This window comes from Dreissena polymorpha, chromosome 8, assembly GCF_020536995.1.
Source record: "Dreissena polymorpha isolate Duluth1 chromosome 8, UMN_Dpol_1.0, whole genome shotgun sequence".
NCBI lineage: Eukaryota > Metazoa > Mollusca > Bivalvia > Myida > Dreissenidae > Dreissena > Dreissena polymorpha.
In genome coordinates, this window is record NC_068362.1 from 56,538,910 (window position 1) to 56,610,998 (window position 72,089).

A 72,089-nucleotide genomic window follows, 5' to 3' on the forward strand; every position below is an offset into this window, starting at 1 on the left:
TGAAAACTTTTTCAAATTTTCGATAATACCATAGATCATAGTCCTTATATATTAACGCTGCAGTAATGCATAAATATTTGTTACCTATGTGGTCTTAATTAATAATCAAATATATATGTTGTATATTAACCTACGATGCTTTATTTAAGACAGGAATTCCCAATGGATAAGATGAAAGTATCTTCCCAATCACATTTGAATCTGAACTGCGTTTCGATGTCTTCAGATTTTATCAACCACGTGAAAATCTGAAACAAAAATGATAGATCCCTCTTGTCTTTCTTTAGTACACGGCAACTGGTAGGAATGGTCCACGTGGTCAACTTGCTCATTCACCTGTGATGTGGGGGTGAGAAAGGATCTAGACTTTCATACGACCTTTACTGAGTTGAACGCCGTGCCTGACAACTGCATAAACCTAAATCACAAGAATGATCGTCAGAAAAAATGGATCAATTTTTTGCAGCGACAATATATTTTATTTTATTCTCATTATTACTCATTGAGTGTCAGCGAATGTGGCTTTGTACTTGAGAGAACAAAAATTGTCTCATTGAACAATAAGTTTTGAATGAACGTTTACCATGTTTGCGTAATTGTCCTATTATATCCTTTAATTGGTCAAAGAAGCCTGATCCAAAACCACAAAGTATCTATGGTGCATATTTTTTATTTCGAAATGCATTTTGAAATGCAAGTATACTTCGGTCCCATCCCCCCGCATAATTTGTAGAGGATACTTATTTTCCTTACAATATTTTCCTCTGCAACTAAAGACGATTAATATTGTTGCGAGCGAATGTATTTTCTCATTTTTACTGAGAAAACATTGAAAGTTAGTACCCGGATTCCAAACCAAAACGTCTGTGTATTTTACTTTTTTCTTTTTTTCTTTTATGTTTTCTACCTTCATGACGTTTAATTCCCGTCCTAGCCCAATGTTCTCATTGATGTGTTGTAAATGGGTTACACAAATTAACACTCTAGTGCCATATTGGATTTCAATGTGCCGTGATTTGCAAATATTATTTGTAGGGACTGTTTCTTGTCCTACAGATAGGAATAATACCATGGGACGTCGTATGTTTGAGCCATCTTGACTCGAGCAGACACAATAAATAAATTACACTTAACAGTGCGGTATAGGGCTTATAGAATAAGTTAACTAGATCACGGTCACAGAATGGAAACAAAGATCTGTTTTCGTGTAAACTATAAACATATTTTGATATGCTCTGTAATGTATTATTGAATAAGATGTACGGTGGAAGTTTTTTTTTAACAACACAATCAATAAGTTGTATTGTTTTATTGAAACTTATCATCGTAATGGAATTGAAAAAAATGGCATAGAATATATTAAGTCGGATAAGCACATCTTTGGTTTAAAACTACCCTGAATTAAAAAAGGCGTTTCTGCAATGATGACCAGCTCCAATGCCAGGCGGATTGAATAAGCCAAATTGATGAGGAGGCCATAGTCGTTTTTGATAAAAAGGTAAGGGCTTTGGAACATTATACATGTTATATTTAACACTTGAGTATTGGATGGTTTTAGCATTTGAGAGCAGCAACGTTACCATTACTATTTGTTGCAATTTATATTCACTTGTTTTTGATAATGTGCCCAGATGAATGGGGACGACACATAATTGTTTCCATAACATTAAACAAAATGCAAATCTAATTTATTTTTTTTAAGTTGTATGTAGTTACCCTAGTGAAAAAAATATCAGAATTTTTTGTTCAATAATATTCATTACATTTGTTTAAATTATTAATATCAAATAATTAATGCACGTTTTCCTTGTACAGAGCGAGAATAAGGTTTCCGCCTAAAAGAACGTTTGGTGTACACATGCTGATTATCTTTTGATGGTGTATGTATCGAAAATTAAAAATGCAAAAAATACCAAAAACGAGATTTTTCGTGAAAGTTGCTCTGCTCGGTTCACTTTAGTTTTATACATGAGTTCAAGCGATACAGCACATTTGAGATGTGAACCGGCATATGTCATCACATATCAAAGTCACGATACATCGAAACCCTTAAACCTTTTGCTTTGTTCATGGTCGCGCTAGTTATTGCGAATGTTCTGGTTTCTGTCGCAATTAGCGTACAGTAACGATCTTTTTCCAAAATCGGATTTTCTTGACCTTATATAAAGAAAATGAAAGCCAAACTTCCTGATAATGCAGAAAACTAACATGCCATGTGCATTTTACAAATTTAGATTTTATAGTTCTATGTTGTATGGTTTTAAGTGCAAACATCGTGCTAAAGCGTATGACAATTTTTTTTAAACACACATTTGATATGTAGAAACATTATATATCAAGACTTTTTTCTGTAATAATGGTTTGTTTAACGATTTACAAATTAAGGGCTAATTTAAAACTGATCTGACCGACGCTTTGAAATTAGAGTAATGTTCAGAAAGATATACACATGAATCTTAGGAATGTCTCCTGTCACAATGTCGGATGCTTAACAGAATTTTGATGCGGAACTTGTATGCTTTTGGTTTATGCGATTTTGATCGGGGGACATGATATCGTTTGTGATCGAATAAATAATGTGAGCAAAGTAGGTGTACTGCAAGTTGGTGATTGCCGATGGCTCTGATGAGACAAGCAGCACCGAACTGATGTGAACTTTCAACATATCGAATCTCGTTGCTAATATCTGTTCCGATTAAAATACAGTTTACCCTTGGTTCAGTTCGAAATGGTTTAGAGCTAAAAATGAAAGCATTCTCAATGTTTAAAATACACATCGTACGAAGATAAAATATATTGTATTTGTTTGTACTGGGCTCATACGTACGATAAACTTACCATTATGCCACTGCTGCTAATTCTGTTAGAGTTGCTGCTGCTAGAACTTCTTCTATTCGACGTTTTTCATACATATTTTACACAAGTTGAATATACCTTGAGCGATAATGCCAGATATCGCCAGTGCATTAACATAGTGAATCTTATTATTTAAGACTGTGTACAGATTTTCGCGTTCACTTTTCATTACAGCAAATTTTATTTCGTAAGTAGCCACACTAATTGAGTCAATTTAAATTATCCCAGACAAAATTGTATAATTTAAATGTTCATTTAATTAGGTTGTCATTTGAGTGACGAATACATCTTACGCCGCATGTTATAATGTGTGGCAGGCTGTTATTAATCATGTCATTCAATTTTAATTTTAAAACGGGCCACGTTGAAAAAGCCATAGAAACTAAACTACAAAGTTTCCCTCTTCGTCTCTTAGAATGTAAGTAATTAATATACACATCTGAATTGAAACAGTTTTTTTTCAATATTTAAGTAAAATAAAACACACACAGTACAATAAATTGATTTCGAAGTTACACAGACCAGGTGTTACTTAAATAAAGGAAATGCAAACAATATTGTACAAGTTGTAAAATTAGAAAACTGACCCTTGATGCACCTTTTCTCACTACAACCTTATAGCAAACAGAAAATACGGATAGATCGTTGTAATATCTTTTCTTAAATATGAGAAGAATAAAACTTGAATAAAATGAACAGCATCAACTTTTCGAAATGTTTAGAAAACGTGATGACCAGCAGCATCATAACAATTAAGACCTTACACTTACCCCAACTCAACATTGCTCTGAACATGTAAGACATAGACAAACAATTATTTGCAGCATATGCAAAGAAACAACACATAAAACACATCATATAGAACAAAACATACGTCTCTGTAAAGACCTGTTAAATTTAAATAATCATCTTGAAATGAAATTACGCAATAACGGTTAACATGGTCATGATTTTTAGAACATGATCAAATCAATTAATGTGCAAATGTGTACTTTGCAAAAATATTCAAAATGTCAATAAACATCGTTTGCACTGATATTTAAAGAACAAAAATCGATACAGTTGAACGCTTGATTTTACATCTTAAATAAACCAATGTTCACAATTTTAAACTTTTTTAATCATCCATATATTTATTTCTGGCCATGAACACAAATATACAAGAAAATGTAATAAAGGACATTAAACACAGTGACAAACAAACCTTCACAACTCATAAACACCCTAAATACAGACATGCGAACGATCAATAACATTCTAATTTAAAAAAAACATCAGGTTAAGAACCCTACACATGAATTTCTCCAATATCCGTGACAAACCAAGAGACTAGACTGTTCTGTTAAATATTTGGAACTGAAATGTTAAAATCACAATGATATGTTGATATATCTAATATTCCACATGCAATCAAAATTTGTAAACTGTTAAACCAAAACCTCGATTACAAAACTTTTATTTCAAATAAGCTCATAATTCTTATGAACAAATAAATGACAATTTGGGTAAAGCGTATCAACTTTATTAACACTGTAAAATAATAGAAATTTACAGTGACAAGATATAACGACTTTATATATCTAAATTCATGAAATACGTCATTATTTCCAAATATTTCTACAATGACAGTATTAAAAATATTACTTCTATACAAACGAAATACTAGTAGACATTACGAAAAATTTACTTTAACAGATCGGCTTTAATTGTAATTTAAACTTTAGACAGTGCATATAATCTAGCGGTCACGAAAACATATTGCAAAACCGTCTGTAAAGTGAAAATCCATTACAGAAATGAAATTAGCTTCAAAAAACGTTTCTCAAATACTTATAGAAATTTTGAATGTTGAAAACAGTTAAACAGAAATGAATATTCTTCAAGACTGAAATAATTTTGAGAATCTTGAGTCGGACCAATTATTGATTATGATTGTACATAACAACTACATGTATTGCACCAGCCTTAATGAGTGAATGCACATTGGAGAAAGGGATTCCCACAAAATTTTAATGTGTTTTTTACAAAAGGTAGATAATAAATGGACCTGCACTACATGTACTTAAGAGTATTTTTTCTATTGATTTGAACAACAACATAACGCGTAAGTCAAAGGTACTTTTAATAAGGCAGTAACTTCCGTCGCTAGGTTTTAATAGCATTTTGATATTTCAAAGCATCGCAAATGAGGCCCGCCAAAAAAGAAAGTTAATCGTGTTAAATTCAAATGTTAAAAAAGGCGTATATAATTTACTAATTATATTAGAACAGTGACATGTGTACTACTTGCAGACTTTTAATTTCAATTATATTTTTCATATTTTAATATATTTTAATGAAGAATCGCATTGTCTCGAATGACATTTTCTGCACATAAAAATTGAAGCTAGAAACTGACATACACTTTGAGTAATACCACACTGAGAAACAGAGAAATTTTAAATTGCAAATTGTTGAAAATACTGCTTCTGTTGAGCGTTAAATGCAACGCGTGCATGACTTACTGAATAACAAAACTGCAGGTTCAGTTCACAGATTATATTTTTACCAGATATTAAATGTACGATTTTTTATATTTTTAACACACAAATAAAGACAGTTGAATGCAATTTCTCAACTGTAGCCAATAGTATAAATATAGATAATCTTAGACAATCCAAATGATAACCTTTCGTTAAATTTATCAGTTGGTGGATATGCTATCCAAAGTGGTTATCCTAATGTATAAAATCGAAATTGATATCTGTTGTCCGAATTGGTTTAAGTTAGCTAAACAAATATAACCCCTATGCACATTTCATCTGGTTCCGGTCAAGACGGTTTCGCGGAAAGTGTCATTTTAGACGACAACAGCGTATGTATATGAGAAAATGGCCAAAACGGTATCAATGCGAAAGAAAAGATCTGCAAACTTCTCGTATGATGAGATGTCGCTCACTGAGAAGGGGTTTTGAAATTTGAGAATATTGGTGATTGATCTCTTTCTGACCGTCGTCGGAAATTTAATTATTCGGTCTTTCAGGTCACACAGTTCGTAAGTCAGTTACTCTGCTCACGAACCTTGACAGCGTGGCAATGTCCATCCCAAAAGTATCCCCTATTAATTGCAAAAACAATCCGTTAGTAAAAATCTAAAATTTATCCATATTTGCTGATACGTTGTCAATACTTGATTGCGTCCAGTTGTTCTTTCTGGTCTATGCCCGATCAGTTTTTCTGTGCGGTCGATGTTCTCGGGTGTAAATCTAAATCGTCGGCGTATTTCTTTAGGGTCGTCAGTTTCCGTGAATCTGTCTTTTCGTCGAAATTGTCTTGGTCATCTAGCATTCAGTATTTCGATTATGTCAATGCATTCTTTAAAGTAACCGAAGTCAAATATCTTGGCTAAATCTTATCCAAATTTTAACAAAAACTAGCAACTGTTCGGATATTTTTATATATAATCGATAACCAAAAGAGATATCCTAAAATTAAAGATTACCATCAGTTATCCGCTGGAAAAGTAATCCAGATTTATTCAATTGGCTACTGATTATTATATATTACATATATGTGTTTTTATTGTCAATGTCTTAATTCAAGCGATTTAATTGCAAAAGCTATTGTATTCTATTGCGGTAGTTATAAACGCTTCACGTTTTTTATTTTGTTTTTCAAAACAATTATTTTCTATAAATTGTGTTCGTAATTGTGAATAGTTGTAGTAAATTTAACCGTAGACAACTTTATACGAGGTAAATGCATCTATGTAAAGTCAATTTAAGCGACTTTATCACAATTTAGCTTATTTATATTCAGTGGGCGATTATGGCGCTTATGTCAATCGCATAATTGGTAAGAGAAAAAGCAGCGCATCTTAAGATCAGATCAGCATTAATGTTGTCTTCTGTTCTGTACACGTATTTTTCAATATCGCATCTTTTCGGATAACATGTGAAACAAATTGAAGAAATCTGCGCATTATATTGATCTCATGTTGGAGATGGGTCTTCTATCGGAGTGCGATTCTCGAGACAAAAACTTGAAAACAGAGTTACGTCAATATGTTTTCTCGTTTGGACTTTCATAGCAAATAACGAGTTGAGGTGTGGATCTACTACCTATATTAATAAAATATGTTGGACTTAATGAAAGGGAAATTAAAGTAATGAATCATCGTGATACAGCACATACAAGCCGTTATAATACTAACGCTGATATAACAAATTTCAATTGTATGTATTTGAAAGATTAGAAGATACTTGACATACTGCTTGCAATAAATCAAATCGCTAAAGGAAATGAACATTTTAAAAATCGTTGTTTTTTCATACGTGGCTTAATAAAAAAGATATGAACATTAATAACCATATAGTTCGCCGGACGGACAACGTGGTGAAAGGACCGTTTTATAATAATACGGCATCGATTAAACAGCCATTGATCAATCGATGAAGGGCATAAACTACAAACAATAACAACATACAGCTGTGCGTCTTATTTATTATCATTTATTGTATTTGCAACAGAGACTCCGTAAAACTATTTATATAGTATTGATGCACAAAGATCATATCGCCATCGGTCCCATGATGTTGAACGTAAACCTGGTCGCCAGCGTTCAGTTGTGTGACGGTAGTCTCAGACGAGCAATCATCAAGAGCATTATCCCCCGCAAGTACACCGCCGATCCTGTTGTTGTTCTTCATCAGATTAAGAACTATGTAATGGCCAGTATGTGAGCAAATTGAGACGGAAAACATGTACGTGCCGCTCAACGGTGCAAGAAATCCACCCAGATGATGAAAGTAGGCATTTCTAAGGTTCAGTTGAACATCGTCAAAGATGATGCGCTGATTTCGACCGATAGTGATATACAAATTGCCACTCGAGGCCTGGTGTGCTTTGAATGCCACTGGCTGGTGATCTGAGTAGACAAATAAATGGTTTAAAAAAAATTGATTGACTTTGACAAATATTGTGTAAAGTAAACATACTTATTTCAGGATCATCCTTGAAGCAAAGAATCAATGTTGAGAGATCAAGAATTAATATGCTTGGGTAAAGAGTTTAATATAATGATAAATAAAAAAATACTTTTCAACTTATAGACTGACGTAAAATAGAAATAATTGTCACACCTTTTTGTCTAAATTGCCAAAACAATATTACAAAAAAGGTCAAGTAATTACAGAAGCATTTTGCAAGACATTGTATAACAAGCAGTGCGCAAATGAATCCATATTGTATATAAAGCATTTAATATGATATACTTTAAATGCAACACTCATTAAATAAGCCATTCTAAACCAGTTTGAGAAATGTTACTTACCGACTTTGGCTGTGAGGTCGTTAAATGATCTCGTCAGAGAAACAAGCTGACTAACGGTGTCACTCAGGTTTTTTGTAAGAGCATTCAGTTTCACGTCGTTTGCGTCCAATCTGAGAACAACAAAACAGGATTCTAAAACAGGTGAAGCTGTAACGCACCCAAACGCAATAATATATATTATTATGTGAAACACAGTGGTATGTTTCTTGAAGTTTACATGGGAGAACGACGCATTCGACGATTTTTTTCGGCTTATCATGTGCTAGATTTGAAACTAGAACATTGAGCAAATAGATAGGTCACTTTGAATAAAAGTTAATTTTAACATTAAATTGTATAACTAACAATTTATGACAATTAATGAAATCTTACATTCCGTCGAATATTAAGAACTCATCTTATATTCTATATATTTTGATCATTAAACATGGAATTGCCAAATAAGCCGGCTTATTAATGTTAAGGCACTGGAAGTGGTTTTAACTTAAAACATTCGCATCAATACCGTTTTCAATGCATTCTCATAACTCTTAAAATGTAACAGTTATTAACACTGTTTACAAAAATGTTAAAAAAACTAATTTAAAATCATTTATTAACGCCATTAATAATGCAAGATAAAATTACATGTATGTACTAATTTTGTCCTTATAAAAAGTTTGATGAGGCAATACAAATGTGATCATATAAACACCGTGCATATCAAAACCCACCAAACATTAAGGGCAAAACAAACAAGTCGTTTATCTCAAATCCTATTTATATTTCTTGCCCATGTGTTTAGGGTCAGTAGGTGTGGTCATTTACCAAGTTCCATGATTCTGACATAAGGCAATTAAGCTGTAAAAAGGCAAAAAGGCCCAAACTCCGCTTATATCGCAAATTACAACATCACAAATAGTGTCAGCTCATTGAACACGAAAGCCACGTGCTTATGATAGGTTGACGTTACCACAGTATAAAAATACGTTGTCAAATATGCACTTGACAAAATAAATTAAGCTTTAAAGGTATGCAGAAACACGGTTATGAATATAAATTGCAACGATAGAAATTCCGTTGAAGAATGCCCTTTTATAAAAGTAAAAGTAGATAACGAAAATATTCGAGTTTTTTTATTTCAAATTCATTAACATTCAATACGAGAGATGCGTTTCAAGAACAAATCGTTATAAAAAAATGTTCGAGGTATCTACATGTATCAATCTAAAAGTATAAAATGTTATATAGCTTATAAGGATTTTGAAGTTATGACATTTAAAAAAGTTGTAATACATAGAGGTTTTTAGACAATACCACCAACTTTAAATGTATGTATGAAATGTTCATTTTGAAAAAAAAACACACTGTGTTTTGGATTTAATGTATCCGATATAAATTATACTTTTCATTGTTATTGTAAGTTGTTAATGATCGAAGCTAACTGATTAACGAGCACACAAATGCGTCTTTTAAAGTGAACGAATATTCTTTTTTAGATCACGTTCGTTTTACAAAGATTCACATACAAAACATTACACAATTTAGTTGTGTTTAAGTATAATGAAAATGTAGCAATACATGTTTAAACTATATACATGTTCCCTATTTCAACCGTTTTTAAATGCGCTTGTTATTTGGATTCGTCATGCTATTTGATATAGCACATAAGCCGTGATGACACGCATATGTTTTCATACCTAGTTGTACACTTCTGCTTTAAAACCAACACGGATAGCAGACAAATAATTTTTCTCGGTTTTAATAGTATGACCATCATGGAATAATTCGACAATGCTTCAATTTTGTGTTGTATTAATTTGGAAAAAATGCAACAACACTAAAATACACTAAGACATTTATTAATGTTGTTTTCATACCGATCATAACATGTATCATAATTGTTTGCCAAACATATATTGTGAAATGGTAAATAATGAACAATCGCGTGTTATTTGTAATCTTGCTTGTGGTTTCTGACATCGCATTTTCTAAGGGTTTGTTTTGCGATGAGATTTGGATTATGTTTATCATCACCGTATGTTAAATAACTACCGAAATCTAAGCCGATGTTCGTGTAGCATAGCATGTACTATACGTACATATGCTGTTTAATTGAAACAAACTAAGTACACTAAATAAATACCATTAATAAAACTAAGGTAATACACATATTGTGCTCTTATAAGCATAAATAATGCACGCATAAATTACTTTTCAAACACTACAACTATAAACTAGAAATGGCGCGGCAGAGGCCGACGCGTATCCCCACGCCGCATGTTTGACCCAGGTGCACCCCAGGGTTGGTAATGGGGTCATGCATAGTTGAGATTGACCGTATTGTCATGAGAGAAGTTCAGTATCAATTAGAAGTGAATCGGTGTAGAAATGAAGAAGTTATAGTAAAAGGCAATTTTGGGTGGGTGTGGTCTATGTTGGCTTGGCGCCCCAGGGTTGGTAATGGGGCCATGCATATTTGAGACTGACCGTATTGTTATAAGAGAAGTTCATTATCAATTAGAAGTAAATCGGTGTAAAAATGAAGAAATTATAGTAAAAGGCAATTTATGGTGGGTGTGGCCTATGTGGGCGGGGCGCCCAAGGGTTGGTAATGGGGCCGTGCATCGTTGAGATTGACCGTATTGTCATGAGAGAAGTTCAGTATCAATTTAAAGTGAATCTGTGTAGAAATGAAGAAATATAGCAAAAGGCAATTTTGGGTGGGTGTGGTCTATGTGGGCGGGGCGCCCCAGGGTTGGTTATGGGGCCATGCATAGTTGAGATTTACCGTATTGTCATAAGAGAGGTTCAGTGTCAATTTGAAGTTAATCGATGTAGAAATGAAGAAATAATAGTAAAAGGCAATTTTGGGTGGGTGTGGTCTATGAGGGCGCGGCGCCCCAAGGTTGGTAATGGGGCCATGCATAGTTGAGATTTACCGTATTGTCATAAGAGAGGTTCAGTATCAATTTGAAGTTAATCGGTGTAGAAATGAAGAAATTATAATAAACGGCAATTTTGGGTGGGTGTGGTCTATGTGGGCGGGGCGCCCTAGGGTTGGTAATGGGGCCATGCATGGTTGAGATTGACCGTATTGTCATAAAAGAGGTTCAGAATCAATTTGAAGTAAATCGGTGTAAAAATGAAGAAATTATAGTAAAATGCATTTTTGGTGGGTGTGGCCTATGTGGGCGGGTTGCCCCAGGGTTGGTAATGGGGCCATGCATAGTTGAGATTGACCATATTGTCATAAGAGAGGTTCAGTATAAATTTGAAGTAAATCGGTGTAGAAATAAAGAAGTTCATGTAAAATAATCAAAAAAAATGAGTGAAAATCTCTGACCCGGCCCCACCCAAACCCCCATAACTTTTGACGCAAGGGTCAGATCAAAATTCCAAATAGTGCAGTTTCGCACATATGCTCATAGCTACCATGTGTGTAAATTTCAAGGTTCTTGTGCTAATAGTGTAGGAGGAGATAGTGGCCAGGACGGACGGACGGACGGACGGCGGAGATAACCACAATATCCCCACGCTTTTCAAAAAGCGTTGGGATAATGAAACACTTTATCAGAATTATAACAAACAGATTGCGTAATAACATTCATTTTTAACTGGCAAATGACCAGTTTCCTAAAAAATCATGATTATATATGCATATATTTAACATAAAATGATAATATCACATAAAATAAACTCAAACAGCAACTTAATACAATAAAACAATTGCCTATATTGATTGCATATTTGAATTTACGTTACTGACATCGAATAATTAATCACTTTATATTATTTATTTATTTTTAACCATTGCATAAAAATTGACTGCCTACGAATTTTAGTGCATTCCTATCGATATATAACTGTTTGTAGATCACATTTACACATGTAATACCAATCATGTGTTAAATTGGTTTTGAGTCCGGAATTAAAATCGATATATTCATGTAATTGGTTTGAATATTATAATTTTAATGCAATACCAATAGACTGGTCATGACTTTTTTTTAATTCAAATTAACATACTATATAATGGTCACGTGCGTTAATGTAAAAAATCAACAGCCTTATAGGTTATATCATTTTTTACATCGACTTACTAAACAAGAGCTTTTAACTTTTTTTATTACATAATTCATTGAACTTTGCACAAGAAGTGTTCTATAAAATGGGATGAAGTCCATATTGAATATAGTGTTTGCATCTTGAATGTTGTAAGTTATTTTAAATGTTGATTAAACTTTCAAATACTCTAAAATTTGCATCCACAAATTATACAATACAAGATCCAAATACGTAGCAAACAAACTTGGCAACACAACTGAACGAACGCACATAGGCCCTACCGATTATATCTTGTTTTTTAGAAAACTAATTATTTAAGATAATTATTTTCATGTCCAATTCGACATCTGTTTATACATCTTAATATTGATTATGAACATTTTAAAATGCACCAAGAGGGCGGGAAACAAAAATTACCACTGTGATTGTTATAAAAAAGTAAATACATGTACATACAAATGCAGTATATCAATATTTGTTCAAGATTTTTGGTAAAGACGCCGGTTTTTAAACAAAGAATTATGAGTACCGGAATAACTCTTTGTTTTCGGACACTTAAAAATTATTTTTTTTTCGTGTCCGAAAACTTAGATACGAAAAATATTCACAAAAAACAGGTGTGCGAAAACTTAGAGTCGAAAATTGAAGTGTCCGAAAACAGCGTCAATGGTATCAAAGACTACCGGTAATAGCACGCGCTTGTAAAATACCATGCCGTATAGTATAAATTACAGTTATATATGTTTGAACTGCATTTTAAACTAGAAATGGCGCGGCAGAGGCCGACGCGTATCCCCACGCCGCATGTTTGACCCAGGGGCGCCCCAGGATTGGTAATGGGGCCATGCATATTTGAGATTGACCGTATTGTCATAAGAAAAGTTCAGTATCAATAATAAGTGAATCGGTGTAGAAATGAAGAAGTTAAGTAAAAGGCAATTTTGGGTGGGTGTGGCCTATGTTGGCGGGGCACCCCAGGGTTTGTAATGGGGCTATGCATAGTTGAGATGGACCGTATTGTCATAAAAATAGTTCAGTATCAATCAGAAGTGAATCGTTGTATAAATGAAGAAATAATAGTAAAAGGCAATTTTGTGTGGTAGTGGCCTATTTGGGCGGGGCGCCCAAGGGTTGGTAATTGGGCAATGCATAGTTGAGATTGAGCGTATTGTCATAAGTCATAAGTTCAGTATCAATGAGAAGTGAATCGGTGTAGAAATGACGAAGTTATAGTAAAAAGCAATTTAAGGTGGGTGTGGCCTATATGGGTGGGGCGCCTCAGGGTTGGTAATGGGGCCATGCATAGTTGAGATTGACCGTATTGTCATGCATAGTTGAGATTTACCGTATTGCCATAAGAGAATTTCAGTATCAATTTGAAGTGAATCGGTATAGAAATGAAGAAATTACAGTTAAAGGCAAATTTGGGTGCGTGTGATCTATGTGGGCGGGGCGCCCTAGGGTTGGTAATGGGGCCATGCATAGTTGAGATTGACCGTATTGTCATAAGAGAGGTTCAGTATCAATTTGAAGTAAATCGGTGCAGAAATGAAGAAGTTATTGTAAAATAACATAAAAAATGAGTGTTATCTGTGACCCGGCCCCGCCCCAACCCCCAGTACTTTTGACCCAGGGGTCAAATCAAAATTCCAAATAGTGCAGGGTCGCTCATATGCTCATAGCTACCATGTGGGTAAGTTTCAAGGTTAGAGTGCTTATAGTGTAGGAGGAGATAGTGGCCAGAACGGACAGACAGACGGACAGACAGACGGACAGACGGACGGCGAAGATAACCACAATATCCCCACGCTTTTCAAAAAGCGTGGGGATAATAATTTAAAATGCTTAATTTATTTGACATAAAGTTACTACAAGCTTGTTCTTTGACCAACGAGTTCAAAGATGAGCATGTGATGTACCGATACTCGCTAGTATGAACCTGTAATTAACGCAATAAAATCAAAGCGCTGTAGGTGCTGAAGGCCTGGGGCAAGATTTAGTGTGTTTAGGAAGAAGTATTGTCCGAATTTCTCCCTTTGTCCAAATTTATACGGATTGACCCTAGCGGTTGAGTTCAGAAGCTCAAAGACTGTAAGAAAAGATATTATATGTGTATATACTACAGTGTACAAAGACGGTGGAGGACTACACGATACTGGTGGTGGGAACCATAACCTTTTGTTTAACTCTAAAGATCAAGAAGAGGTGTATCTACATGGGCGGTGATGATATACAACAACAACATGGCCGCAAAAAAAAATGTTATTGTTTGCGTCAAATAAATCACTTTCAATAGCCTAAAATAGCGTTTTATTATATAATTAACAGATCAAGAAAACACACATACTTCTTTTGTAATGTGTATACAAAATAAAATCCGCTTACTCCAATGAAGAAAGGTGTACAGATTGTGTAATTTGTCTCTCGAAGAACTTTTTGCGCTCGATTTGCGCGCTAGATCTGCGCAGTGAAATACCATATTCGGTTACTTCGTCTATTTCCGAGAATGATCGTGAGTATTTGTGGGTTTGTTTTCATTTTCTTTTTGCTGGAATGTCTTGTTAACGCAAAATAAAATAACAATATTTTAAAATATATTTATGAATACCAAATGTAAAGTCTTCAAAAAATGTCTCAGAAAAAAATTCTTCTTACTGTCTCCGTAAAAACTCGTATCTTTTCGGCCAAGACCGTCGAGTGAGAAACTTATTCTCTTATGAATATGCAAACAATAAAAACTATGTCGTAGCCAATGCTTAGCAACACTGTTATGTTATATAGTGGTGTTCCGTATTTTTCAAGGCGGGTTATTGAGATCTGCGAAGAACTAATTTTATTGCGCATGAATTAAGTGGTAAATCGGACTTAGGGGAATTTGGATTTTGGCAGCCAGCCAATTCGGATTGGCTCAGAAATTTGTATCATTACTATGGCCTTGGGGCTACGCCCAAGGCCAAAAAGCATACTATGAATTATGTGTTTGTTCATTTCCGATAGTTGTTGTCTAACACCTTCCATTGTTCGTAGAACTTGCAAAAGGGTGCATCACACTTTGAAGCGTTTAGTATTTGTCACAGTTATTTTACTAAGAAGGGGTAGTATCATTGCGGTAGAAAATTGAAATGTTAATTGGCACTACCCCTGGTAATTGTCATAACGCTTATGCTGTTGGGCAAAACCATTGTTTAATACTGGTTAACAAAGTTATTTACCCAATAACGCAAATGTAATGGTCCGTTGCCCTCAGGCATGCACCTTTCGTGTTTTATGATGTTAATTTGGTTGTAAAACCCCATGATCGAAGTGTCATTACATATCGAAAACAGAACCGAAATGTGGTAAAATAGCGCTGTAAAATATACTTATGGACGAAATCTCATGTGTTCGAAAATTAAAAGTCACGAAAAATCATTATTTTTCCTAAAAAAAGGGGTGTCCGAAAACTTAGAGTGTCCGAAAACATAGAGTAATAACGGGTATACTATGTTTGGCCTAATACAAGAGTTAAACAGAGCAGTAATATACATTCTAAAAAAATACCGCTTTATTTCAGCTTTTAATTTAAAAAATATTTAAATATTTTAATAAGCAGAAATGTACATCTCCGTTATGTCTTCATTTACACAATGCCAAAAAGATCACTTGCTTATATTGTAGTCTCACTATTTATGGCATCCTTGTGCCACCCCTTTGTACAAGACGGGTCCGCCCTCGTGCAGAAACATTGTTGGCCATACTGGAAAGTTCACCAGTGGTCCTGACTTGGTGTATGACCGATATAACTCCGTGTTGAATTTCTCTCCGTGCTGTAGAATGCGGTCAAACACAACAGGTGGATCTTGTATGGTCATTAACCAACAGAGCATGAATGCCTCTCTCAAATACGCTGTCACGCGTAGGGCGGACTTAGCTGAGTCACGCGTTTGGCTTTTCTGAGATAGCTCCTTAGTGTAAACCTAGAAATCGTTCGTAGTTACTTGTTAACAATTGATAAAGACTAACCTTTTCTATAAGTCGATTGAAAAAGAATTATGTTGACACATTTAAAATGCCCGAAGCACCAACTGAAACATGCGGAATGCATACTAATGACATAATGCATAAAATCACGACTTTCAACAATCAACTGGATAAGACTGTACCTCAAACAGATGCTGCCCTGCTTCCGTCGCTAGAGCCTTGCGGCAATCCTTCATTTGTTTGTTTATCAAACTGGGAATATCCGATCCACCCTTTAATAAACAAGTTAAAGAAATGACTCCTGAAACTATAGAACATTCACATTATATTTTTTTCAATTGAAGAGACTTATTCGGTTTTCACTCCCGGGGTCTATATAAGTACCATAGAATTCGATACAATTACATCACCCAGGCTTAATTTCCCGCAACGATATCTATTCATACGACACACGAGCACTAATATATTACATGAACATGTGTTTAATATATTATCACACAAAAGACAAAAAAAGCATTATATATCTTGTTAAATATATGTTACCGCACCACATCTAATGTTGAAATGTTGGAAATTGCTATATGGAAAATTGATTGTTTATGTGTTATTTACACTGCAATATAAACGCTGTGCAAGTAATACACGTACTTTCCAAGCTGTAGATGAAAAGGGTGACAAACGGCAAACGCAGCATAATTTTACCCATTTCGATTGATGATTATTCATTAATTAACCAATGTTTTAAAATAATTTTATAGTCCGGAATATTTTTTCACCTGCATAAACATATTTTTTAATAAATTGTATATATAGGATCTGGCACGAGTTGACAGATCATACTATATTTTATTAAACGAGTTCAGGAATTTCGTTAGTAAGCGAGCCTTTGGCGAGCTTACTAACAAATTTCCTGGACGAGTTTAATAAAATATGGTATGATATGACAACGAGTGTCAGATCTTTTTTATCACATGCTTTTAAATGAGCAAATTATATAAATATTTACGCAAACATAATGAAAAAATCCCGAAATGTTGTTTACATTTCGTGACGTCATTTGACGTTGCAACGTCATTTCAGCAAAATAACAAAATGCGTTTGGTCAATAAACGAAAACTAAGCCAATAAAAACGCTTGAAAATGTTGTATTACACATGTGTAATATATTAATATGTTATGGTTGTATTACATTGGAAACAGGGTATAGCATGTGATAAAATATTTTACCAGTTTTTTGTATAATATATTACCAGTTCTTTCAATTAGTAATTTTGCCAAACTGTTGGCTAGTCCTGTTATGGCAAGTGACCGATTGTTAGCTATGATGAAATATAAGACATACACCACAAATAACTTGGCATAAAAATGTTAGCCGCGGCTAACGCGCTGTGAAGGCCAAATCAAGTGAGGGTTTCAAACCGGTTTAAAAGATAGCACAACCTCACATTTATCACAGAATAAATCACACACTATGCTTATTGATAAAAGTATATTCTTAAAGCGTTGCTACGGCAATACAAGATAATGTTTCGTTTTCTGAATTGCAATTTAAATACTCAATGTTATATCGTTAATCAAAGAAATACAACTGCAATTTGTTGAAACACGATACAATGACATAAATACGCGTATCCGCCAAAACTACCGATTGGACGCGATATCATATAGGGTACGAAATAAATATAATCGTCATAAGTCTTGTCAAAATAAAAACAGAGCCTTGCATGTTCTTAACTGTTCTAGATTGTATAATACTGTCAATAAGCTGTGAAACATATTTGCTTGGCTTTCATCTGCATGGCGAGAATAGCCGTAATTTATGAATGAACTAGATCTATTGCTGTAATGTTATGATAATCAGATAAATAATAATGCAAGATGTAAAAGTTTTACGCAAGGTATTTAACATACTACTCCCTTAACTGACGAATTCATATTCTATGATTTCTGCCTAAATCGCAGAAATTTTAAGATGTTAAAGTGACACTGAGTCTAGATACATACAAGCTATTGCAATAAAGTAACGTTTACCGTTTCCATGTTTAATGTTAAAGCCTTTCGTAGGCGTTCCATTTGTCTCTCGGCTTCTTCTTTGCAATACTTGTCAGCGTCCTAGCAACATGAGAAGATATGTCTCAAAGCTTAACAAACTATGTAAAATGTAAACTAGTAAAAGTTCCTTTCAGCTTATTACAAAAAATACATATATATATACACACACAAATACATGCAAATTGTCGCACAATATTACATTTATAAAAAGGGACCCTAACATAAAAACAGAAAAATAAAGAACTGATGGCAACAAGCAAACTTTACCTTTAAAATTGTGATCAGTGTGATAATCGTTGTTCTTTCGTCATTGTAAATAGACCCCAAAACTTCGAAGGCATCTGTCCATTCGTTGTCGTACAGCTCTGAGAAACGTTCACTAAGTTTAGTTGGTCGGTTTTTGTCGCTGAGGTCAGTGATGTTCGGATTGTTGTCTGTCAACTGTTGTCCCATGAACTTACTTAACCTATTAATGTTGTTGAAAAGATTCATCAACAAATCTTTGATAAAGTTTTTCATAGAAAATTAAAGAACGTTTACTTCAAAAATGAAAGGACGTTTATTGAAGAACAATCCAATAAATTGAACCTTGTTTTGGTGTCTTCTAGTTCAGTTGTTGTTTTCTGTAACTTATCTTGAACGTGCTGCATCTGGTTATTAAATGTCGCTTCTTTAGCCTTGGATATGTCCAACATTTTCCTTAGATCACTGACTTCTTGACTTTTATCATTTAGCTGAATTCGAATTCCATCGATCGCTTCCTTTTGCCTGCACAAGAAATAAAAAATATATTTCATATTATTAGCTAATAAATTATTCCGGAAGACTAGAATAGCGAATTGTAAAATGTAAAAAAAATTGAAAATGTTAAAAAGTCTTACTAAACTATCGTTATCAAACCAATTATAGTATTCATTAAATTTAATTTAAAATTCATTAATACATGTCAATCTATATTTAAATTTTAAATACTTACTTTTTGATCTCTGCGAATCGCTCAGCCATTTTTCTCAAATTTTCTTGACTTTGTCGTAACTGTTGTTCTAAAGTTCTTTCGTTTATTTTAGATGTTTCAAGCAATTTTCTCATATCACTTGTTTCTTGGGAATTGCTCTTGTCAGTCTCGCTTGCCCTATGATAAGCTTCAATCAGCCTTTAATACGATTAAAACTCTTAAAAAAAGAATGTTACAACACACCGAAAATACTTTTCTAATATTATTAAATGTGATGCATTTTATGATTTGCGCTAATAATAGTTGTTCATAAATATGCACATGCTAAAAAATAATACCTTTTTCTTTCTTCCTCGAATTCGTTGGTTGTTTTTCTCAAATCCTCTTTTGTTTGTTGCAACTCACCATTCAATGTCTCATTTTTCAATTTCAATGCATTAATCTTTTGTCGTAGCTCACTGATTTCTCGTGTGAGACTCTTCTCCGTCATTTGCGCCGTTTGGTTGACTTCATTGAGTCTATATAATTCACGGAAACATAATATTTTACTCGTTATTTAACGAATTCATGGTTCGATTATAAATACTAACATAAGTATTAATCAACATTTAGTAATGTAGTGTTTTTATTCAGTACACAATTTTTTTTTCATATATACATTTTTAGATTAAAATAATTACCAAAATCATGTAACAATTAATATTATGTACTGAAATATCCAGTACCTTCTTTGAGTGTTCTGCAATTCCTTTGTTGTTATATTGACCTGTTCCTTTGATTGTTGGAGAAGTTTATTAAACTCTATGTCCCTGGCCTTTGATGTCTCCCTAAATCACAACAATAAAGTGTAAAATTACATAACATGATGACAAAAAATAGGCCATAAAGTTTTGAATTAAAACGGTTGGTTTGATTTCGGGTAATTGCATTGGTTAACTGCAATGTTTGAGTACTAATATTTCATTAGATTTGATGTTAAATACATCAACATAATAATTAAGAATTTAGAAATATTCAAAACTGCATGCTGACTGAAAATAGGTCCTCTGTGTGATGTGCTTTCTGTAATGCTGTTTATTATTTGTACATGTATGTTTGTTGTAAAATAAAATTAAAATACAGACCATTTGTATTACATGAAATAAATCATCTGTGTTTTAAAAACTGTAATTTAGTTTTTCAAATGACGTTTTGAACTATCTTGAATTTTAAATTGAAGAAAGTATACTTTAAAGCAATTCTTAAAATGTAAGAATCGCTCTTAAATGAATCATAACAAACGAACCATAACAGAACACATTTTCTTCTACTTTGTTGACTACGCATGTTTCATCTGGCATACATGTGGTAAAATGGCATGTCATTGTTCTGAAATAATATTTCAGAAATATTTGGAGCTATTTTGAAAAAAAAATACTTGGTTTTGGCTTCTTCAAATTCTTCAGTTATTTTCTTCAAATTGTCTTGGGTTTGTCGCAACTGATGTTGTAATGATCTTTCGTTAACCTGGGATTGTTCCAACAGTTTTTTAAGATCGCGGATGTCCTGTAAATGACTGTTGTATTCCTCACTTGCCCTTGCTTCATTTAACCTTCAATGGAAACGTAAGATAAGTACTGTCGTAAAACAAACACCAGTAACATATACATAAATACACGTTTTTCATTTAATTCTAATGTACACATTTTTTTTTCAAATTTGCTCTGACATTAGTTCATTAACTGGAAATGTTAACAACACATGACCATTTTCTTGTTTCTTCTAAATCTCTGGTTGCTTTCTTTAAATTCTGCATGGTTTGTTGCAACTGATGATCTAATGTTTCATTATTTAATTCAGTTTCCTCAAATTTTATTTTCAGATCACCGATGTTACGTAATCGACCCTTGTCAGTCATTTGTGCGTCTTGTTTGCCCTCTTCAAGCCATTGTAACGAACCGCAAACATGATATTAAACTAAATATCTATTATTTTAATATAGGTATAAACATGTTTTTTCACATACACACAGTGAAACTTCAGATGTATCAGCGAAAGAGAAAAATCGCTTAAGCATTCGGTACCTTATTTCATTAACCCATTGAAAATCTGCGACACACAAAACAAAAGCACTTGAACAGTGTTGTCTGTCAACTTCTGTTCCATGAGCTTACTAAATCTATCAATGTTTTTGATAAGATTTTTTAACTATTGTTTACTCAGTTTTTAAAAACGTTTGGTTCAACAAAGGGTAGGACTTTCATTGTAGAACAATGCAATAAATTGAACCTCATTTTGGCATCTTCCAGTTCTGAGGTTGTTTTCTGTAACTTATCTTGTACGTTCTGCATCTGGTGATTAAATGTCGCTTCTTTAGCCTCGGATATGTCCAACATTCTCCTTAGATCACTGACTTGTTGACTCTTATCCTTTAGCTGAATTCGAATACCATGTAGCGGGTCATTTTTCCTTTACGACAAATGAAAATTGGATTACATTTCACTAGTTTATTATTATTTCAGTAGAATGCATAATTTGAAACATGTATATAAATATGTGTATAGGTCATACAAAATTATAGTAACAAAACCAATCACATTAAATTAAACTTAAATGAAGTGTCGTTAATACATTTGCATTTTGATGTTTCTTGTAAATACCTACTTCATTTTGATTTCTGCAAACTGTTCATCCATTTTTTTCAAATTGTCTTGAGTTTCATGCAATTGCTGTTTTAACGATCTTTCATTTAATTCAGATTTTTCCAACAGTTTTCTCAAATCACTGTTGTCTCTGGAATTGCTATTGTCAGTCTCGCTTTCCCTATGGTTAGCTACAATTAACCTTCAATACGAAACCAACACATTCTTAAGAACGGGTAATATATAACACATCTAATAATATTATTCATAAACATGATATATGTAACAAATACAATTGGAAACAGTGTATGATTCGTGCATTTTATTAATAAGCATGTGCTAACAAAACCGTACCTTTGTCTTGCTTGTTCCAAATCGTTGGTTGTTTTTCTCAAATCCTCACTTTTTTGCAGCAACTTACCATTCAATTTCTCATTTATTAATTTGAATTCTTTTATATTTTCTCGTAGATCACTGATTTCCAGTGATAGACTCTTCTCCGCCATGTTTGCCTTTTGGTTAACTTCATTCAGTCTTTAAAATGCACAGCAAGCAAAATAGTTAACAATCGATGTTTTGATTCTAAATACTAGCATATATATGTATGCATATTCAAAAATATATTATTTTGATTTGAAACAATATGTTCATACTTTCGTTTAGGTACATTTTAACAGATAACATGCTTACCACCACGAAATAAAACAATGGATATCATGTACGCAATGTCTCGTACCTTGTTTTTGTGTCCTCCAATTCCCTTGTAATTCTGTTAACCTGTTCCTTGGACTGTTGCAGAAGTGAGTTGAGCTCTGCTTCCTTTGATTTTGAGTTCACCTTAAATCTAAAGAAGTAATTGTAAAATAACATTACCTGATAGCAAAACAATAAAATAATAGACCATACAACTTCGATTGCAAACGTTTGGTTTGCTTTCGGATAATCTAATTTGTTTAATGCAATTCTGTAAATAGTTTTATTTTATTAGATTTGGTCCTTAACCTATCATCATAATAACTTAACATTAAGAAATAGTTAATACTGCAAGCAGACTCAGATCATCAGTGCTCGGTGCTTTATTATAATACTGTACATTATTTGTATTAATGTCGTAATCAAAAATTAAAATACAAACACAATTAATTACGCGAAACAAATAATATGATTTTTTTTCAACTTGTATTTATTATTTCGATTGACTATTTTGAATATTAGATTTGTATTTAACAATTTACACTCTGAAACGTATCATAACAAAACATTTTATTTGTATATGTAAACTTAACAGGCTATATCTGGTATAAATTTGATATTCCATTTTAATATATAAATAAGAGTCTCAGAAATAATTGGAGCTATGTTAAAAAACATACTTGATTTCGGTCTTTGCAAATTGCTCAGTTATTTTCTTGTAATCGTCTTGGGTTTGTCGCAACTGATGTTGTAACAGTCTTTCGTTAGACTGGGTTTTTTCCAACAGTTTTTTAAGATCGCTGGTGTCCTGTGAATGACTGTTGTCTTTCCCACTTGCCCGCTTGTTGGTATCATTTGACCTTCAATACAAATCAAAACGTTCGACATGTACGGTGGTTATTCAATGTCAGTAACACAATTTATAAATTTCCTTGTTTCATTAAATAATAATTTACACATTCACAAATTCGCTCTAACATTTACTCATTAACTGGCACTATAAACACAACATAACCATTTTTGATTCACTATATCCTTCTTCTCTTAAAATTTGAAATTATTAATGGAATTTTCATTTTATATGTGAAACTCTAAAATATTCAATAAATGAGCTGGTTGTATTGGTAATCTGATTTTACAGTACTGCCCCTTAATATTTTTGTTTTTTATTTTACAGTACTGCCCCTTTAATTATATTGAATTTTTTGACGTCATCGTATCATCGCATCTAAATTACGTCATTCGAGACACTTTCACTGTTTTGGGCTACATTTATAGGTCATCGGGTTTATATCGTTAAACTTTATTAATATTTTCTCTGATTTATGTTTTAGCAGTCAGTCACCAAGCTATGAAATATGGATCTTTTACACACATTATTGCTGCTTCGTCATGTATTTGCACGATGATGATCTGAAATATTAACTATATGATGCTATATTCTTAAATCTTATTCTAAAATGAAGGGATATAGTTGACACTTGTTCGAAATTTCTTTTCATGGTTCCTCAAAATGTTGTAATTATGTTGCTCTGGTCTCCTTCCTACCATAGAGTAATTAAATGGTAATTAATTTTAATTCCCTTTTAATATTGTTTAATTTAAGTTGCAATGCTATGGGGTTAAATTTTATTTACACTTATATGTATCATGAAAATTGCTGGGCCAAGTGTGAGGTTGAGCACTCTTAAACCGGTTTAAACCCCCAATGCTTTGGATTGACCGTTCCAAGGCGTTGACCCCAGCTTTTAATAGGTGTATGTTGGTTAGTATTGTGCTGTTTCGAACTGTTTTGGCAATTGGTCACTTGCCTTCAATAAAAGAACAACTAATTGTTTAAAATGAGAATGCAATACTGCTCCAGCAGCTGGAGTTTCACTTTTTTTATAGTGTTTCCTTTAAATCGCTTCAAGTTTATTTTTTTAATTCCGCCTTGTTTGTTGCAACTGACGATCTTATATTTCATTATTAAATCCAATTTTCTCCAACTTTATTTTAGATAACTAATATTACGTTTACGACCAGTGTATGTAATGGTTTTTTTTTATTTGACTTCTTCAAGCCTTTGTTATTTACTTTAAACATTATATAAAAAAGAATATCGCTGTTGTTTTTTTTAAAACGTACAAACAATTTATTTTAAATACACACGCAAAATGAAACTTTAGATGAACCAGCAGGAGAGAACCCTCATTATACAATGCGGTCCTTTATTAATGGTTAGAAGCCCATTGCAAAACAGTAAGACACATAAAAAAAGCATGAATGCATCTGTTATTAAGTTCCACAGTTCATTAACATCAACATGAAAATTTGAAATATTAAATGTGTGTAAAAATGTAAACGAAGCTTAAACCGTACGAAATACTTATATAAATAAAACTACTTGAACTAATAATTTGATGTAATTCCCTTGAAAGAATTTTCTGTTTATCACTTTGCAGTCACTGATAGTATCTGAATTTTAATTATATATACCAAAGTAAATGAATCGTAATAGTTTTTCCATACTGCCTTTAACACTATTTTGTTTCTCTTGTTCAAAACCATTGTTGCTCTCTGTTCTTATTTTATTTCGAAATTTAATTGAATAATGTTTTGACATTTTATTTGATCAACTTACATATATACCTTGTAATAATGATTTGGTTACCTACTAACCTACTATAGTATACACGTGACATTCCTTGATATTTATAATAATATGCATTAAAGACAATGAAAAAATAGCAAAAATAAAAACAGTATACATATATTATATGCGTTACAAAAACAGAAACTGATACCTTGCTTGTGTGCGTTTCAATTCCTCCTTTGTTGATTTAAGATCTGCCCGGCTTTGCTGCAACTGGATATTTAAAGCATGTTCGCTAGATTCGGATTCCTCCAACCTCTGCCATAGATCCCTGATTTCCTGAGAAAGTACATCGCTTATCTCCTTCGCGTGCTGGTCGGCCTCTGCAAGCCTTTGTAACGAATCGCAACCGTTATTTTAAGTAAGGATGCATTTGTTCAAACCATTTCATTATTATATCAGTGAGGAGAAGTAAATTACGAATATATATTACCTTGAGTGTGCGTACTTCAATTCTTCGTTGCTCTCTCTCAATTTACCATTAGTCTTGTTCAAGACATTCTGTAAAGTCTGTTCATTCCACGCGAACCTATATAAATGTTCTTTGAGCTCACTGATTTGCTGTTTATAATATGTATTGTCTTCCAACTGTGTATGTATTCTAACGAGTTCTGCGTACATGTCCTGTGTGTGCTGGTCGGCCTCTGCGAGCCTTTGTAATGAATCGCAACCGTTATTTAAAGTAAGGATGCATTTGTTCAAACCATTTCAATTCGTATTATATCAGTGAGAAGACGTAAATTACGATTATATTACCTTGATTGTGCGTACTTCAATTCTTCGTTCCTTTTTCTCAATTTACTATTAGTATCTTTCAAGACATTATTTAACGTCTTTTCGATCAACGCGAACCTATATAACTGTTCTTTGAGCTCGCTGATTTGCTCTTTATAATAATTATTGTCGTTCAACTGTGTATGTGCTCTAACGAGTTCTGCCTTTAACCTGCATAATGTGCATATCTTAATTAAATATTATATTTAAATAAAAGCTATATTCTCAACCCCTATATACTCATGACAGAAAAATAATTCAAAATTTTCTTTTAAACCAAATGGCAAGAAAACAACTATTTAATCATATTCTACAACATACCTAAATATAATACACTTGCTTTCTTGATAAATAAAAAATATAACAGACTTTCCTCTTTCGGAAAGTCTTCTATTATTGTAAATATACCTTGTTTTGAAGTTACTTTTTTTATACAGTAACAAATCCGATTGTGCGATAGCGCCCTCCACCTGATCCCGCAGCTCAAGATTCATTTTTAAATAATGTCTTTGTCTATGATATGGCACTTTGCCATCGTAATGTCGTCTAAAACAATAAGATGCATTTTTAAGTCCACACCAACTGAACATTTATAAGAGATTATGATTGCTTTGAAATGTATCAATTAAATCACTATTCTATTGCCATCGCTTGTATTTCATGGGTTGTTTTGCATCTCCGCTTAACATGGGTTTCTTACAGCTTTTATGAAGATTTTGTATGATAATTGCTGCTCGCCAATCTGTCAATTATGAAAATCACGGTTGATTAAAATTTAATAAACTAGAAATGGCTCTCCCACATTGGTCCCATGGCATTATCGTGACCAAATTAGCAGCCACAAATTGTACATGGCCAAACACCGAAGGTTGAGCAAGGCAGAAACAATACTTTAAATAATACATTATTTAAAATACATATCGATTTGTAAAAGTTTCCATCCATTGTAATAGCGAAATGCAAATTCCAAGCTATGTGTAACCTGGTCATTAACCAGTATTAAGCGGGTGCAGTCCATACTGGTGGTTGTGGTTCATATCGAAATACAGATAGATATATATTCACGTGATTGCACAGTTACGATAAAATGTAAAATTACCGTTCAAGCGAGTCTACGGCTAATAACCTCGATCTATTGTAATCCGTTGTACCGTGCTTCATTTTATAACAATATTCCGGGTTGTGAAATAAAGCTCTGAAATAAAATATGATGACTGTTGAACGTCATAATAAACAACACATTTATCATTTTAATTCTTATAAAAAGTGTGTGGTTGCGACGAGAACGTATTTTCCTGTTATTTGACATGTTTGACCGAAGAAATGTGTGACTTTCACTATTGTGACAAGAGAAAGATAATTATAAATAAGATACTAAGTTAAGAAACATACTAATAAAACAAGAGCTGTCTCCATAGGGTGACATATGCCCCCGAAAAACGCTTTGATAGTTATGTAAGACAGCTAAATAACAGAACAAATTTTAGAAACCGACCCTAACTTCAAGGTAATGGCCACATGGGTCAAGATTTGTGTGTGTCTGGAAAGGTCTTGTCCATGTTCACATGCATACCAAATATGAAGGTTACATCTGAAGCTACATAGACTTAAAGAGCATTTTTCGAAACCTAAACGCAGATTTCGAAACCTTAACGCGGACCCTAAGTTAAAGGTCAAGGTCAAAGGGGTCAAAATTTGTGTGCGTATGGAAAGGCTTTGTCCATATACACATGCATATCAAATATGAAGCTTACATCTGAAGCGACATGGAAGTTATGAGCAGTTTTCAAAACAAGTGTGACAGACAGACAGACGGACGGTGCGATCACTATATGCCCACCTTCGGGGGCATAACAATTATACAATGCACCATTGTTCAATGATTTTAAATTAAGGAAAACACCGCCTTTTGAAACTATGGTTTATACTCATACAGAATAACAACCTTAACAAAAGTCAATATATTTTTCTTTTGAGTGTACTATTATAATGACTGTATGTTTTCAAGTCAACAAAACGTGTCATGTTAAACACAAGTTAAGTCGTATAAAGAATGACACCTTACTCATTTTCCATCAACCTCGTCATTAACTTTTTCCAACAAGGCAATCCTTAAAAATAATTTGTTTGAGATAACCCTACGTATTACATGGCAGGTAGCTTGGCTCGTAGGTGATTAGTGTTTTACATTGGTTTTTACTAAAAATGAATCAGTTGGTAAACGTCTACAATTACTCAAAGTGAAAACGCTTATAAAGTTTACGCCACATACGGCCCCCGAACGAAAATTCTGTTTTATGCTGTGTGTAAATGAAATAAATGTATAACGACTTACAAGTGCAAAATTTCCCACAACATGTGATAAGAATATTCTATAAAATACATCTATTTATAATGATTTTTAAAATCGACCGAATATCGAGTCAGTATTATGTCCAACCCTATAAAACACAAAACAAAATATCTAGCAAAGTTTCAATAAGAGGATTAAACAATATTAAAATAACCTTAATATGTGGGAATAATTAGAAAAGAATCTTTGAATATTGCATCAATGTGGAATGAAATGCGCAATTGACATTATATCCGAAATTTTAAGCAGATTTGTAGATTAAACAATTGATGATATTTGTAAACCAAATAATGCTGAAAAAGAATAATGAAGTTTCCATGATTGATGTTTGCATGAGAAATTGTATTAATGTTGTCAGTGAATCACTGTAATGCTGCGTATACACATTAACTTGGTTTGTATCAATATGTATGGAAAATGAGCATTGACATATTGCAATGTAAGCAATATTGACCATAATTATAGTGAAGTATTCACAAATCGATGCAATTCGAAAGCAAACAACAATAACGTACCAATTAAATACCATGTATACCTTATGATTTCAATTCTATCTATGATATTTTTAGTGCTCAGTATATGTGTTTGTTTTAAATTTATCTTGTTCTTATGCAAATGTGATAAATTGTTTATGTTATTATTTGACATGTATATGCCGAATAAATCTATCTATCTATCTATAAATAAATTTTCCTCAGAACCATGAACAAGCCAGCATTTAATACACGACGAAACAAACATTCCTTACGCTATTGCATTTTTAAACAAGAATATCAGGGAAACTGATGTATGCTCCCCGAAGATGGCTTTGTCAATCTATGTGTTAATTGTGTAATCACCTAAAAAATCTATTATCAGCCTCGGTGACCTTTACCCTGACCCAAGTGACCTCAAACCTCATCAAAAGGTAAATGTCCATGCAAGGTACCTACATGCCAATTATGTAAGAGATTTGTAAATTATTGAAGGCGCTATGAGAAACTGTAACAAAAGTGTGAAGGAAAATCTATTATAAGCCTCGGTGACCTTGACACCTGTAACCTCAGCCTCATCAAAAGGTAGAGGTTCATGCAAGGTACCTACATGCCAAATATGTAAGAGATCGGTGAAATATTGAAGGCGCTATGAGAAACAGTAACAAGAGTGTGGCGGAAAATCTATTATTAGCCTCGGTGACCTTGACCTTGACCCCAGTGACCTCAAACATCATCAAAAGGTAGAGGTCCACGCAGGGTACCTACATGCCAAATATGTAAGAGATCGGTAAAATATTGAAGGCGCTATGAGAAACTGTAACAAAAGTGTGACGGAAGGAAGGAAGGAAGGAAGGAAGGAAGGAAGGAAGGAAGGAAGGAAAAGGAAGGAAGGACGGAAGGACTAATGAAGGAGAGAAGGAAGGACTTCAGGACCACGTCCTGGCATTGACCCTTCTTTCCTCCTTCCTTCCTTCCTCCTTCCGTCCATTCCTGCTATTGAATTACAGTTTCCAAACTGGCAACTAACTGCTCCACCAAAAATATTTCGGGGAGCATAAATATCGTTGGGAACGACACAAAACTTAATACATAAGGCACGTGAACCGCCAGTGCAAGATTATAATAAACCTGAATAAACTTATGTGTATGTGTGTGTGTGTGCTTGCGTGTGTGCGGGCGCGCGTGTGTGCGTGTATGTTCTTTCCTATCAACTCTAATAAAAGTTTAACCCAAAACACTTTTTTCTGTTCTGACACGATTATTTTAAATTGAGCCAACTCCGGAGATGTGTAAGAAGAGCATCGAGCGACAACTATGCAAGGTAACGTTTATACTAAGACGCGCCACTTCATATTGTGGTTCTTTGTGCGCGGCGGTTAACCCGGTGGATTATAGCTTCAAATATTTATTACGAAAATAAGTTATCGTTGTACACAGTGTTTTGTCATTTATCGCCAAGCCGTAAAACCGATCCTTTAGTATCAAGGTAAACACGATATCGATTTGATTAATGGACGCAGAGGGACATGCTATTTTTTTACCTAAATGTTTTATCAACCCTTAAAAAGTTGTCACATTGAACTTGTCAAATACGACTATTTAATGCACATCTTAATGACCTGTTGTGTTATTTATATTTGGTGTTAATATGCCTGTGTTAATGTGTACATAACTCATGGTCAGACAGTTGAAATTTCAATTAAATTTATTTTAGTCAACCTCATAGACTTGACGCAACTTTGCACCAGATTTTTAATAACTTAATACTTGTATTAAACGGTCATTATACGTGTGTATGTAATTATTCACTTGCTTTAAACAACGATTAAGCCGACATTGAATGATATATCGCTAAGCCGTTATTCAATAAAATCATTGATTTATTTGACGGATTGAGTCGACTGATATGCAATTATGTTTTATCGGTTAAGCGGACCTAGATTGCGTTCTGTTCATATTCAGGTGTTTGTTTTCCAAAGGAATTTTGCAACAAATTTTTTATAATTTAAATTGTTGAAAAATACCATTAAAATACGTACACCAATAACTGTTGAGGAATATGTTGTGGTTTAACATGAACATAATAGTATATATCAGAGGTAAAAAAACATATCATCGACTAACATAAATAACTAATTTATTGATTTATTCCATATCATCTTCATAAGAGAATACTCTATAAAAAGTAATTTAATATTTTCGTAAAGTACGTGGAATCTTTTAAATAAACGAATTGTTAGTGAAGTACCCTCCAAATCAATCATGCTATGATTAGAAAGATTACCTCGTGGTATGTGTGTACTCAATAGATTACAGTATTCGTTACGCCTAGCCGTCCTGTCTTTATTTGAAAACTACAATGCTTACAATCCGCGTTATCAAGTAAACATGATCACAAGTAAATAAAATACGCTGAGGTGTATTTGTTATGCCCTATTTTTCCGCTTCTCGTATTTCGACCATAACATACAAATGGATAACATAATTTGTAGTATATGCACGACATATAACTACGTATTTAAATTGGAAATTAACACATAACTTATCATCTAGAAATGCTGCCTTTAAATGAAAAATAGAATAGTATGCGGTCATAATGTTGACAGTTTGATGGGACATTTTTTTTAAATTATTATCCGTTGAATACATTTCATTTATCAACATTTTTGAAATAACGACATTGATGTTATAGGAATACTTTTGAATTGCTCGAATAACAATCAGCACAAAAAGCAAAAGAAAATTATCAGTATCCGTGTCATGAATAATTATTCATCATAAAAGTTTGTGTCCGTATTTGTATTTAGTTTAAAGATTACAGCAATGATCACAGTCGCAGAAATACTTTAATAAGATCTTTTCTTAGAGCGTGTGGCGCTTATTGCGAACGATATTCTTAACACGGTTCATTCCCTAATTTAACACGGTTCATTCACTAATGATCGTTTTTGCGGGTAAATCACTGCTTATAAACAGTCAGACGTTTCACTTTGTCTATATTTGTCTCCGCTTATCAACATTCTTGTTACAAATGTAACATCACTCATGACCACTTCACGACCGCATTAAAGAACAGGTTCGGTCTACGTGATCGTTTTAACACGTCTCTATCAAGGTGTTTACGCGGTCGACTCAATAATCGTATTTCGATACAGTCCCACACAGACGAAATAAGTATTTTCAGTCAATATCATATATCATGAATGATAGATTTATTCACACAAAGAAATAATTCACAAGCGAATACATCTTAAGCTGATCGTATTCAATGTTAACTTTTATAGTTTATAGCATACGAGACAAAAATTGAATGATCCCTAAGCTTACGAATGCAAGTTATATATATCGTGTTAATACTTGACAAAACAACAAAAACGTAAATAATTAATCTAAACAATTGGTCATTTAGCCTTTTGCTTTTATTTGTATTTATTTATAAAGTGCATTATGTAAATTAAAAGTCAACTTACCTAGGAACAACCAAACAAAAAGTGCGCAATAAATGAATCCAGTTTCGATTTAAATTGCTGAGCGACACAATTCTTCAGAACAGGAAGTAAAATATGTCGTCCTTATCTATGTATCGATTTTTAAAATTTGATTTGCAAATATTTAATATGCTATTTGCAACCAGGGCACAGAACAAAAAACTATCGACTACTTTAAATTTTGTTCTTCATGTACAACTTAACAAGATGCATTAACAGGGAATGCCAAATAACATAGCATTACGTACATTTTAAATAACGTAATTACGTAATTTAAATTACAAAGTTACAAGAATAATCAATGAATGTGACTTCGTGGGAAATGAACGTCACAGGGCGGGCTTACTGTCGGACTGGTTCCCAGCAGTAAAGGCCTGTAGATGGGGCTCAGTTGGTAGCCCCCCCCCTCCTCGTCCCTGTTCATCACCCGTCTCTCCTTAGCGATAGCAACCGATTCCCTACGTTTTCTGAGTGCGGTATTGTTTCGCCTATCTATCAATTTCACTCCCAGTCAATGACATGGTTGTGCCTAGCTATATGGTTCGTAACTGCACTCGAGTGTTCTGTTGTTTCCGATTCTTTCCTTCCTGACCACGTGAAAACGTGTGGGCTGTTCTTTGCGTCTTTGTGTGCTCATTGATCCGAGTACCAAGATTTCGACCTGTTTCTCCTATGTACACAGTTTCACAATTCTTGCATGGTACCTTGTATACACAGCCGAGTAAAGTTTTGAAACATTTGAATGCCTGTCGTATCAGCATAAGATAAATTTTGTAGAATTATTCCATTTACAACTACACTTAATATTTAAAATATCAGAAATCAAAAGGAGGAAATAGCAAACCCAACATTCCCCTAGTTTCCACTTTTTTTATTTTCTGATGTACATGGAGTCAAAAATCCAATTCGATTATTCTCTATTGAATGATGATTCAAAAGTTAAAAGAGCAATTGAATACTTCATCTTTGTTACACAATTCAATTAATACCAGTGTCCGTCCTAAGTATTTAAAATGGCTACCCACCGACCATATTAGATGACTTATAAGCAATATTTTGTGACGCAATACAACTCATAAAGATAATGTAGTGTGCGATGTAAAAATGCAACTAAAGTTGAAAAAGTTAAAGTTAAAACGACTTTTCCATTATGGCTTAAGTCCAATAGAAACATATCGTTTGTGTTTCGTTTTGTTTTAAAATAGATATATGGGAAAATACGAATATAATCCTGTAAACAATAATTTATCAACGTTTATAATTCGTTAAGATAATTCATCAACGTTTATCATTCGTTCAGATAAAGATCACATAATAATCAAATTGTAAGCACATACACTACTAAGGTGCCATTCCAAAAATATATACATTGGTAAAATATATTAAATGTCGATGACACATTAAGCTGGAGCAAGCTTTACCAGGTCAACGGTTTTACGACACAGTAAAATATATGAAAAGACATATTAATCTAAACATTTCAAATATATAAAATATCACAACCATATTAATAATAATTCACCGTTTTGAACAATTGAAAAAAATACTACATCGATATTGACATCTAACTTAAAATCTATGTTCATCGTTTACCGTCAACGAGTTGATGTGGCGATTTGTTGAAAATCACCAAACTAGTATTTTGAACGTGATATCACGTCAATAAATCAACCAGTGTTTTATGCTTCATTTCGGGCAGTTTATATTACATTAGTTAAAGCTAGGGCCGGATCATGTACCATTTCAACTGAAAATAAATTGAGCCTTTAAGCAGATATTGATCATCAGATAATTTATTTACAAAGAATGTAAAACACATTTACAAATATATCAGAAACATGAACACTTGTTTTCTCAATTTCGAACAAAAGAACTATACATGTTTGAGTGCCCGTTGTGTGTCTGTTTTGGAGCTCCTAGTACAATACATTACGGTTAAATGTTTCATGCGAAGGACGATAGGAGAGAGAGAGGACTCAGAGAAGGAGAGTAGAGATAGAAAGGAGAGAGATGAAGAGAGAGAGAGGAGAGAGAGAGAGAGAAGAGAGAGATAGAGATATATAGAGAGGGTTGAGACGAATAGCTATCAATAGAGTACTTGAGATACTCCGCATCTCGATCCTCATCGTCTAGATCAATGCCTCGCTCTCTCCTCGCTACTATCGCCTGTCTCTCCGCTCTCTCTCGCGCGCTCGAATCGCTGCTGCTCTCTCTACTCTTCGCTCGCTCGCCCTCTATCCTCCGTCTCCATCTGCTCTCTTCTCTCCTCTCTCTTTTTTTTTTTTTTTTTTTTTTTTTTTTTTATGTTTTTTTTGTTTTTGTGGGGGGGGCTCCCCCGCGCGAGCTCCTTCAAATATTAACCCATTTATAGCCTCTAGTGGACCTCTCCCATCCTTCTAAATTGGAATTCAATTTATTTCACAAAATTAGGGATATGTCAAGTATATTTATTTCTATATTTAGAATATTTCTTACATAAATTCCTTTTAGCAAACAGCGCAGACCCTGATGAGACGCCGCATCATGCGGCGTCTCATCTGGGTCTACGTTGTTTGCCAAGGCCTTTCTTCTAGACGCTACGCATGAATGGGTTAAATATTCAATCACAATACTAAAACACATTTAGATGTTCAGTATTTAATAACAGTACTTAAACACATTTATCGGTACATGTAACCAAAGAAGATGTGCACATTGCAATAATACATGTAAATTATTCAATTACAGTACGCAAACACAGTTTGATGTTCAGTATTTAATAACAGTAATGAAACACATTTATCGGGTTAATGTAACCGAAAATGATGCTCATATTGTAATAATGCATGCTCATGATTTAAAAACAGTATTTGGACACAGTTAGATGTTGGGTATTTGATAACAGTACTAAAACATTTATATGTTCAGAATTAAGTAACAGTACTTAAAGGGGCCTTTTCACAGATTTTGGCATGTATTGAAGTTTGTCATTAAAGGCTTTATATTGATACATTTAAACATTGAACTTAAAATCTCCAGTAACAAAACAAGAATACAATTAAAAAAAGATAAAAAAGTAACCCTCAACTGGGCTCGAACCACTGACCCCTGGAGTCCTGGAGAAAAAGTCTTCCGCTTTGACCACTCGGCCATCCGTGCTCAAGCTTTGAGGACATGTATTTTTTACTTTATATAAGCAATCCTCGTAGTTTCACAAAATATAACGACAAAAACAGAACTTTCCAAATTATTCAATTGTTTCGCGTTGCAACGCTTTATATTTTTCAGGTTTTCAAATCGTAAAAAGATGCATATAATGGATTTTTTAGAGCATGTTAAATGTTCAGTATTACTGTTTCCTCACAAATATCATAACTAAAACGAAAATTTAAGAATCTGAACCAACGTTTTTTAAATTTTGTCAATTTACCAAAACGTGAAAAGGTCCCTTTAAACACAGTTAGATGTTGAGTTTTGAATAACAGTACTTAAACAAATGTATATGTTGAGTATTTAATAACAGAACTTAAACACATTTACATGTTCAATATTAAATAACAGTACTTAAACACAGTTACAAGTTGAGCTTTTAATTACCGTACTTAAACGCAGTTTGGTGTTCAGTATTTAGTTACAGTACTTAAACACATTTATATGTACAGTATTTAATAACAGTACGCAAACACAGTTAGATGTTGAGTATTTAATAACAGTACTCAAACACTATTCGATGTTCAGTTCTTCTTAACATTACTAAAACACATTTATCGGGTAAATGAAACCGAAAAAGAAATGTGCATTTTGTAATAATACATGTACAGTATTTAATAACAGTACTAAACACAGTTTGATGTTCACTATTTCATAACAGTACTCAAAACAGTTTTATTTTCCGTATTTTATAACAGTACGCAAACACATGTATCGAGTAAAAGAAAAAGATTTGCAAATTGTATTTATACATGTACAGTATATAATAACAGTACGCAAACACATTTAGATGTTGAGATTTTAGTAACAGCACTTTAACGCATTTTGATGTTGAGTATTTCATAAAGTACTTAAACAAAGTTTGATGTTCAGTATTTAATAACAGTACGTAAACACAGTTTGATGTTCAGTATGAAATAACAGTACTTAAACACATTTATATGTTTAGTATTTAATAACAGTACTCACACACGCTAAGATGTCCTGGACCAGTATTTTTATAGCAATACTTAAACACATTTATTGGGTAAATGTAACCGACGAAGAGATGCATATTGTAATAATAGACGTTTAGTATTTGATAACAGTACTCAAACACAGTTAGATATTCAGTTTTCAGTAAATTTAATCGACGAAGATTTGCATGTTGTAGTATATTAATATATTTAAGTCAATAGTAGTGTTATTGGCTAGTCATATGCTTTACACAATGATGGTAATTGACTGAATTTTGTACTTCAAAAAGTGTTCGGAAAATGTTCCTAACAAATCTATGTCTACGGACAGACTAACCGACGGACGAACATATTAACAGATATAAAAGGCAGACACACAGTCAAAAAGTCAATTATTATTCCAGTATAATCAACGTAAATTCGTACAATAAGCAGTAACAGATCTAAACCATGATAGTAATAAAATAAATGAAACAAAAGGGCAAAATCAATTATAAAATGAAAGTGAATAACCAGAGGTATTATTTCGATTTTAAAATGTTTTTGTATAATTTATGCATGCTCAAAACATAATGCTACTTAAAGAGAGTGTTAACGCACAGCAACCTTAGATGATGCATATTTATATTGCACAAAGCAAGAAGCACTTTTCAACCTGTAAAATGCATACGGAATGTTAACTTTATTTTTAATTGATGAAATTACTTACATATTCAAGTATGTGGATTAACATCATTACAGCATGAAATGAAAACAATAAAGCACTAGTCGTCAATAAATAAAATTCAATATTTTTCTGATTAAGACAATTTCAGGAAACACAATCCATATATATAGGATACTAAATCAAAGAAATGAATGGCTGCCAACACTATAATCGCTGCATAGACTTCTGTAACATTAATGCTGGGCGTTTGTGGTTCATTGACTTGTACAGTTTTCTCAGCAGTGCTGCTTTCGATCTGCAACTTCATACACAGCACACGTTAAAAGACACAGTCATGGTATACATATTATCAGCTATTAATAACACAATACTGTGGTGGCTGCTAATTTAGCATACAGCAATTTATAAGGAAATTTCTGACAAAAAAGTGTTACAAAATCGTGTTTGTTTTGGAGCAAATGTTTGATTCCTGAATTCATTCCGCGTTTAAAATATGTATTCAATTGTGCAAAACAAACACCATGATCGATAGTTCAACCACGTGATCAACCAATTGAATCTGTAGTGATGTTATTCAATACACTCTTATAAAACATTTAAACCCCTATCAACATTTACCAGTCTCAACATTGTGTTAAATAAATTAAAATAATGAAGTATCTTGTCTCATCCGCCAAAAAAACATGTAATTTATAAAGATGCACTCTATATCAAATACTGTGTATGGAAATTAATTTTCATACACTAAGTTATTTGAATTGAACAATTTCTTATACACACTGAATTGCCATGTGAATTTAGTAAGCTTAAGCGTATCCACAAACCAATTATAACAGACTAAATAATGTTGAGATATAGAGGTCATGTTTTACAGCATCCGACTAGTAAATCTACGCCATGCCTGCTTGAGCTGCGTCTGAAGCACGGTGCACTGGGCCTGGGATGTACGCAACTGACTCTCCATCTCTTCATTTCCGCACAAACTTTAAATTTAAATTGCATGGAACATTTCTCAGTAGCATTGCCTTATTGAATTTGATATTCGGCCTTGGAATGCAATGGTGGAGAATTTAATACTGCTTCGAAAATGGGATTTAAGTTATCAAAATGTTTAATAAAGGATTGAACCAAGATGGCATGCTCATTGTTTGGCATGGTTAGTTCGAAATCTGATTGCAATGTCTGATAGCGCGCTTTGGTTCAATACGACTTATTATTCAATGAACTCACATAAATAGTGTGCATGTTTGCGTAAACGACACTTTAAATATTTACTGCCTTTCATCTTCACTTCTTTTTTTTCAAGTATGGTTAATAGTGACAAGACATAGAAAAAAAAGATACCTTTACACTTAAAAAAAGAGTCTCTACTGAGTCAACATTGTGAATTACTTCTACACCAATAGTGTCCAATCGTTCATCAATTAAAAAAAGTACACTTGACAAACGATTATATCATCAACGTAACATTAAGAAATGACGTAATGGATATGGTGTCCGCCTACCGATCGGGCAGGTCACGGGTTCGATCCCCACTAAGGGAGCGTTCTTGACATCTCCCTCAAAGACACTCTCAAATACTTGTTATTGGCCCAGGAAACGGACTCGAAAGCGTTTCAATATGCCTGAGGCTGTCGATGCAATCGAGTAAGAATAGATAGGTTTAAACTAACGTTAAGGCATGTGTACCGTTTCTGTACTGACGGAGTCATTAGAAGCTTGCTCCAAATTTTCTAGACGCTCATTACTAAGTTCATATTCCACTTGCAGTTTTGCTTGTTCCTCTATAAGCTCCACCAGAGACGTACTGAAAAAGATACAAAGGAGTATCACACAGATACAGCACCACGTTTCATTTAGTTTTTACCTATTTAATTTAGCTCGACTGCATAGAAAGCATAAGGCTTATTAAAATGCGCTCAATGTCCGTTTCCTGGGATTTAGAACCAGTGATTGGTGTCTTTTGGGAAGGTCGTAAGAACGCTCCTACAGTCCGGATCGAACCCGTGACCTGCCGGTCTCTAGGCGGAAACCCATATCCATAAAGCCACGGCGATCTTTATTGTATTGCCATGGTGGTTGATTAAATTTGTTTTTTTTTATATATGTAGAAAACAACAGCAGTATACTAAAGGGTAAGAGTTGCAGGAAATAATAAGGAATGAGTTTTTCAGATTAAAAATGTCGATTATAAAGCATGGAATCACTATATATAGGCAATCATGGACATACACCGAGTTTCATCAACGTACTTTAAGTACTTTTTAGTAACCACGTGATCAATAGTTAAGGTTTCACTTATTTATTTAACAATGGCAACAGAAATATCTCCATGACCCAATTGTCAGTTTGCAATCGTTGTTATAATGCCAGAAACCACAATCAATGAATAAAAACTGAAATAGATTGAATACTTTCCTTAAGACCATACAACGACTTTCATCAAAGTAATTCAAGTACATTTTTAGTTATCTTAGCGTCCAGATTTTAGTTTGAAAGTGTGCTTTTGGTCTTTGACCATTGCGATGAGGAAGTCATTAACAGAATCGTTTGACTTGGGAAAATGCAGCTGAAGTACTTACATTTGAAAATCTAACTTTACATTTCGAGTAAGGAACACACTGTTTCACAGTTGGTGGAATGTTAATAAAATTTGGCTTATATATTATACAACAAAAACGCACCCATTGGCACCTTACATAAGTATGATAAGAACTATCGAATAAAAAAATTCTCTACAAACCTTTCTTTACCAAATTCGTCTGCTGTTGTAGAATCTTTCTCCAATGTTGCAATCGTTTTTTAAAGCACACTGAAAACATGTATTTCTTACATCAGTATTGTTAAATGCGATTATTGCAATACAACCTCCGCCTATTAAATATTGCTGCTTGCTCGCAAATGTTTAAAATTAGTTACTCGGGTAGAATATATTGGATGGGAACTGATTGTAGTAAGCAGCATTTGTAAAGTTCATTTATTGTGTAGTGGATGTATACAATTGCGCTATTCAATTAAATCTTAGTAATTTAAAAGAGGATAAACATTGTCACAGATCACTTTTGCTCATAAGGTATTAAGAAACCAAGGTTCCGGACTTGAACTACGATTAAATTACAGAGACACGATCCGACTTACTTTATTATAAGAAAAACATTGCTTGATTTTTATAATATAAATGTTGTTTTAGTTATGCTGAACAATAAGACAGAATGAATGTGAAAGCATGGGAGGGACGCACGTTAACCTCAATGGCAGAATTTTAACAAACTAAGTAAATTATCAATATGCAATAATCCATAACTTTTTTGCCAATAACGTTTTAATTAAAACGTGATCGTTGGGAGTGGTCAGTTAGAAAACAAAGGTAGGATTTGAACAAAACATTTTGGTAGACTAAATATACGTGACGTGTGGTTTGGATAAGAAGAATTTCGCTGCTGTTTCCATGGCAACGTTAAAAATTTGATTCCCAGCGTCATGATAAGAACGAACTATTAATAGGACCTCTACACTATGTTTCGTACCAAATATGAAAGCGGTGTCAGGTTTGTGATTTTAAATATTTATCAAATTAGTTTGCTATATAACTCACTATAAATCATTTGACCCCAGAGGGTGTTGCGTTTTCACCCTAGTCGTATGATTTGAACACACTTTACAGAGAACCACTATTCTATATTACAAATGGCATAAGGTGATATTTAACTTTAATGTGTTTTTATAGTCAATCAATGCATAGCTTTAAAACAATTCCACCAGTACGAATGCCTTTCTAATTAGCCTGTTACACATGAGTCGGCATATGAGAAACACAGTTCTTCATAACACTTTTTTCACACGTATTGTGAAGTCAGAAAATAAATTGTACTTCATATTTTACAGGCACACGTAAGTTTATTTTACTTTTCATAATTCTAGATGACATATCTCTGATTTCTTAAATTAACAAACTGGTTTTGTTTTCATGTTTGAAATATATCTTTAGCTTTGTCAATTGACAAAAGATTGAATAATGCCAAAAACCATTTATTTTAAGTCCCGTATAAACATATACCAAGAAGTTTAGGTACGAGGTCATTCGAATTAAATGTTCACATTTCGCTTGAGCATTTTTGCTTTTGAAAATGACTCAATTATGAAATAGTTCAAGTGTATATATATAACTGAAGAAGTAGATATATCGCGTCAATTGTGCCATAATGCCTTAATTAGTACAAAACATGTTGAATTGTTTTTACAAAGGAAATACGTCCTCTATTACAAACACGACGCACATATCAACTCCAAAATGATTGGGCTGGGGTTAAAAAGACCTCGTATCTCTGACAGTGCTCATGGCTTATTCATGTTATCGGTTAGTTGTGTAATAACAAATACTTGGGCAACTTCTCAAAACCATGTGTGCGCTAGTAGGATAATAAAGCGACTAATACAATTGAATTTTACGCGTCACATGATTTCCCTTTGAACAAAACTTTAACATTGACCATATCTCTCTTGTTTTCAATCACGGCTCTTCTCCAATCGATAAATTTCTTAGAACATATTTAATATTGATATAGAACAACACAAACTTAGGACTCGAGTGACGAAAAGAAAGAAAAAGAATAATTCCTACTTACACGTATTAACATGTTTTGTGAGTTTCATTTTAGAATACCGTTAAATCTCGTGCACCGTACAAATATATTGCTGGAACATAGGCCATTTAAGACCTCCGGTTTGCCATATTTTCTTATTTTCCTTTCTAATTATAACCATTGTGATTACATTTAGAAGTTCAATACTGAAACGACATACCTTATAGTTTTTTTCATGATGTCTTTTTGTTCCTTAAGGAGACGAACCTGCTCTTCCTTATTTTCTAGCCTATAATACATGGAAGACTTACGATAATTTATGCTCGCCGTGACTTAATTTACATCTTTATTTTGTTCTTTCTAAGTTTTTTAAATAAATAATACACATTATCAAATAGCTAGAAAACTACCAAAAAACTGACATAAGATACAAGTTTAACTACCAATAAAAACACTTACTCTTTGCGCAAATGTTGTTCCTCATATGGCCTTATACATCTGAAAGTTCAACACAATCATTACAATTTGCGCAATCGCCAAGTTAAATTTTTGATCATGTTATTTATGTTAAATAAAATAAAATATATTAATTCATGTTTATTGAAGTACAAAACTACCTGATCTTCAGCTCGGAAAGTTCAGTTTCCGCTTTTTGTAGTTTTTCGTGAAGAGTGTCATAAACCTGAACAAACATTTCTTCGGTTCTTTTTTGATTTGCAAGTATGTCGTCTTGTGATTGAGTCATTAAGTCACTAAAAGGTGAAAAAACTGATTAGAAACTGTAGACACATTAACAATAATTACAGAAGATATTCATACTCCAACACAGATGTATCATATTAACATGTGTATACTATTACAACATGTAAACTACCGAGCCCGCAGTAGTGCTTTTTCACGTCTGAAATTAGCGTTGTCTTCCTTTGACTTTTGCAGCAATCGTTCCTGAAATTATTAAGATAGAATTAATCTTGTGTAAAAAGGTATGTTTCATATGCTCTGTTACATTATGATCAATATTCGTTGTGCATCTTAACAAAACTTTCTGATCTCAAATGTGTATCGGTGTAATTTATAGTGAACGTGTTATGTGGTTGTGTTACAAATTTTGAAGTAGACTACGCAAGAAAAGTTATATTTGGACGTCTTTTTACCAATGTATTTAGACAAAATTATGTATGTGTTTGCATGTTCATCGACTTCAATTACCGTGAACTAGTTTCTACCAGTTTCCAATTAACCTTCAGTGTCGATCATTTTATCTGTTTTGCTATTACATGTTACCTAATTATAAAATCGGTGTTCCGCTATTGCGTTTATGTTTCGCGTTGATGCACTATTTTGATACCATGTGCTGTACTGTGATGTACTGTGCTATACTCTTGAAATAAAAAGCATCAACACGAATAACCAACATTCCATTCCTCACCTGTAGTGGGTAAAAGATCCGATAAACATGGCTTATCCGCTTCAAGAATTGATATAGAAGATGGGAATAAGAGGAACAAGTTATCTGACTCTGATATAATGCAGAACAGTGAAGTCATAACTTAGGTCCATCTGAGCGAGGCGGACATAGAAACCATCACTAACAATATGTACGAATTGTTTTAAGTCGACCTCGAGGAAATGGTCACTGTACAGGCGTTCATCCCACAGGTGTAATCACAGGGATTTATAGTTAAGTAAATGAAACAATTGAGCGCCTTGTACAGGAAAACAAAGTTCTCAAAGATCAGGTGGCCGAGCTTAAAATACAAGCGGATCGCGCGAAGCAATACAGTCGACGTTACTGCTCAGGTGTCACCAAGTTACTTTTATACAGAGCTCGGCTAAAACGGTATGATGTCTGATCACCGGCGTGATCCATCAAGTAGGAATACCAGACAAGTAAGCAATTCTCAGCTGTAATGCCAATAGATCGTACGCATCGGTCATTAGAGGCAAAAGAGAATGAATGAACAGTTACCACGCTTTCTTTGCAAAACAGTTAACAAGTTCATTTTTGTGATTTGACAAATGCAACTATATTACTTCGAATTGATTGCGACTATTAATGGAAAGCATGGGATTTGTTATGCAGTGTTTCCCATATTAAATTATAACAATATTGTTAAAGCTATGATTGATTTTCAAAAATTATACAAATGCGGCAGACACTATCCTTAAAACCTAATAAACAAGATACAAAATTATTTTTGATAAGATACATTGAAATAATTTGTTCGACTTTGTAAGAAGGAACCATTTATAAATCAGATGTTGCTTCAAAATCCAATATTCTATAATCCAAACATAACAATTGGAAGCAAAAGAGTGTTTTTTAAATCATGGTTTGAAAATTCACTTTTCAGTTATGAAGAGTTTTGCAAGGTATATAATGTCCATTCAAACTACTTATTGTTCCTAAGAAAAATTAACTCAGAGAAAAAATACATGAAGCTCAGATGCTCTTATAACACAAGCTTTATGAAGCAATTTATCCATACTAACACACGACCTAACTTGTACACACAAAAGGTACAAAACTTATGCATGTAATAATTTACAAAAACGAGACTTCACCAGGGTGTAAAGATAAATGGTTGAACAGTTTTCATAATATTAAAACACAAGAATGGTGACACATTTTTGAGATGCCTTTTCGTATTACAGCCTTTACAGGGGAGTCCAATTTACATTGGTTTCAATATGGATTTGTACATAGAATTACAAGTACAAACTCCTTTTTATTTAAAATATAATATGCCTCTTCATTCAACTGTACTTTTTGTGAAACTTAATTTGAAACGAATCAACATATATTTTGGGAATGTACGCATGTCAATCAGTTAATAACGGAATTGTTTTATGAATTTAATCATTTGTCGAACCTTAATATGCCTTCCTATATACTTGGTTATTCAAACATAATTGGGTCTTTAAACCCATTAATATTTGTTTTGATAAAAATGTTCTTTTATAATTGTAAACTGAACAAAACTAGACCGCCTCTTAAAGCTGCAAAATCGTACCTGACCTTGCGTTGTCATGTTCTAAATGAAATAAACTATTTTAATACTTCGTGTAATAGAAAAGAATGGGAACTACTGTTACCTCTTCTCCGGAATTTGTGATATGAGACTTTTGAAGGATGGTATTGTTAACTGTTTCTTCAAATAATATTGTTTATATTTTTATATAAAAGCTATTGGCTATTAAATGTATATAATCTGCTATAACATGCATATATAGCATGTACACGGTATGGATTGGGATGCCCTCTACCATCATATACTTATTAACGAGGAAAATAAAATGCGTGAATAGGAAAAAATGAATACAATTAGTATGCTGTTACTCATTCAAAATGCTACCAAAACATCAACCCTTATATCCACCTGGTACTCAGAAACTTCAATACATTCACTCTGATTTACTTTGTATTTATATGTTAACTTTAAATCATATGATCATCTAATGTACACATTTGAAAATGAACGTACACGATCTATCTAGGTGTTTAGACAATACTTAATATTCTGCTGGTACAAGTTTTACTCTAAAAATTAATATATTGAATGTGTATGCATATGTGTGCCCGTGTATATGTACATGTGTATATTAAATGTATGTTCATGTCCGAAGTTAGTGTTCGTGTGTGGTAGATATCGTTGTCGGAAATCAAATGGAATATATATTGTGCCAAAAAAACGAGCATTTTGTTTCTCGTTAAATCTATATTACCATACCACATCTAGCATTGAAATTTCGGCTATTGCTATAAGGAACACTGATTTGTATGGGCTACCTTTATTTTACGAAATATAATGCGAATTATTCGTTGATATTGAGTATTTATGTTACTTTAAGTATTTGTCCTCTGATATTATATGTTATTTCTAATGATCTCTTGTTTTAAAGATGTATAGCTAAACAATTGAGTGTTCTATAATTAAGTAGGTAATTCTTGCATTATGCTAGTAGTTTAAACTTATTCTTTAGTGAGAAAAATACTTATAATATGAAATGTAACTTTATATAAAGATGTATATTAACATTCATGTTTGGTGTGTGTAGCTGAGTAACTGCTTGATAGGTAGCGTAGTAACTGAATATTCTCTGATTGAATAACTGGGTCATGTACTTTTTAATAGTACATGAAGCTGAAAATAACTGAGCATTGAAATAATTGGTTATATTCCAAAATGTAAATCAAACATTACCATGTATAGCTATATAAGTAGGTTTGTATATATGTATATGCTTATGCGTTTTCGTGTGTGTGTATGCGTGTGTCTGCGTTTGTGTGCATATGTATGTACGTATATGGTTCTGAATCCTCACTGAAAAGTACACATGTGTACCTAATAAACTATATATTTTTTACTTCTATATACTGCTGATACTGATTCTATATGTTTGTTAAAAAAATACTTTTTACTACTCACGCTATGTACCACAAACTTATTTCTATTGCTTTTTACTACGTTGTATAGTGTTATCATGTATTCCTTTAATACAGAAATTGAGAATTATGTTTAATGACCGGCCTATTTGCATTATGCCTTACATATTCATTTTTTCATCTATTTTTCATCAAATATTTGTTTGCACTGTTTACTTATTTCTTGTCTTTCGTCATAAAGGGTTTGTTGATGCTTTTTGGACTGTAGTAACTCGTGGCAGTAAGAAATAACTTTCAGTATTTAGTTGAGATGTATACCCATAACATCCTATCAAGATACCAGTCAGTCGGATTGACTTTTGCATCTTTATATGTGCTGGTTCTATTGCCTCTAAACAACACGGAAATTGCTCTGGTACCGTCGCTCCGAAACATCAGAGGAAAATCCAAACTTTCTCGATGTATCCGAAGGCCATACAAACGTGGTATAGTTGGTACAAGTCACATTTCTAACTTATTTTTTTTCAGAAGGTTCGTTTGTTTTATTAACACTAATGCTAATTACATGGCTTATAGTTATAACATTCCTTTCTGAAGATGTCGAATTGAAAAATAAGAAAAAGTCCTGAATAAGTGGTACTAAAAATAAAAAGAAATAAGAATCGCCGCCCATTTTTTTCTAGCTGTTACATCTGAAGTTTCACTTTATGTGTATTTTTATGAATTGCAAATTATTTTCTGTTAAACAATCAAAACCTTATACATGTTCAAACGACATATACAAATGTGGGAAATGTCAACGACAAACATGAGTAAATGTGTCGGTATCGACTTTACATCTATACTTTGTAATTTGATATAATAAGGGAACACCATTTGATTTATTGTACCGCTATTAGGAGATATGTATGATTTATTTAACATTTCTATTTCATGTTCATAATGAGATTTAGATTTAAACGATTAAATGCTCACAAGAACATATCAGCATTGAATTATATTCGTCCAGCAATAAAATAGTCAGATATTGCAGCTTAAGTTAGAAATTCATAATAAATTAGATATGCGTGCAAACCATTACAGTATGCAGCCTTATGAGCGTAAATACTTCGAAACGCGCACAAATACACACACACACAAACGCGCGCGCGCACATACACACACACACACACACACACACACACACACACACACACACACACACACACACACACACACACACACACACACACACACACACACGCGCACACACACACACACACACACACACACACACACACACCAACTACCGACATGTACATTGCCTGTATGTCTAGTGAAAAGATAAAATCTCGAACATTTCATTCACCTTGCTTAATTACTTTTAAGTGATGACAATATCCAAACTTTTGCTCTCAATGCTTTCTGTAACCACAATCAAACATACTTTGTCGGACGAATAACCTGTATTGCAATTTACATACTAGACCAATGAGATTTCCTCCAGGTACTCCAGTTACCTACGCACATCACAATACCACACAGACATTACATTATTTTCTTTCATAAATTAAATAGATGAATACTGCAGCTTAAGTGGGGCATTAGCATAATTAATTGATTATGTATGTATATGTGCTAGCCAGCATGCTATGCAGCTTAATTTGCTAAAATGTCTTCGATACGCGCACACATAAATCAAAAACGAACGAACATCAACTACCAAGTTTATGTTGCTGGAGAAAGATCTCTGTTATTGTCATTCACCACTGCTTATTTATGGCAATATGCAACCTTTTGTTTTTTATGATTTCTGTAGTCACATGAAGCTATATTTTGGTGAGAAGAGTCACTGACGACCACGTTCATATTGCTATGGCCATATATCCACAAACCGAGTACCGTTAACCTAGCCTAAGCACTGTTGAGGTAATAACAAGATCCAGAGATCCAGATCCACAGTTTTAATTTTTGTTTTGACCATATGAAACACATTTTTGACGGACAAATAACCTGATAAAAACAGCCTGTTACCATCAAGTTGTATATATCTAGCTTTATTACTTTTTTAATTATCATAGGATCCAGATTTTTCGAAAAAAAATCCTTATCTAGTATACATAGCAAGCACATTTGTTTTCTCTGACCAAAAATCTAAAATAAGATGCCAATTCCACATATAGCCCTCAATCAACATACATAGTCTCGTGAACCTAGTTTATCGGTAAGTGCTTTTTCATTTATCGCAGGATCAAGATTTTCCGGACGGATCTTGGTTAAAGCGGTAGAAGACATATACAAAATTGTGAATGCCCAGCCTCCAACTTTCCCATAATCAGGGCGCAGGATAACGTGACTTTAAACGTTAATGAATGTAAACACAACAGTCAGTGTTTTCTTTTTCAAATTACTTTTTAAAACATTTTTTATCAACTTGTAAATAAAAAAAAAGATTATTATGCTGCGTATGGCAATGTTAAATACATCGGAATTACTTTATTTAATAAGCCTGTGTTCTTGTTCAAAAATTCGATTAATACTACACGGCTATGCTTCACGCAACGTGAAACTTTGTCACCGATTTCAGACGTATTCAAGGATTTATTCTTCTACCTTAAGATATCGACACAAACTACAAGTACAACTGTTTTTAAGCCCTAAAGATTTATGCAATTTATTTCAATACGTTGAGATATTTGCAAAAATAAAGTTCTTAATGGTGTGTTTACATTCTGTGCAGCCCGTGTGTAAACCCCTAAGAAAACTCGTTGATACTGCACCCTTATAAAAGTATATTAAAACTATTGAAGCTTACGAAAAAGATGAAGATGTGTCATAAATTATTTGAACATTACATGCTTATTGAAGAAGTTACAATACGGACATGTTTTCTTATTCCCAAATCATTTTAAAGAGACTTGATACAAGTTTGAAAAAATGACATTTTAAACAAAGCATTTAACAGGGGGTAATAAACTATTTAAACATCGTTCGAGTGATAATTCGCGCATATCCACCAAAGAGTAGTGCGGTTGGTAAAGTTCCATCGATTTCGCGGTGATGAAGTATGTTACTGGACGACGTAATCACGGATGGAAATCAAGTAGAAAAGAAAATGTAGGCTCCACTTGTAATTAATATAACTATGACGATTAAACATCGCAAAGCGCTTTGTTCTAAAACACCGCCAAAATCATTGCAGCCGTTTCAAACTAGCTATGTCAACACCACTCCCATAATGAAATGTTTCCTTGAATAGAAAGTTATTTTTTTATTAAAATGAAATCCCGTGTACTTACAAGATATGCGTTTTCTTCCTTTGATGTGTTCCGCTGAAAAGCATGAATGAACAAACACATTAAAGCTATGGGCCTAAGATAAACCAACAAGACAAGATTACTGATCGTTATACTTTATTTCAAAGACTATTGAAGACACTAGATGTCATCATACAGATGCATATGAATCCACACACATCTTAATACGTTTGCATATGTTTAAGATAATAGTATGGGATATATGAGAGTTTAAAATTTCTTATACACTGAAATTAGTATATAACGTATTAAGAGTCATTTCTTGTGTGTGTTTTGCTGTAGCTGGTGGTGTTATGTTTAGTTTTTGTTTTGTCAAAATTATTTAACTGGATTCGACAGTATCCTTTGTTAATAAAATAAATAAAATAAAATAAATAGTTCATACGTGCTGAAGGGACTGATTCATATATTTTTGTATTTAAGAGAGCATTATAATTAACTAGATTGACAAACAAAACTATTTCGCTTGCTTGCTTGAATGAATTTCTATATACTCAGTGACTTTTTGTTGAAAATTATTTTTGCCAGTCTGTTTTTAAACGAAATGGATGAAAACTATGACAGCATATTGTACATAATAATTGAACCAATGTTTTTTGTTATGTTTTTGGTTTTATTCTTATCTAAAATTTCTGTTTTAGATATCTAGAGGAAGTATGCAATCTGTGACAAGTTTATGTACAGGAAGTATTCGGAAGGTCAACACATCTTCATATAATAATATGAATAAGTCGAACCGATTCGCGCTTTTGTCTAAAAAAAACTGGAAAGGGTATCAGAAAAAAAATGTCTACCTAACGTTTCAATCAATGTTATATAAAGGCGTATTTTCCTATCGCTAGTTTAGTTGCTGTATGTGTTATATGACGTACGTTGGCTAACGATATTCAATGGCGAGTACAAAACACCGTCATAATCTTAACGTTTACAGTGTTATCCTCCCAAGGTGAATAATTGCATGTTTGTTATAGATTGCACATACACATTGATAATAAAGATATGGAAAAATTGCATTGTTATTACAATTCTACCTTACCTTTTTGTTCACCAAACCATTTATTGCGTATTCAAACCTTTCAAAAGACGTCTTCCAATCGTCGAATCTGGAAAAATAACAGTTCCTGAGGTAATTGCAACATTTTCATAACATACGGATTCGTCGGTGTTAAAATTGCGGTTAAAACTTAAAAATAAGGGATAATACATTGAAGCCCGTTTGTTATATAGGCCACTTATTAACTTGACTAAATGAACAATGTTTCTCCTAATGAATTGTATTTCTTATGTAGGCATTTCTTATATTCCCCGTTTTTTGAAAGTGAGGAAAGTAATTCAAAGTGTAAGCCTCATTGAAGGATGTGTACATGTAATGTGCTTAATCACGTTGGTGTATTATTAATTTAAACAGTACAACTGCATCTACGTTTCTATCATTTTATATGCAAACAATTCATATCGCAAATTCTTGTTAATGTAAATGAATCATTTAATTAACATTGCGGCGGCGAGTGATCTAATCGCAAGACAACAATTTTTCTTGCTTCTAGAAATGACCAAGGTTGTTTTTAGTAGCGGTACTAACAATACATATCCGTATTTTTCTGAAAACAACCATTTTGGCGCCCGTGCTAATTTTGTTGAACGAGCAAACAGATACTTTAAGGCTTTCCTGTAGTTATTTAATAAAAAAAACACCATCATTTATGTAAATCACAACACAAATACACGAAATGTACGACTCAAAAGTCTGATAACTATAAAGCGTCCACACGCGTTCAAAATACACCAGTTGTCAAAAACTGGACGTGTTATTTAGTTTGTGAACCCCACCTAAGCGAGATTTGATTAAAACGTTAATTCTGTCGAGATCCTCATTTTGTAAAGATTGAGTCATACATAATGAGGCTCATGCAGTGTTTATGAGATTTTAACGGTTGATATTGCTTTTGACCCTTTTTACATATATGAGAACTTGGCCTAGATATTGCAAGATAAACTTTCTGATCTCTTTGTTTCAAGATTGAATAATACATGTTGCTTTCAGGGTGAAAAAAACGTTTGTTATAACACAATATTTGGCTTCATGTTTGACCGCATTGGACCCTGATTTCAATCTTGCCTGCATATTTTCAATATTTACATTCTGAACACGTTCCATTTAGAATTAATAAAATCCTACCCCTAGAGTTATAACACCGTGTTTTGTTACATTTGACATGCTGATATAACACACTTTAATATCCAAATTCAAAAATGTTTTACATATTGCTAAAGCTATACATGGAGAATAAGTTTTATCCAGTGGTAAGTGCGCGATACCCGCGTGCGTGAGCGAGTGTGTTCGAGCGCTTGTGTTTGATCGCGTACGTGCGTGTGTATAAGTGCATTATGCGATTACTAGGGGTGTTTTACAATCCCAACTCTACGATGTTTCTTTAATAAAACCTTAGTGAAAAATCTTAAAGTAAAACAACAGTGAGCTAAATACCCCACACATGACAAGGACGGACGTTTGAAAATACTGTCATATAAACCTTTTCATTTAATTTTTTGATATCGGGTAAATATAGCTAGACCCCCAACAATTGCAACAGAAGGTAACCAAGAAGGTGGCCAAACCTGTAAATAAACAATAAGTATGTAACTCAAATTTAATTATGTTGGTGTATATACCTAGGTTTTACTGGCGATACATAGGTTTTAGGGTTCAAAGTAGACATTAAGATCATCAGACATAGTGTAAGTCTGTTCAATTACACAGAAATCCAACATAGCGTCAAAAATGGCCACTAACACAATACGGAGGGCAACAACTCCATAACTTTTGACTAACACGTAATGATTATGATTTCCAACACAATAGTTTGGGAGACAATATACACCTTGATTGAATTTTTGACATCGCTAAGACCTCGAATAAAATCACGTGTGTCCATTGCATTTTGCTCATAACGTTAACTTGTGGGTGTCGTCCTCCTACTCCTTAGGACTGACCTCTTGTGAATTGTTTGCATTATCACAATTTTCAGTTTGGACAAATCCATATACAGTATTGCAGGTGAGTTCATAACGTCTGCAGCTACAACGAGAGGATTTACATACTAAAGAACAGTTACAACAGAAGATTTCCAACAGTTCTTCAGGCGAAACATTCTTTTTGGTCATGATTAGAATAAACTGGTCGTTGTCATTTTTAAGGTTTCATATTATGTGCCATACCCCATAAATACTGTGATTTGATAGTATACGCGTTGGAATACCGTTGCATGCGATGGTGTTGGAGGTTGCTCATGCGTGACGAATGTTTCGGCAGTTGCCATGTTCTTTGGTAAAATGCAAAACTGTTATGGCGCTGTGATTCTACGGGATCATTGCACTTGCCCCGAAACAGATCCACCATTAATCAGTTGCCAAGATTTGATATTTCCTCCTGACACTTGTTTGGAAGGAGGAATGAACTAGCTCTAGAAAGACTAACTTTTTCCGATGCAAAAAATTCTTGAAATTGAATCACAGTCGGAGTAAGCATGAACAAAAAGCACCTCATTTCACACTTCGTCCCCTTAAAGTTTTTCCAATGGGTTGTATTATACGTTTTTTGTTCGTTTTCCTGTTTGTTTACGTCAGAGCGGAAGTAGATGGTATGATTGTCCCTTTCGGAGTAATGCAGGAGCAAAAAAAGCAAATCTGTATTATTGCCCACCAACGTTGTGGTGATATGAAAGGAACGTAAAAGTATAAATGTCCGCATCCCCTGGTGACAGACAACATTACATTTGTTTAGTTAGAGCTGTGCTAATCAGAGCAATAATGCCTGTTTTTGTCACGAGACATAAAGTCCTCTTTTTTCATGAGCATTATGATTCTTTGGTGAAACTCACAATATGGTTCACGTTTTTCTTCGTCTCTGGTGGGTGTTGTCTTTGATAGAAGGAACGTCTTCGTAACCATCGAACACCACGATGGCTTTTCCGTAATGCCTTACAGTTAAATCGACCATTGCGTTATATGTGTCGACTTTTATCCATGGTAAACGATGGAGCAAAGGGCCAACATCAAGCAAGTAAAAATCTGTTTCATGATTACAGTTCTACACAGCCTCACTTGATGCGTCTGCAGCATGATCTCTAATCGCCTGAGCGATCTGAGGCTTGTCTGCTTTACGAAGTATATTCTTCAAAATGGGCGGGAAGATGGAGCCTCAGTTCATACGACATTATGTCTTCAAAGGAAAGATCTCCATATTTTGACACTACCAAGAAACGTTGGAACAAAAGGGAAGGATCATAAGCAGGGTCAAAATAAATCTTAACAGAGGAGCTATTTCCAAGAGTTTTTGATAAGTCTTTTCTCTTGAATAAGCAAAGGCCGACTTAACTTTGATATATCTTATCTAATACCAACCGTGTAAAATACATGAACATTCACAGCTGACCCAGACACTATCCCATTGACAATGTTTCTCAGAGAAGGATAAGCTATGTGTAGGATAAGCAGGTTGACATCTGTGTCTGCATTATCTCGAGATCAGAAGCTTGAAGCTCGCCTCATTTGAGTCATTTTGCTGTGAACTTTTATAAACGTTCATGTCTGTGAAATGCTGTATCGCACTGTTGTACTCGGATGTTTCAGGTGCATATAGGGTCCAAAGCTTTTGCTGGGTAATCCAACTACCGCGAGTCACACGAACTGTGCTCTTTAGATACCTTATCGATGTTTGCTCAATGACAATATCGCTGTTTAGCCCAGTCCAGCACTGATTGCTCCTATAAAACAAGTGAAAACCATCAATGAACTTTCGATAAGCGTCGCGTTTTCGCATGATTGCTCATTTGCCGCAGATAGTTATAAGCAGATAAATGGTAAATGAAGTGCCAATCATCAGCAAAGACGGAAATACAATCGGTCACTGCCTACAAATGCTAACAAAGCATCAGCCAACACCCAGTGCGATCCGCCTTGATCAACATCCTTGCCTTGTTCATCAAACGCTGATTATTCAGCCATAATTGGCTTGTCTTTAAGGTCTGGGCAATGCCATGTTTCTTCTTCTCTGTAGCCGTCTCGAGTTTGATCTGCTAGCGTCTTCTTGCCTTTAATAAGGGAATTCTACACTTCCAATAACTTAACATCGGGATCTTCTGGGTCGTTTCTGTCATAATCTGTCTGTGAAGGCACTTGTCAACAAGCAAATTGACCCGCAAAGCCCTCTACATAGCTTTTTATGTCATAATGTGCACGATTGCAATTTCCCCATATACAGTCTCTTTTTTCGATCGATGCCATTCATAAGGGATCCTGTGGCCCCCTGAAAGTTCATACGTGTACGACGTATTGAAACAGCTTATAATTACAACAATAACAAAGACAATGGAAGTTTCCTCACCTTAATTTGACTTCACTGTTTAGTAATTATCTGTTTAAATTGTGTCTTCTATTTTCAATGGTGTTCTTATCATCATGGAAGTAACATGTCGAACTTGTTTTTTATAAGGCAAAGGAGGCTAAGGCTCAAGCAGTATACTTATGCTTAGAAAAATATTGAGAAATGCAGTAAGAATATAACAATGCTTGAATAATATGTGCTGTCTGGAAAATGATTTCGTACAAGTGCAACATGTGGTTTTAGAGGGTTACTTTGACATGCTTTATCAATTAGGCCGACTGAAGCTAGGTTCCAAGTCTAGATCTATTTTTGTCAAATTACACTGAAACGTTTGTCGCATGGTAGTGCAATGTTGAAAAAACATATAAGACTTACCTTATAATGGCTAAAGATCTCAATCATTACGTTTGAGTTAGTACTAATTCACGTGTGGTTATTGTGTTAGAGGCCAATTTGGACGTATTGTTGAATGTTGCGCAAAAGACTTACACATTTTGTAATTATCGTAATGTGTTCTTTACTCCCCCCCTCCTCCTTCAAACAATAGTATATACACCAAAATCATTAAATTTGAGAGAAAAGTCACATAGATATCATCATTAATAGGTTTGGGCGGCCATCTTCGACGCCATCTTGAAACAAAAACTGTCCGATGTTGGTTAACTGTTGATATGTTATAAAAGACTTACAGCCTTCTCAGGATCAGTTAAAATACATTTTGTAGCAATTTTGGGGGCTAACAGGGTATGTTTCATATATTGACCCTACTAAAATACTAAGACTATCACTTTTCGGGCGTTCATTGACTCGCAACGGCAGGGATTCATTCGACAAATGTTTTAACATTTAAATATATTTCCCTGAGATATTAAGGAAAGTGACCATTTTTATTCTCTGTTACATAGTAATGAATTAAAAGATGTTTCACATTATGAAATCGAATTTCATTATCATCTTTGTTTAGACAAAGTTTAATATAGATAAACTTAAACCCCGCTGTTTGCGTTAATATGACAAATAACTTCATATGAGTGTGTTTTATGTATGTATAATTAGGGACTGAAATTGCAGTATGTTTAAGAAATAATACATGCAGGTCATAATGTGTTGTCAAATAACCAACGGCTTGCAGTCAAGATGCTCTTGGTCGATTCCCCTTAATGTCCTTTATTTATGCATGATGTTTTATAGTAATATCATCAATACCAAGGGAGTAATAAACAACTACAGAGCTATAACTCTTACATTATGATGGGAGGGATGTACTCAGACTGGTTATTGTACTCTTCATCAAAAAAAGAACCTATCATTATATGAAGTTTCATTTGCCTCACTTGCGTTGCAAAAAAATCAAACACTTATGTCTGCCTACTTACTTGATTGTAGTGGGCATTTTGCAATTAACATCATCTTCGTCGTTTGACGAGCTTTGCATTTCAAATCTGAAAACATATTGTTTTGATTTAGTGAACAAAGACTTAGCGGCAAGTCTCGTTGTAACGTGAGAGCAAGAGTTGTTAATTAATAGCTTTAATAAAAATACATATATATGTAGAAGTCGATATAAACGTACTCCCAGGGCCTTAGATAATGTTTGCTATGGCGGCTATGGGAGTACATATGCAGCCTTTCATAAACAAAATCGCAGTTCTGCGCAGAGATTCCGTGCGCATCACTAAACAGACGTCGTTCGTTACCAATTAAGAAAACGATGAATGAACTTCAAAAACACATTTAAATTACCTGAATGGCAGCCTACGTATGTTATCCTTTGCATGCAATCTAAAATTAACGACCATGTTTCAACACACGTTTGTTTCTGACATTGTTTTTTTGAAAGTGGGACAGTGTTAATATTCGACATCTGTGCGACATCGTTATCGACTGAGGCTACATCAAACATCACGATGTGCAAAAGGTTGGTTTACCGCGACCTAACCGATAGCGACACTTTAAGTCGGCAACATTACGACATATTTCCAATATGGTGGATATAGCGTACGGAAGAATAACAAAGCAAATATAAAGCAATTACATCTTGCCTTAATGGTACCATTTGCATGAGTTTGTGTTTTAGACAGGAAAACGTTGATAAGTTTTTGCAGTATCAGTGTTCTTTAGCCCTTTCAGTGGTTATCAAATTTTGTACCTTAGGACAATAAACAGCGCACTGCAACTCTTATCAACCCTTTGGGTTATAAAGCTGAGAGTTTAATTATTGCAATTAATCTATGTAAATGTAGTGGTTAAAGGTATAAAATTGTAGTTGCGCTTTATCTAATTTTGAATTTCATTGTGCATTCATGTATTTATAATATCTTACAATTCGTGTTTAAAATACTTTTCTCTTAAAATTTTAATGTCGTCTGCGTCAACTTAATATATATAATTCCAAGCGCTGAAGTTATTCTAAAGGGCAATTCACCAAATGTGAAATTGCGATAACGGGTTAGGCCATGTCCTAATATGGGTCTCCATGCATCCCCTGGGATTAATTTTCACCAATACCAAGATGTTCAGTAACGCAAGTAAGTAATTATTTTCACTTGTCCTCAAAGATAAACTCAATTTAAAGTGTTCCTATCAACCAGTTTCCATGGCAACCGCCACTCAAAATTGGAAAACGGACTAGGGCGGCTATATCACATCATTATTATATTATATCTTATATTATATGTTATCGTAATATAAACAAATTAGTGTTTAAACAAAGGCTACACATTGTGCTTTATGTTAAAGACCAACTTATATATTTATCTCAAACGCATTTTCATTAATATTAATGAGAAACTAACAAAATCTGGAAAAAAAAGAAAAAAATCATTATATAGACTGAAATATTTAAAGTACAGATTGTTTTCTAGTTTATTTGCATATCCATCGCTCTCCCATGACGTGCACATGATCTTCACAAGTTGTTGCTTGTTCTCGTCATTTGTGTGGAAATTCTTCCAGTCTGCCGGTTTTTTTGGTGCTATCGCCTTTCACCAGAAGTTTTTCTCCACACCCGCGACGTTTCCTTTCCATTGCTTTGACAGACCCATGTTTGTACATGTGTGTAATAAATATGACATCTGTCTTCTTCTGTGTCATGTTAAATATTTTTTCAGATTTTTTTTTAATTTGACGGGATGTTTTTAATCGAATGAAACAGTGCATTACCATCTCCTATAACTAATGTCTTGTCTATTGGATTATCTGCATGATCAGCCCCTTCAGCCACGTGTTTTAAACCTTTCGATTTGTCAGTTTTGGCCAGAAACCCATCAGCAGGCCCAATGCTATCAAGGGATGACATGACATTAATTAAAGAAGATGGTCATGCATTGTTTCATTCGATGAAAGACATCCCGTCAATTTTTTCACACATTTCTGAAAAACTATTTAACATTACACCGAAGAAGACATATGTCATATTGAGCACAGACATGTACAAGCAAGGGTCTGTCAAAGCAATGGAAAGGAAACGTCGCGGGTGTGGAGAAAAACTTCTGGTGAAAGGCGAAAACAACAAAAAAAAAACGCAGACTAAAAGAATTTCCTCACAAATGACGAGAACAAGCAACAACTTGTAAAGATCATGTGCGAGTCATGGGAGAGCGATGGATATGCAAATAAACTAGAGGGAGGGCAGGAAAGTGACTCTGGTTTGTGAAGAAGAAGCCTTTCAGTTCACGACAAGAGATGGAGATACCACTGAAAAAACACTTATTGAAGACCTGAAATCGACACAAGAGGAAACCGACACTAAAGTAATTATGTATGCACTGTATGGGAAAGAACAGGTTTACAACACTATACAAATTCGAACCCCTGACAGAGTAATATTATTCATAATTTTGTACTACATTCCATTATTTGACGGTTGCAAGATACTCTTTGACACCGGTTCTGGCAATCATAGAAAACTATTTGACACGAATGAAGTAGCTACGGGATCGACTGAAGAGTTCAGATCTGCACTTTAAGGTATACATGCATACTGCGGTTGTGACACAACAAGCGCTTTCAAAGGAAAGGGGCATATCAAACCTATTAAGTTGATGGAAAAAAGGACACGAACCGTTGCTCCAATGGCTGGTTTAGGAAATACCTGGACAGTTGCAGACGAAGTAGTGGGTGAATTGGATATATTCACGTGTGTCATATATGGAAATGCTAGAACCGACTCGGTAGATAAATTGCGTTTTCCTAAAATAAAGGAGGTCTGTGATGATAGCCCAAAGGTGTCAAAGAATGTACACTTGTCAGTGTTGCCGCCCTGTAAGCAATGTCTCCTGCTAAACATCCGTAGAGTGAATTATCAAGTTGGCATATGGAAAAGGTCACACTTACTCGATCCAGACATACCACTTGCAACGGAAGGACATGGATGGACCAAAATCACTGATACAGGCATGATTAAACCTCTTTGGATTGATGAAGATATACTCCCGCCTCAAATTGTTGATGTATTGGAGGACATCGCAAATGAACTTGAAGAAGATAATGACAATGATGAAAGTGATACTGAAACGGAAAGAGTTGGCGACGAAGACAGTTAAATAGTATACACAAAATGTATTTAAATTTAAAAAAAAACAAGTAAAAGCAGCAATGAGCAACTAAATTACTAAAAGGAAGAGGTCATGTTGTTTTCCTTGTGTTTATGTTGACCCCACCCACTTTTCGGGGCGTGTTAAATTTATTTAGCTTCAAGAAATGTCCTTTATATCGCTCTTTTTGAATTTCTGCAAGTAATGGCTTATGCTGACATTCACATATTTACTGAAAACAATCTGTACTTAAAATATTTCAATCTATATAGTGATATTTGTCAATTTTTTCCCTGATTTTGTTAGTTTCTTATTAATAGTCATAAATATGCAAATGAGATAAATATATAATTTTGGTCTTTAACATAAAGCACAATGTGTAGACTTTGTTCAAACACTAATTTGTTTGTTTTACGATAAGATATTATATAATAATGATGTGATATAGTCGCCCTAGTCCGTTTTCCAATTTTGTCGGTTGCCATGGAAACTGGTTGATATGGATACTTTCAATTGAGTTTATCTTTGAGGACAACTGAAAAAAATGAATTACTTGAGTTACTGAACAAGTTGGTATAGGTGAAAATTAATCCCAGGGGAGGGGGGGTGCATGGAGACCCCTATTAGGACATGGCCTAGGCTCTTTTTCCGATTCGACACTATGGTGCTTCAATCAATTGTAAGCACTAAATAATTAAGCGGAAAGATGCCTTTGCATAAGGTGTTATAAGTACAATTATAATATATAATTCATAAATTTAAAAAAGTTATAAGTAATGTATTAAGTAATATATATTTGATCACATAATGATCTCGTCCTAAAATTTATGAAGTTTGAATAACACGATAGAACCACGTTTGGTCGTCTAGAGCGACAATAATAAGGTTTTTAATAGCACCATAAGTAATCTAGTTTGACATTTAAAAGAACAATAGCCTGGTCGTGACCGGATCGTGGTCTTATTGTCACGCTCTAGCATCAGCGCTCAGCGGTCACTAGTTCGATCTATGATCGTTCAACCAAACCGATTATCTCTTTCATCGTTTAAGTTGTTAACCGAGTTGTGGTGTTCTTGCTTAAAGACAACAAAGAGTCGTCCAGTCACCGGAACGGGACATATCTGGCATATTGCACTATTTCCGTAATCCAACTAAAAAGTGTTCTGTGGGCCATAACCATATGGGAGAATATTCTTGGTACATTCGATTTAAATATACTAAGCAAACCTCTATGACTGCGATTGTTGGCCGTTCATATTGCCAACTTCTGTATACGTATACAACAAGAAGTTGAAACTATTGTGCGTTTCTTAATTCAGTCTGAATATATATAGGAAAGACCTTCAGTTTTCTTCGTTTTCAGGCGACCTGATGCCGAAAACTTAAGTGTTTGTTTCATATTTTCCTCCAGTTCAATCTCATTTAAATACACCCAGTCTTACGCTTCTATGATAGCCATTTTGGTATTTTTCAAGCGAACGTTGAGAATCAAGTGAATTAAGTTTCCATCCATTTTGATCTATGCCGTTATTTAAATAGTTTAACCTGTTGCCATAGACGATAATGCGTAGAAAACTACTGTGATGTTTATAGGCTTATCACTGTACAGTGAACGTATGAGATAAGAAGCGGAAAACGTGTATAGATTATAATGTCACTTTTGTTCTACCAATGTGGTCAGAGCTTAGGTTTTCTCGGCTTTGATTTAAATAACGGCCTCTTTCAATCGGTTTTCTTAAGCGCCGTCTCGTGCCTGGAAAAGCTTCGACGTGTGGTACTCATGCAATAGTAATTTAAATGTATTTATTAATATATTTTTATATTATTTTTTAACTTATCACTAACATTATTATTACCAACACTTGCGAAAGACCAAAAACTTAAATGACATGAGGTCAAGCTACTTTTGAAAATTACAGGACCTCACCAGACTTTACCGGACCTAGATCTTTTTTACGCAAAAAGAAGACAAAGCCTTTTATTCGGTGTAAGTAAAAATATTGACGTTTAACTTTTTTTTTTTAACAATTAATAAACTGTAAAATAATAACTCAATTTAGACGTGTTTTATAACATACGGTTAAATTTTCAATTAAAAAAGAAGAAAGCTCTCAATTTTTTCTATTAAAAAAATATAAATTTTAAAAAGCAAAATTAAACCCTCAAGTAACCGGTCTAACTTTTCAGCCGTTAAAAATGCTTACTTTCGCGTCATATGTCGACAATGTCAATAAAAAGGGGTAGTTCGTATCGGTCCCCGATTTCGCTTTACAATAAAAACGAGGATTGAAACCGGTTAAAATGAAATCACCTAATTGTGTTTTGCGTACGTCACGTAGCTCAATGCGGGAATGGACTTGTTCTGAGAATAGCACCTTTAAGGTTTGTTACGTCACCAGCACAGGTAGAAATTTCGCTCGACCGTGTCGTGTGTCCAAAGTATAATTCAAGTGCGTTTGAATAAAGATATTGAAGGGTAAGGGACTAGGTCACTAGATCAAATGATATAAAACTCTAACTATCACTCCATAAGTCCCATTAGTATAGTTGAATGTATATGCTGAGTTACTTAAAAATCATTACATGCACGTGTAAATTAAATTACATTTTATAACTTTATTCAAGATTGTCACCAGTCAATCAATTTAATTGCGTAAGCAACAAATCATGAAATGTCTCCATGTAGCACTTACCTCAGATAAAAAGGGCAGTTTCAGTGACTTGTGTAACCATGATAAAAGTAAACTAGGGAATGTCGAAAAACATTAACGGATAGTTGTAATATGAATAAAATATTTTTCGAATGGCGAAAAATATATTAAAAGTAAACTAATAACAAACAGCCCGAAATATCCCCCACTCTCTTACCTGAGCAAACTACATATCTAGTAGGGCGAGGTTATCTCAGCTTTATCAGTTTTATTAACGGGAAAAGGCTAGAATCGTATCGGAATATATATTTATAACTAGTATGATACCTCTTATTGTTTTCGAATAATGCCCTAGAAAAAAAACGAAAGCCGTTCCTACTTCGAGACGTATAACATTATTACAGCATACACCCTCTTATATATTGTCTGTGTTTGAGTATTATAATAACACGATTTGTATGTAGTCATCAACGGTGAAGCTTATATGGTTAGCATATGTTTGTTCTAAGCCAATATACGCATGCTTGTGTGACCTATTTAAAACAAAACAATGACACTAAACAATATAATATAGAGTTATGCGAAGCAAACCATTACGATTAGAAAGTTAACCTAAAATGATAAACACAACGAAATTGTAGATTTTGCTTCTGTCGTTTTTTTGGTCGAATATCAGTCATGGATACATTTTATTCAACCTATTCCGTTCAATTATTATTCTTTTAGAGTACTCCAAATATCATAGTTGTGTTAGTAAATCAATGTATTGATAACAAGTATTCTAGTCGAATACATAATATCATTGCACTTCTTCTTATCGCAAGCATTTGAATCAGGAAATGTATATTAATGACCTTTCCTTTTGACCTAGTATTTCTTTTGTGTTTAAGTTTCCTTTTTTGTTCCAGTTTTAGAATAATTAATGACATAACCGTACCGTTAAAAATAGTGATTTCACAAACGAACGTCCGGATAAACATCCAACTCAATAATAATTTTTTTATCTTGAGCCATTCGTATTTCACTTGATAGTAAGAGCGTTAGATAATCAACACAATCATCAATGTTAGATAATTCATTTCGTACTACGATTACGAGTAGTAATCAACAATGCATTAAAGATAATGACGTGACTTTTCTTAGTTGACATGCAATGTCGAATTTAGGCGTTAAGATGGATGATTTTGCTTTTTAACCATATATATGTCACGTCTAGAAATATGAAATGAAATAACAATGATTTTGAGAAACAAACTATTGTTTTACATGCACATGCAGATGCGGAGTTTCATGATCATACAGCATGTAATGTTCGGTTATTCCAGTGTTCAATAATGTACGGAAGGACTGACTAACACAGTGGAGACAAGAGAGACATTCAGACCGATTACAGGGATAAAGCCGTATATGTAATACAACCAATATAGTGGGTCATTGAAGTGTAAAGACATTTTGTCCGTTTAATTAATTTGCATCAACTGTGTCTAAATAAAACTATGCGATATGCCAGGTTGTTCATCATGTGACGTAGTTTGTGTTCAACAAGAGATCCAAAAAGGTTTACTTGCTCACTCTGACAAAAAGTATAATGTTGATATTTTCTAACTACCGAAAATTATCTTTATTTACGGATTGCTCATTAAATATTAAAACATTTCTTAAGTAGAGGTGGAGATTGTTTTAAAATTAAATTGCAAAATAAAAAACACTTGTTTGTCTTTCGTAGCACGAACATGAAAAAAAGTTAAGTTGAAAAATCGGTATGTACATGTATAACAACACAAAGCGCGCAAATCTTGACGCTCTTAAAAGTATTATTTTCGTTTTGAACGACATAATGCATACACTGAAACTAAACGAATATTAAGTTATTTTAAAATTAATGAGGAAAACTGTATATCCATTTAATTTATATTAGTTTTCATTGGATTTATAGTTTTGATTACTGCTTAAATTTCAATTTCATGAAGTGAATATGTTGAATAATTCAGTTGAAATTCGAAATACCTTTGTTCCACTTTGAAACGCCTAAATTGGGTTTATCTTGTAATGCCTTAAAACATTAAAGTTCAAAATATTATCTTAAGAGATAATGCACGTATGTGACGGGAATTTACAGATATAATCATATATAAAGGTCACAACACTTCTGAGCCGATTGTCAAAGTTATCATCAGTGAATGGAGTTAATCTAATTCACAAAAACGAGTCTTGACGGTACATAATGGGGTAGCGAATTCTATGTTCGACTTTCTGTCGTTGCAAACGATAATGAGGCAAACTGAATGATATCACACAAACTGTTAACGAAAATGATGTCAAAATCAGCCAACGCGGTACGTTTACTTGCAGTTGTTACATATTCGCATATTAAGAAAACGTTTACCATAACACCATAAAACTATTAATAATAATATAATTATATTTATCACTTAGGCTCACATACATATTGCGTTCAAAGTAGGTCTGTCTGAAACTATTAATACCGGTCCGCATCGGCACATTGTATTCGAAGGCGTGCAGATGAACCTCGGTAACGCTTATCACCAATATCTGGGCGGATTCCTCGCACCCTTGAATGGCACCTTCTGGTTTTATGTGTTTGAATGTCCACGTGACACCCATTTCATTGTCCTGGTCCATCTGAACAAAGCCCACGACTCCTGCTTCACTCAATCTACAGTGACTGAACTCCCTACAGATGACAAAGATCAGCATCATTCGTCGAGTGGTGACTTGAATTTTGTTCACGACTCTATTGTCTATAACTTAAGAGGTTTTATTTTACATATTCTCGTAAAAAAAATTCAAATAAGATTTAGGCGCCTGAATCAAAAGGTTGTATAAATGTATAAATATCGATCTGTTGAGTTTGTTTAGGTATTTCATACGAAATGTAAGTGTATTCAGCATTTATCTACCGTATTTATTCAAATAATGATTCTGTCAAGAATTGATGCTTTAAGAACGAAATCGGTGACCGAATCAATTAAATCATTCATCTATAATAAGCACTTTCATTCTTTAATTTTCAGAGTGATCAGGCTTACAATAGTCATCCCTGGGAACCCAAGTATCTTATCTATTCTGAGCAATTAGTGTTCACAAGGTTTGGCTTTATAAATTAATGTACGTGTATAAAGAAAACTGCTCTATTATATGGCAACCGTTTGTTTTCAACGCATCGCCCCCATTCTGACACTTAGAGAAATTACAAGGACTGATGTTCTGCGTAGATTTCGTGACTTCCCGGCAGACATCGTGACATCTAGATTGTGAATAAGGTTTCACAGTGAGGAAAACTGCCCGATCTATTTTCGAACTCGGCTGACATGACATATCATTAGAACACATGTTCAAAGTTAGTTTCATGAAGATTGTACAAAACACGCTACTTCTAGAATGTTCACACTTGTTCATATAGCTATATAGTGAAAACTGCGCGGTTCTATGTGCTATTGTTTTTTAACAGACCGGAATGACTGATCTGAGATATTACTGTAGTAAGTGTTTTGAGCAAGTTTCATGATGATCAGATAACATAATTGACTTTCAGAATGTTCACAGATTGGGTGTTTAGATCTCTACCGTGTGAAGCTTTGAAATGGACGCATACAAACCTTCCCGCTTTGGTTTTTGCTAAATAACTATGACAAAACATAATTCCCAATATTGTTTTTCGTATTTTCTTTTGTAGAAAAAATAAGTTCCTTAAATCGGTGTTTTCTAGATTGTCATCAGAGTAGCACACGCCTTTAACCATTTTGTGATCTGCTAAACAATACACAGCTGATTTCCTTGTTTATGTCTGACAAGCATTAAACGTAAAAACAATATCGTTAATGTAACTCGCACTTGATTACTTCTATTATAAAAAGTTATTTGTTCAATCGTAGGTCTCAGCTGGTGCAGGCTTTTAATATTGTATCTGATGACTGCATTTGTTCAAATAAATGTTTGGCGCTCGAATTATTTTCAGTGAAACATTGCGGATTTTCAATTGTCACTGAATTCGACCACGGTTCGAGCATATTTGCCCTTAAAACGAATACATATTTGTAGTAAAGCGCTGATTGTGTTATATATTGCTTAAATGTATGACAATTATAATTATTTTTTTACATTATTAATGTGTCAACATGTTTACTAAAATAAGTTATTAAAAACTACAAATTACATTGTAACTTATATTCTACTAGAACACTACAATAATGGTACGGTACCATTTGTAGGACTAAGATGACACAGAAAAGTATAAGAAGATATCACAGTAATGGCTTCTTTTTCTCTGCCTGATTAATGATTCGTTATAGATTGACCCATCTTATTTGGAATGAATATGCGGTTTATCCCCGTCAGTATGCATCTGTCGGTAGATAAACTCATTTTCGCCGTTATGGTTAATTTAATTATACCACATATTTTATTTTGGAATCAATAAAAAAGAATACAACAATTTAAACAGCTATTTATAATAACAACAGTTTTTTTAATAGACTGTCACTGGTTAATGCTTTGAAATGCACATACCAAAATACCAATTGGAATAATGGAAACGTCTGAACTAATTAATACTGTAACATCAAGTGCATAAGGAAAATATAGTTGATGACATTTTATTAAAAAATTATATAAACAAGCCGTAATTTTATATGAACGTTCAATACAACGATTTTTCAACCTTAATAAAATATTTATCCACTATTCGCTATCATAATTAAAGGAAATAGTATGTTGCAAACGTTACAAGTTTCTTTGAATATATGTGATCCAAACGATACTTAAATCATAATTATGGCATTTAAGAAAAGTACGACATATAATGTAACTGATTACATAGTTTAAAAATTACAATATTGCTAATTTGATAAATTGAAATCAATTCATTTGCGTACTCAAATACACGTCAGGTCTGCAGAAAAATTCCAAATTGATACTAGGATACACCTGTACTGGGTTCTGAACGGAATTTAAAGCCTTGTTTTATATGTAGTTTTATATGAGATTGCCAGCATAATAATCTATAAATTCAAACTCAAATTATGAAATATAAGGTATGCTCACGTATATAAAAAAAAATTAACCATAATTAAAATTAGAAATAGCATAACAAATCGGTAAAAGCAATAATAAAAGGCACGTTCAATTGTTTGAAAAAAACAATATAAGCTCAATCGTATGATATACAAACATTTCAACGAAGATGCAGTAAAAGATAAAATGATATCATGAATATATTATATACAATTATCTATACAGGAATATGTTTACTGCTCGATCACGAGCATGCAGTTTGCGCCTCATTCTCCTCGGGTGATGTATTGAATTTCAGCCTGCACGTCGGACAAGATATCTTGTTCTGAAGTACACATTATTAACTTGATGAGATCGTTCGACTTAAGCTTTTGTATTACAAAAATAAAAGATTTTGTTGTGTAAGACTACCGTTACATTTAACAAAAATTCAAATACGGTTACCACGGAAAACAATTTATGGGCTCCTACTTAACGTCAGAATAGCAATAGAATCTCTGAATGCCATTCTTAATATAACAGCACTGTCCTACAGACGCATTCTTCTTTTAAAGATGTGCCAAATTGCAGTTTTATATGTCAAGTAACTACGCAAACGGCACTTACGAAGACGTACGTTAATATATTTCTTAGTCAACTGTGTAAAAGCGAATGCGAAGACAAAATAATGTGCTATCTGTGGACAATTTAAACGGGGGTAGACCGAGCACATTAGTCTTCTCAATTTCATAAACCCAGTTCCTTCATTTTGTTAATATACTAATACAGTGGTCATTTGTATTGCACTTTTAAAACGTCGAAAACGTTATTACATTAGAAATAGGTCACAAAACGCTATATTGAGACAGTTGCATAAACAATGTTGATAACATAAATAACATTTTTTTGCGACGGGTTCATGTCACATTTCTCGGATACATAACTTTAAACTTCGGATCATTTTATTTTAAATGTATACTAAATATATGAACATATACATATTATCTGCATTATTTGTATCGGGATGTGTTGCATGTTTATTGAATCAAGTATTTGGCATTTTTAACCGATAACCATCGGTCAATGCACGAACAGTGGAAGTCGTGTAAACACTGTAACGTTTTCAACGTGTCGCCAGATCTGTATGTCTCTGAACAAATATGGCAAAAGTCCCTAGAGGAATAATGAGGACAAAAAATATTTTGTGGGAAGGAGTCTTCTGTTCACTTTCTCTTTTTGCGATAAAATAGCTTTCGACAATGGTGGCACCACTCTGCCTCTAGAGCTTGGCTTTGTTTTGTCCGTTCTTCACGCACCTCCTCGAAAAAAGGACTAATCTCTCACCAAAGAGATACGGCATCGGAGTCTACTGCAGTGGAATGAAAATTAGAGTACGTAACGTTGGTTTGGTTAAACATTTATGTGAAGTAACTAAATGAGATAATATTTATTATAAACAACTTACGGAAAGCAGGTCCGGTGTCTGTAATCAGCCCTAGCCGAACAATAACCCTGTGGGTTATGTTATTGTATTTATATATCGCGCCTACCTTGTTCTATGTTTTTTTCGCTTGTGTTAAAAATTTATAAAATGTGATACATTGATAGAGGAAAAAGAAACCTATTTAAACGTGGACATGACTACTAATAAACAGCGACTGAGTCAACAAGCACACTTATTGGTTTTGACTTATGGGCATTAAGTGAATAAACATATTTTATAAATAAGAACGAGAAACTACGATTTAGCATGTGTTATAGCACGGCAACATTGACCTAAAACTGCATAATGATACATTTTCAACACGGATTGTTTCATATCTGAATTTGGACTTTTTCTTGCACGTTTTGCACAAGCTTAATGATAACTTACACTTTAGATAGTATGGAAAAAATTCAATCGATTGAAATTATTTGTGGTACGAAAACTAATTTATTATGTACTATGTTGCATAAAGGTCAGAACCAGGTAAATATTGGCGACGTATTTATGTTTCAAATTGTGTAAAGCAGCGTCAATATATAATCATGCATAGTAAATTTGTAAATGGATGTGTTTACATATGTCTTGTACATTTTAAGGTCCCATTTAATATAGAGGCTTGCATTAAGCAACATACTGTGGAAAAGTCATTACATTATTTTACAGACAGTAAATTGTGATTTGCTACAGAATTTTAACATATAAACATAATGTTTTTGTCAATGATTCGATTAATTAACAAAATTCGAAATCTCAATGTGCATATAATATCAAAGGTAGGCAAAGTAAAAGGTGTATTATAATGTTAACTGGTACATCAGGATTCATATTTTTTTTAGTTTAGTGTCTTTAATAACTCTGTAATAGGGCAATCTTAGGCGAAAGAATGGTCAATCGTGGAGTGGTCGTGCGCTTTTAGTTATCACGGCGCAGAAACCAACAATTACTAGCGGGTGAAATAACAGAAACTTCACATTCAATGGCGTTTCTGCACGCGGATATTGCAACAGTCAAATGTCATTGAATAAATTTGAAACGACCGAAACAACTGCAGTTTCGGACAGGGCAACTGGAAAGATACATGACTCTCAAAAGATATTATTCTAAAATCTCCTCAAAGCGTGTATATGCTGTATGTTGTTATACAGTACTGACCGGTTAGCAACATTTGTGTATGTTTGCATATTTTATTCGCCGCATTGTTATCCGCTTTATGACATAATTCCTGATGCGGTCATTGGTCAATGTTTTCATCTATTTGAGGTGACAAATATGACCGATAAAATCCAAAGCAACGTTAAGTTTCTTGACTGATTCCTAAATGAAAATCGCTTAAACATGGGATAGATAAAGAACAAATTATACGCGCGTGGCAAAATATTTAAGTGCGATTGACGATTGTCTCCCGATCTCATTGTGATATGTTATAATCATCGTACTTATGCCAATAATGCAGTTTCAAGTGGAGAGCTTAAGAACAAATATTAACGGGTTACTTTGAAGAGCAAAATCTGATAGACGGCTTAAAATAATTCATTGCAATTTGTTTAATCGCAAAAGTATCATTTCGAATGGATACATTACAGATCGTCATGGCATGTACATGTGCGGCACAAAGGAACAGTAACATTGATGAGGCAATGTGTAGTATACCCGTTCATAAAAATAGCCGAAAACTTATCAGATTTTATTGTCATTATAAAATATCAGTTTTGTATATTTGTTGAATATTTAAAATTGTAACAAAAAATATGTGCTAGTTTATACTAATCATATTTAGTTATTAAGTGCATTCGTGTTTTAAAACAAAAAGTGTGCGGTTAATTTGCGATACATCATCTGATCTTCAGGAGACTGCTAAGAAGGTTTGATTGTTACAAGTTACAACACTCTCACTGGGGTAGCATAGGCCCCACATTATAGCTATCAATACTTATGAACATAGGATTAGAGTATCAGCAGCACAAATCATTATAATATAATTTGGGATGGGAACGAATACTGGAAACAATATTCGAATATTCGATTTTAAACCTTATATAAAAATGTCCGAATTTATGACCGTCCGGAGCAAATTACTAGTCCTGATTGCCACACATGCCACTATAAATCGTATCTTAAGTGCGGCTTTGAAAAACAGGATAGAGTAATATATTTTTAAAGATCATAGATTATTATGCTCTTTTTTAAATTATGGAATGAGTGCTGTATTGGACGTCATCATTGATGACGTTCAATCGAACGAATGATAAAGGGGGCTAAAATTCGTTAAGCTCCAGCGTATAGCAGCGATTTGGGAGTCTTGAAAACTGGTCTGTAACTTTTGCTGAAATTTGACATGTATATGGACCAGAACTCGATCTACACGATGGCGTATTCGTCATATCTGGGAAAAGTCCAGTTTTTGATAAAATTACGAAAAAGTGGTGTTTTTTATTGCGCAATCGCTATAAAATGAGTTCTCGCCGGAAGCGTTAATAGCGTTAATAGCAACCCAAACACAATTCAACCCAAGGAGACAATTCACGCGATAGACACTTCAAATTTGATTTTAATTAATACATATTGCGATTTTATTCCCAAATTAATAAATAAATTCATATTGCGTTTAACATACATAGCTGAACCCGTTTAGAAAATATTAACAAAACAAACAAAAACAAACAACAGTTAAATTTCATTAATGTAAATATGGTAACCTGATTACATATCCACTAGCGTACACATGAAAAATAGTTCGCAAGTAAACAACAAACAATCAAATTTAAACGCAAATAAGTTAACAAAATATATAAAATAAATCCGAGAAATTGATACTTAAAAATACAATTTCTGCACTAAAAACATTTTTGAGAGTCATTAAAACACATAATTTCGGAAGTATACAACCAACATTCAATATGGCTGCCAATGAACGTTCGAAAAGAACGCGAGAAAGTATTTACAAAATAACATCATCAAAATAATTAAAGTGAACGCTACTTCGCCGTTTTTTAGATAAGTATACGATCTATTGAAAAACACTAGCATTTGACATAAACACACCCGTGGATATGGAAATAGACATCACGCGGCTCCCGCATTTTGCGCTGTGTACGGTTGTTCAGAAAACTTGGTAAGTGTCATTGTGTTCTTGAATTTGTCCGATGAGTTGAATTTTATATACCATTACCATGCGAGAAAGTTTTCAAACACATTTATTTCTCACGAAACTTACCTTTAAAAATAAACAACACAAATATTAGTGGCACGAACTGGTATTGGCACGAAACGACAATCAACCGTTAAAGTTCAAGGGCATAATTTGAATGGAAATACATGTGTTGAATATTGGATAAATTAATCGTTTTGCCGTTAAAAGGGTAATTTTTTTTGGTTTGCTTTGCTTATTTTTTTTATCAAAACACAAGTTTTATAGTTTGATTTCTGTATAACAGTTCAGTTAACGTTATATCTTGAATTTATAAATATCGAAATAGATGTCGGAGTTTGCACATTTCGGACGTTGCTATGCAAATTGCAAGTTAGTTCTCGATAGAATATACTGTTTTACCTTTCGCATACAGTTGTGCAGCTGTTTTCCATGTAATGATGCAATGTTTTACGTCTGGAATACCCCCCTCGATGATTATAAATCATTAACTTCTCAAATTATAAGCATCGTCAACTTGACAAGGTTCTGTTTAATTAATAAATGGTAGAATATGTAAAGCTGAGTAACA

At 33.7% G+C, this 72,089-nt stretch overlaps 2 protein-coding genes across 7 annotated transcripts; both read right to left on the bottom strand.

The window, feature by feature from the left end:
• Positions 1 to 7,321: 7,321 nt before the first annotated feature.
• LOC127841413 (early endosome antigen 1-like) lies at positions 7,322 to 32,309 on the bottom strand. 6 transcript variants are annotated; one of them, XM_052370229.1, is made up of 22 exons: positions 32,204 to 32,309; positions 27,004 to 27,099; positions 26,313 to 26,450; positions 25,887 to 26,075; positions 25,564 to 25,782; positions 25,282 to 25,461; positions 23,176 to 23,355; positions 22,539 to 22,646; positions 22,157 to 22,336; positions 21,825 to 22,004; positions 21,450 to 21,629; positions 20,599 to 20,772; positions 19,907 to 20,008; positions 19,520 to 19,699; positions 19,203 to 19,379; positions 18,815 to 18,994; positions 18,494 to 18,692; positions 18,206 to 18,286; positions 16,357 to 16,446; positions 15,861 to 16,170; positions 8,168 to 8,277; positions 7,322 to 7,762 (listed from the first exon to the last, which is right to left on the bottom strand). In XM_052370229.1, the coding sequence occupies exons 2-20, from the start codon at positions 27,063 to 27,065 to the stop codon at positions 15,877 to 15,879; spliced, it is 3,093 nt and encodes a 1,030-aa protein (XP_052226189.1). In that variant the 5' UTR covers positions 27,066 to 27,099; positions 32,204 to 32,309; the 3' UTR covers positions 7,322 to 7,762; positions 8,168 to 8,277; positions 15,861 to 15,876. The 6 variants fall into 6 exon arrangements, with proteins under 6 accessions (XP_052226189.1, XP_052226190.1, XP_052226188.1 ...); XM_052370230.1 differs by lacking the exon at positions 32,204 to 32,309 and adding an exon at positions 31,018 to 31,241; XM_052370228.1 differs by lacking the exon at positions 32,204 to 32,309 and adding an exon at positions 27,970 to 28,007 and having other exon boundaries at positions 19,203 to 19,358.
• Positions 32,310 to 38,065: 5,756 nt separating this feature from the next.
• On the bottom strand, positions 38,066 to 62,864 carry LOC127843151 (uncharacterized). Its single transcript, XM_052373008.1, has 10 exons — positions 62,726 to 62,864; positions 56,062 to 56,127; positions 50,336 to 50,402; positions 49,282 to 49,314; positions 42,491 to 42,561; positions 42,234 to 42,368; positions 42,076 to 42,114; positions 41,837 to 41,905; positions 39,777 to 39,845; positions 38,066 to 38,840 (listed from the first exon to the last, which is right to left on the bottom strand). The coding sequence occupies exons 2-9, from the start codon at positions 56,118 to 56,120 to the stop codon at positions 39,836 to 39,838; spliced, it is 483 nt and encodes a 160-aa protein (XP_052228968.1). The 5' UTR covers positions 56,121 to 56,127; positions 62,726 to 62,864; the 3' UTR covers positions 38,066 to 38,840; positions 39,777 to 39,835.
• Between the last annotated feature and the right edge of the window lie 9,225 nt (positions 62,865 to 72,089).

Coding starts and splice junctions, on each gene's coding strand:
- LOC127841413 (XM_052370227.1), bottom strand. CDS start 27,992: ATGACGAGGTTGATGGAAAATGA. Junction 27,100..27,969: donor ACGAGGTTGATGGAAAATGA/GTAAGGTGTCAT, acceptor ATTTTATTTCAG/AGCTTTATTTCACAACCCGG. Junction 20,009..20,598: donor TTTGAAGAAGCCAAAACCAA/GTATTTTTTTTT, acceptor GTTGTGATTTAG/GGAGACATCAAAGGCCAGGG.
- LOC127843151 (XM_052373008.1), bottom strand. CDS start 56,120: ATGCAAAGCTCGTCAAACGACGAAGATGATGTTAATTGCAAAATGCCC. Junction 42,562..49,281: donor AGGAAGAAAACGCATATCTT/GTAAGTACACGG, acceptor TAATAATTTCAG/GAACGATTGCTGCAAAAGTC. Junction 42,115..42,233: donor CTTTCCGAGCTGAAGATCAG/GTAGTTTTGTAC, acceptor TTGAACTTTCAG/ATGTATAAGGCCATATGAGG.